The 72,089-nt window shown below is 34.3% G+C and overlaps 2 protein-coding genes across 2 annotated transcripts; one reads left to right on the top strand and one right to left on the bottom strand.

Annotated features, from left to right (window-relative positions):
- Positions 1-19,228: 19,228 nt before the first annotated feature.
- On the bottom strand, positions 19,229-19,909 carry LOC149255005 (uncharacterized). The gene has a single exon (XM_089454915.1). The coding sequence runs from the start codon at positions 19,907-19,909 to the stop codon at positions 19,229-19,231; it is 681 nt and encodes a 226-aa protein (XP_089311041.1).
- Positions 19,910-23,826: 3,917 nt separating this feature from the next.
- On the top strand, positions 23,827-46,177 carry LOC149255004 (endoglucanase 16-like). Its single transcript, XM_089454914.1, has 4 exons — positions 23,827-23,931; positions 43,407-43,619; positions 43,726-43,926; positions 45,845-46,177. The coding sequence occupies exons 1-4, from the start codon at positions 23,827-23,829 to the stop codon at positions 46,175-46,177; spliced, it is 852 nt and encodes a 283-aa protein (XP_089311040.1).
- Positions 46,178-72,089: the final 25,912 nt, after the last annotated feature.

Genomic DNA, 72,089 nt, shown 5'->3' with positions numbered 1-72,089 from the left:
AAACAGGTTACTTGAGGAAAATCTTCATAACTTTTGCTCTGAGCGTCGGATTGAAATTTAGTAAAAAAGTATAGAAAGAGGACGGATTGTAGTTTCTTATATATATTTTTCAAAGCCAAAGGTCGAAATAGGGACACGTGGCATGTCGTACAAGTTCGCTCTACTGAAATAGTCTATAATCAGGTCACTATGGGAGATTTGGCATAACTCTTCCTTGGAGAATCCAATTAGGATCAGACTGGTGGCATTGGAAAGAGGACACATAGGGCTACTGTAGGTCGCAATTTCAGAACTAGAAGACCTGAAATTACAGAGTTATAGTCATTTCAAGATTGAGCTCCTAAAATCAAGAAAATACGATATGAGGAAGTTTGATGGCAAGGATTTGGTAAATTGGATACTTCAGATGGAGCAATATTTTGATATACATGGTGTACCACTATTACAAAAGGTATGTATTGCATCTTCAAATTTAGAACCAGATCAATTTTTATGGTATAAAGGGCCTTGTTCTCGTAAAAAACTTGTTACGTGGTCAATTTTCACGGAGGAAATGATAGCACATTATGAGGATACAAAGAGCAACACCTTCTTTAGAGCAACACCACAACAATTGGAAAGAGTAAAAGGGCTTTGCTACATAGTGGAAAGTAAAATTATGGCAACAAGGAAGTCTACCCCTCACAACTATAAAGATGGAAGTGTTGTTTCTCCTAGCCTTCCACAACCTACAAGGGTTACACCACAACAATTGGAAGAAAAAAGAGAAGAAGGGTTTTGTTACAATTGTGATAGCAAATGCACTAAAGGTCATAAGTGTGTTGAGAAGAAATTATTTTACATAGAGTATGAAGAGGAGGAGGAAAAGGATCAAGAAACATCAAAAGAAGAGGATATACGCCAGGACCCAACCACAGAGAAAGAAGAAATGAATCAGACCATATCTTGTAAAGCATTGGCAAGAATCACCACTCCTCAAACTCTCAAGATAGAAGGACATATCAAGAAGAAAAAGGTGCAAGAAGTGAAAGATCACATCGACAAAGAAGAAATGAATCCAACCATATCATGTAATTCACTGGTCGGAATTACCACTCCTCAAACTATCAAGATAGAATGACATATCAAGAAGAAAAATGTTCAAGAAGTGAAAGATCAGATCAAGCATCAAGAAATGAATCCGACCATATCTTGTAAAGGATTGGAAGAAATTGCCACTCCTCAAACTCTAAAGATAGAAGGACATATCAAGAAGAAAAAGGTTCAAGTAGTGAAAGATCACATCGAGCATCAACAGCAAGTTCTCCAACTTTTAAAGGATAATGCCACTTTGGTGCAAAATCAAATGAAGCAACAGGTAGATCAACATTGTAGTGAAAAATGTTTTCATGTAGGTGATTGGGTATTTTTACTACTACATCTCAAGCAAGATATTTATGAGAAGGAAATGTTGGCAATACTACATGCACTTAAGAAATGGCGACCTTACAGAATGGGAAGACACTTCAAGGTAAAAATGGATCATGATAGTCTTAAATACTTTTTAGAACAACTATTATATTCAGAAGAACAGAAAAATGTGTCAAAAATATGATGGGTTATGACTTTGACATCATCTATAGAAAATGGAAGCAAAATTTTGTTGCAGATGCACTCTCAATAAAGGATGAGGATGTGGAAGCATTGTTTTGTGCTATTTATATTATCCAACCAGATTGGATAAACAAAGCAAGGGATGGATGGAAGATGGATGAAGAAGTATGACCACTTATTCAAAAGTTGCAAAAGATCCCAATTCAAACAATATTGCCAAAATTTGAAGAGGAAGGAAAAATCATATTGGAACCTAGAGCAGTCACAGAAGCAAGAACCCGACAGCTATGTAATCAATCAATTTCAGAGTATCTCATCAAGTGGAATAACTTACCCGCTAAGGATTCCACATGGGAGGACAAGAATTTTATATAGAAGCATCAAGAACTACTCAAGCGTTGAGGACAACACTTTTTGAAGGAAAGGGGCATGTTAGGCCCCTATACTACTAGGGTAACCCCTTATTATTATTAGTACAACCCCCTTATTATATTGATGTACCCATGTAGTGCCCATATTGTTACTATTGTGCCCATAGAATCCCACTATTGTTATTATTGTGCCCTTACATTATTATTGTTATGTCGGCTCTGATTATATTATGACCCCTTAGACTCCTATATATGGAAAGGAGGTCTTTTCACTTGTATCATCCAAGAATTGTTCATTTGTGTAATGTAAAGGAGGTTTCCCCCTCAAAGAGGCTGAATTCTAAGGCATTCAACTATCTTTTCTATATTTTTGTGAGCTGGTTCCATAATAGTCTTTAACCATATTTAGTTTTTCCTTGAGAAATGTGCTTGAAAATTTCACAGATTTCTAGATAGCTTAATTGTGACATATCATCTTTTCCCATGATATTAAGTACATCTATCCATTCGTCTCTAATTTCATGAAGAAAAAGGATTTCAAGAATATATAAATATATTTATGTTTCTTAGCCACATCCCCCACCCCCTTTTTCCAAGGAAATAAATCAACCTCCCTCTCAACCCAAGAGCTAGAGAGAGGTTGTTGATACCAGGCCAACCCACATGTATACTCACTTAAGATTTCACAAGGCTCGAAGACAGTACAACAATATTCATAGGCAAGCCATTACAACAATATATATCAAGGTATTATAACTCATCATTTCATTAACAAGCATTTGAACTTAGGTGGAAAAGGTAACAACCATTTCGTCCAACCACCCAAGATAACCCCAATGGACTGCTTGTTATCCCTTTTTACATTATAATGAAATATTTCTATACAATATTCAAGGCTTTCATCCTATTTTTGTGCCACTTTAAACATTTCTTCTTGCAAATATTGATTTATACAATAGTTTTGATATTTTGTGGAAAAAAATGATGCATTTCATCCCAAGTTTTTATAGTATTAATTCCCAACCCCATAAATTGATGCAAAGTTGCATCTTTAAGAGTAACTAGAAACAACTTGAGTTTCTAGGCATTAAAAGGGTAATCAAAACTGTGACATAATACATCAAATTCAAAAAGGAAGGTTTTGGGATCTTCAGTTCTCATTCCACGAAAAATAGGTAATGGTGATGGTGGAATATTTTCATTTGGACATTTGTTGTTGGATCCAAAATGGGGAATCCAAAATCATGTTTAAAACTTGATGTCCTTATACCTTATTTTTGTTCTATTCATACTTGTCCTTCATTTTTTAACCATATTACCTCATATATATTCCTTTGATGAAATAAATACCAAGGTTCTTCTATAGGATTATCTATGAAAGGTATTTATAATGGTTGTCTAGTGATCAAATTTTCATCCATTTGACAAGGTGTAAGTATTACAATTTCTTATGGACTAGATATTTCTAGAACCCTTTCTTCTTCTTTGGTTTTGCTTCTATCTTGAGAAGCCACAATTTTTCCTGATCATCCTCCTCTTGTAATTTTACCTACAGATGGATGAGTGGATGGTGTGGTTCTTACTGCACCATGAATTGGAATAGATGGAGTAATGAGTGGAGTATTTTTTTCCAGTAATAAATATACCTCTATGATTTGGACATCTACTCATGTATCATATTTATCATGGTTTGAATTCAGTAAAATTTCCTATAACTACATTAAAACTGTTACTACAAAGCAACCAATTCCTTTTAGCAATTCCATAGCAATGATGCCAAAAATGTTAAGAAATTTATATAGTTTAAAACCAGAGACGCATTACTGTGAAATACATCCACTGTATATATAGAATTTAGTTATTTAATAAATGTTATTTTAATAAAAAGAATACTGATTTTAACTAAAGAATAACCTTAAAGTGAAATCAATCAAATGCTACAGGGATAATCTGACCACTTAAAATTGTCATATATTGAATTGAAATTCTACAATTTCATATCACAATCTTTCCTTCATCAGAGAATTGAAGGTTATTGTAATCAATAAATAAACAATATGTTTAATGAAAACAATTTCGAAGTTTATTGATGTGCTCGTAACTTTATGAAAAATACATTCATCATTTAATGAAACTTAAAAAAACGGGAAACTAGTTCTTTACAGAATAGGAAATAAATGAAGTGAAATTAAACTAATTCACTGTGTAAATGAAACTACGTCAATAACGACAATGCAACACATACCAGTGCATAGGAGGCCCTTCTCGGCTCAGGCTACACTACAGGAAAGTTACAAAGTTAAATTAAGATCAACAAAATATGAAGAAATCAATGCACCTAGTATTATAATAATAATACTCAAATAAACCTACAACACCGTTCTTCAATATATACCAACAGAGATATATCACTGTTGATATTTGCAAATCATTTTTTATATAATAATCTTTTAGAATAACTGCTAGCTACAAAGGCATCCCATAACCTACAATCTTCTAATCGGTCACAAAGGAAATTCAAAATAGAGGAGCCAATTTGCCTTGAATGTAGTTAATAAAATCGTTAACCATTTTCCTCTTTTAAGAATTTCATGATAGAATAGATGAAATTCTTCACGTGGTCTATTCACTCATCTTGAGTCAATTTGGTGCCCATGTGACTCAAGATAGGTGGTTGCGTTCACTTGGAGTTTGACAATGCATTATCACTTTTCCTGTTTGATCTAGACTTCATTTAAGGAATACGTAACCATCCTTAAAGGATCAAGAACCATATCCAAGTGGCGATTCTTGAACTATATAAAAATCAAAACTATTTTTATAAATTAGTAAAAAGATATCTAACCTTATTTGCATATCAAAACTTAAAAAATATAAAGTAGACAACTTATACATTGAAATCCTTCTTCATATGTATATATCTTATAAAAAATGATAATAATATGAAAAAAAAGTAATAATGATGTACAAGTAAAGGATTATGGATTGGAAATTGTGGCGAGAAGTGAAAAAAATATCAAAACAAAAACCCAGTAGGAGGAAAGAACTTATAATAGGATTCTCATTTCAAGATTACTTCTTTTGTATAAAAGGATATCATATTAAGTGATAAACCAAATATAACTAAGCAAAAACATTCACACAAATGAAATGGCTCATGCCTCATTCCTTTTTTATTTACCATTGCTATAATTGAGCACTCATGAAAGCTTTAAGAATATTGTATCATTGAATGACATGCTTTACAAAGTGGAATGCCTACGGAATTATCATTTCCATTGTCGTAAGATTTTTTAGAAAAATTCTGTAGTCAAATTCTTGATGGAATTGATTTGAAGGAATACTCATTCAATGCAGACATTTTAGGAGTTTCCTTTGAAATCCAATTCAATTAATGGAACATAAATTCTTATGTTGTGTACACAGATTTTGTGTGTAGAAGTGTGGAAAGAAAACATGTGAAAAGTCTTTTATCTGAAATCCCTTGTAAGAGCCATGTTAGTCACATTGATTATAAAGAGGTTGATTTATGAAATTTTATTTTTGTAAAACTCTCACCAAAACCTTATGCACATTGTTTGAGTGATCTTGCTATTAATGGAGTAGGGAAACATTTAAGACATCCATAACTAACATGGAGTTGTCATGTGTATTGTGTCAATTTTTAACAAAATAAAAAGAAATCCCTCCAATCAAAGATGTTATGAGATGGCAAGCCTTAAAATTAATGCATTAAGGATTCATTTTTGCAAATTTCACTAGTTAAAAGGCATCAAGGTGTGGAAGTGGCGAAAATGAAAATTTGAAAAAGGGTGAACGATTACACATATGACCAACTTGTAAATAATATATCCAAGACGAGCTTGTACAATCAACAAATGAGAGAAAGGCTATCTGACTTCCATTCACAAGGACTAAACAATGGAGATGATATCTAAGAATGTACAAGTTTCAAGGCAAAGGATAAGAGTCTTACATCGTGCAAGTCACCAAAATGAAATGTATAAAGCATAAGGCCATGTTGGCTTGTAAGTTATAAAGGAAAACTTTTGAGTGAATATGCACATGGGTAAGAAACTTGTAATTTTAAATATGTTTATTGTAAATATATTATCATCATACTATTTAGGATTATGATGAAAGTTTTTAAAGTATGTTAGGAAGGCCAAGAGCCAAGAAGGTGGAAGGCCAAGAGTCAATTAGGTGGAAGGTCAAGAGTCATAAGACATTCTCTAAAGAAATCTGTTGTGCTCTTGCAAATGGTTCTTATTTGGCATCACAAGTTCTCTTCATATATTGAATGAAGGACAATGATAACTCATGTTCTTATAATAATACAAGTTTTGGATGGTTGTAGATTCTTCTCTAGCCTTTCTTGAAGCTTCTACTAATGGAAGTTGTAATATGTACCTTATGCATTGGTTACTACCTAATGTGACATAATTCTGCTTTCAACAAATTGTAAGCTAGCCTCTATTATGATAGTTGGCCTTGGGTTTCATGCGAAAATAGTTGATTGATTATTCTACCTACTATTTTTACTTATCCCTTGGTCTTATATCAAAGTTAACATGAAGTAGGTATGTTTTTATTAATTCATAATATATCCTTAGAGTTTTCTTTAGGTTCAATGTTGGCAATTGTTGGTGGAATATTCTTTCCACTCTTTGTACTTTTCCATGGTGATTGGTGGATTATTCTCTCCATTTCTTTTTGTATTTTTTCTTCTATTTCATTTCCAACAAGTTCTTGAAAACAATTTATATAAGAAATATAAATATGGTTAAATAGGCTACAATAATTGCATCTTGTGTTTGCATACTTAGTTGCATTTAATTTTAAAGCATAATAGTTGATATTGCAAGCATGTACATAGGCTTTTCCATTTCAATAGAGAAAGGCACAATTGGGCCTTTTTACCAAGCGCATGTGTTAATTTTACTTGGGATAATTTTTTTACATTAATAGGTTTGAGAGATGACCTTTATGGAAAATGCAAGTTAATTTTTTGGAAAAAATTTCACTCTTGTTTTTCCATCCATTATGGAATTGATTTAATGCCCACTTTTAAAAATGAAAGTAACAATATTTATTTAGTATTTGAATATGTGAATACTTGTTTTTTAAAAATTGCAAAAGCCCCACATAAAACATGAAAACAAAGAAATCCCATTACTTGTCTTTCCACTTTGTTCATTAAAATCAAAATTATTTATTCCATCATTAAAATTCATCATAGGTATATATATATATATATATATATATATATATATATATATATATATATATATATATATATATACCTTATGATCTTTATGTTTATGATAGTATTGTATTATGTTTTCTCCAGATAAACCTCATAGGAAAACCAAATGGATGCTTCCTCACATTTTTGGATGACATTCATAGTAAACACATTTCATAGGTTAGTGCACCCAACCTAAGGAGATTTAAACTAGGTACTTGCTGGAACATAATTAACCAAATTCCTAGTAACTTTAACAACAACTAGTTGAGTTAACTGCTTGGGCTAATATTATCTTATGTTGCATGTTGCAATAGGAACATTAATATAGTTAAATGTAATAAAGTAAATGAAATAATTGGAAAATACATTTTGATTGTTTCTTTCTTGTGTTTATTTTGAATATTTTAAGACCCTTAACTTTGTCTGGAACACTTAACAGAATAATTTTTAGGTCTTTGTTTATGCTTTTCCTTTTTAATTATCGAGAACATATAATTTGTATCAATAAATTGTTGTAGTTGCATTGGTCATCATGATAATACATGTAGATGGTAATTGTTAAAAAAACATTCAAATAATGTCCAAGATTTGAATAATCCTATCTATGAAGACAAAACAATCATTTGTATAAGGTTTTTGAAAACTACTACTTGTATGTATTTTGATAAATACTCCTAATATTAATCAAACTTTAAAAAACTTTATACACTATTATTGAAAAAAATCATGATGAATATAAGATTCCTTCTAGTTCTCTATTTATCATGAAGGTTTGGTCCACATTTAACATTTGCACATCCCTTTGTTGCTATTGTATGCTTTCATCTTCTTTAAATTACTTTACTACAAACCCAATTGACATCCTAGCATTCGAAATAACTAAAGTACTACTTCTTTCCAATCACACAACTAGATGTTGGAAAATAGCAAGACTTAGCTTGAAGGTCCTTAATTTGTCTCCTTTAATTTGCATTGTTTCTGATATCAAGACAATTTCAAAATTTATAGCCTCTTCTTATGAATACAATCTACCAGTGATTGAGAAGATTGAGTTCCTATTATTAGTGATGTAACCCTCCTTTCTTCTTAACACTAAGGATTTAAGTACTTTCACATAGTGAGCATCTCTTATAATTCCCATGAACCATTGTGGTATCCTAACATAACACTTGAATGAACCCCTTATCTCTACTCACAACACTCGAAATAAGCAATCCTAGCTTCACATAGCAACCTTCCCTTAGAAAATTAGAAGAAGGATAGAATGCTAACATTTTACAAATTCAAGTTGACAGAAGTAGGAGCTTTTGAAGAAATAAACAATACCAAAATAGAAAGGCCACTTAATATAACTTAGACTACACAAACTAAACTAATCCACATGAACTAAAAACTAAAAAAATTGAGCCATGTTAACAAATATGACCCAAACTACATGGACCTACGCCACTAAGACAATAGGAATCTAAGTCCCACAAATAGGGGATATATATAGAGCTATCAAATCCCCATAAAGAAAAGCTAATAGAGCGCAAATCTAGAAATATACCAGGACTAAGATCTCATTAGAATATTTTAAGAAAGAGAAACTCCAATTCAAAGCCCTAATTCAAACCATATCAAGATAAAATCAAACCATATCAAGATAAAACCAAAAACCAAAAACTAGAAAGCACCACAAATCTTTAAACAACAAACCTACATAAAGAGTTATTATCCTAATTATAATAAAAATAAACCTTTAAAATAATTAGTATATCTTATCCCACATTAACCTTTGAGTGTTCTAGGATAACATAAGTTGAATGCTGCTTGATCAACGTAAATGGTAATTAACCTTCTATTGACATGCCAATTGTTTATTATGCAAGGTAATTTGATTACTATGGTTTGATATTTATGAGATGGGAAAAATACCTCCCCATTTTTTAGCCATATATCACTACAGTCAGACAAGAAACTTTCTTGAATAAACAATCTTAGTATTCAAACAATCTTAGTGGTTAAGAAACTCAACACTTATACCTGAAAAACTTTCCTTCTCATTCTCTAAATTCTCGCTTGAAGGCTTTTTCCATGTTTCCTTCGGATTCAAGAATGACCTTACCTCGAAACTTTCTTGAATAAACCATTTTCTTAGTGGCTGAGCAACCTTATCTGAAAGAACATAACACTTAAACCAAACAACTTCCATTCTCATTCTCTAAATTATCGCTCGAAGGCTTTTTCCATGTTTCCTTCGGATTCAAGAATGACCTCAAAAAAAATTATTATTAAAAATATTCAAAAATGCTATTATACTAATATGAATGGTCCTCTATATTAGTACATATTTTTATAGAAAAATACCATCATTTACATGATAAAGTTAGACATTCCATGGTTATAAAAGCTAAAGTTTCATTAAGTTTTATAGTATTTTTTAAAACAAAAGCTAGCTTCCTCTATATATATTTGTTGCATTTCATCTTATTACAACATGCGAAAATTAATACTTGAAACATGTCAAATTTTTTTATTTATTTGTTTTAGGTTGTGAACAATGTATCACAAGAGTGTTTTTTTTACTTTGGGAATAAAACTTTTAAGTTATTAGAAAATTATTTTTATATGATTAGTAAAGTGTTATCAATATTTTATTCAACAATGTATTATAATAAGTCCAATGTATTACATTAAATTTGATAATATTACGTTTAAAATCTAAAATTTATATTTGAAGATTTATTTTTCTTTAGATTTATGGATCAATAAATTATTATTCATTGCATATGCATGGAAATTATAATTATGTAGAAAATAGAGAACAATGAAATAAAATTCACAAACCACAAATTAACACAAGATATAACCTGGGAAACCTTTTGAGGAGACAATTCAACTAGAAGGTGTAGTTGCTTTTCTCTCTTTCCTTGAATGGAAAATGGATACAAGTACAAAGAAGCGAGGTGTGTGGCCTGTGGGATATTGCAATGCACAAATCCTCTCTGTTTTCTCTTTCCTATCCTTTCTTAGCTACTCTACTCATCTATGAAAAAATGCACTCGAATATGATGGAACACCTTTTCCTCCCAGCGACCCAATTATAACACAACTTGATAGCCTATTGGTTGTTAAATTTGATTCCCAAAATCTTAATTAGTGTTACAACATCGACTCTTCTAGAAACTTCTTCATCATGATCATGTGGCTAGCCCATTTTCCATGAATAATTGGCACTGACATGACTTATGGAGGTTAAAACAAGAAAGCCAACTTCTCAAAGTGACATAGCTTTTGCATACGAACTCTGATTGAGGAAATTCTTGCATAGTTGAAAATGTTTATGTGTGTAGAATAATAAAATCAGATGAGGTGTTTAACCAACAAATTTTTACTCCAAAAAATATCAATTTATGCCTCAAACTACTCCCTGAAGGTTTGAGACCCCAATTTGCCAAACTAGGTCTTGCTAGTAAAAATGGTTATGTGCGTTGATTCCTCCACTAATTCCACTATAAAAAAATCAAAATAGATGATAAACAATATAATGATCTAATACAGATCACCATAAGATAAAATATTCAAAAATAAAAGTATAAACCTATATGATAAAAGGGTGCATATTAATATAATCACTCACTTTAGAAGATGAAGATGATTCCTCCATAGCCATATACATTGAAACAATAAAAAACACACTTAAAAATTAATTTATTATGCTAATATGCATGTATATTTTGGAATATGGATTTTAGAATTTTAATTTAACTATCAGTGATTATTAGGTGGGTGGAAGCAATTTAACCTCAATGGGATATTCTAGAATATTTTAGTAGTTGTCACATATCAAAGGCTTTGATTTATTTCAAAATTACTTATTTCTTTCTAACTTTTTAGTTAAAATGATTAATTAAAAAATTTCATATGAACAAGAGTTATGGTTTCTTGGACGTGTCATATTATTAAGCTCTGGTATTGTGACAAAGCTTATTTATAGGTTAAGAACTTCAATAGTAAAGTAGTAATGAATCTCCGTGATTAATAACCTTGTTACATGCTTTTTAAGGGTATATATATTTAACTCATAAATTAATTTGTTAATAGTAATAATAATAATAATAATAATATAATTTACTTAATTTTAATAATTTGTTTTGAAAATAATGTGAGATTAATCCTAAAGTAAGTGTTTTGATACTTTACCAACCATTTAACTTATATGAATGTGTTAATTATTTTATAAAAAAATTAACATAAATAAAATTAAAGTAAATTCTCATTTTATTTGTTCTTTAAAAATAACTAAAAAACATACCCACTAAAATAAATTCCTATCTTGTTGTTCCCTCTTAAAAATAATGTTCATTTCAATAATGTGAGTTCGAATAGAAAGAGGAAGAGAGAAAAACAAGACAACATATTGACGTATTACTCTGCCGCCTTGGTAGTGGTTGCGGAAAATACACCAGCCAAATTTATTATATGAATGCTGAAACCAAAATTTAATCTAGAAAATGCATAAAAAAATTTGAAAATTTTTAATACAGATTATATAATGCAATAGCGTGATCGCTCTATAGTTAATCAACGACCTAACAATAAAAAAATAGATAAAATTCATACCCACCAAAATATTTTTGTTCCTAAGAGGGACTTAGGTATCTTATTTTTGAAAGAGGATAAACGAAAAGTCTAAAAATGACCCAATTATCAACACTAAAATAATTCTAAACTTTACTAAGAAATTTAAGATCAAGAAGATTTCCTATAGTAATTATTTCCTTACTTTATACTTACTTTTAAAAAGATGAAATATTAATAATGACTTGTGGTGAGTTCAGATTTCAAAAAGGGCAAAATCAATGGAATTATTGGTTTAGTAATCATGTTATTTCGCGATTTACTTATGTGATAGATTTATAACAGTACAATGATTGGTGTGATATAATTAAAATTAAAAAAAAAAAAATTTAAATTAAAAAAGTAATAGTTAATTTCGTGATTATTGCATTGTGTCATGTGATAGATTTGTAAAAATATAAATTTAATTTAATTTAATAATTTTTATTTTTATTGTTGTTAAAGAATTTTGAAGTTTAAAGTGAAACTTACTTTTTTATTTTTATTTTATATATAAAATTAAAATACCTAAAAATTATATAATAATAATTTGGTTTATAGTAAGATAGAAATAATTTTTATTTTCATTGTTGTTAAAGAATTTTGAAGTTTAAAGTGAACATCATTTATTTTTTATTTCTTTTTATAGTAAAATTAAAATAAGAAAAAATTATATAATAATAATTTATTTTATAGTAAGATAAATATAATGTTATTTTTTTGTTTTGAAATCGAGATTTTTATTAATTTATATAGGAATATATTATGAGAAGTTTGTTATTAGTCTATTGCTAATTTCATTTTTACTGAACTTATTGATCATAAGATAATGACAAAAATAGTTTGACAATAACAATAATAAACATAGAGATCATATGTCGACCACCCAAAAAATGTAAAGGGCCCCAAGAACAAAAATGCATCTATTATTTATCCCCAATCAATAAGATTACCAGACACCTGAAATGTTTGGTCCATTTTCGGGAGGTAGAGGAGGGTGAAGACCCTCATGAATGTGTGCTTCCAAATGTGCCAATTTGCCCTCTAATCTGTCCAACCTCGCCTAGATCCTTTTCTGCCCACAATGCAAGGATAATAGTGTATCCATCATGTGCCATTGGTTATGTTGAAGGTCATTCATGAAAGTAATGATTTCATTTATTCATCATGCGAGTTGCGTGTGAATTGCTCGAGAATGGTGGTTACCAGTTGAATTTGGTTTTCCAGTGAATCAAATGGAGGTGGGAAACTGAAATAGACAAAAAAATCCATAAAAATAGTCCAACAATGCTATTAAAACTGTAATTTTTGTGTGTGTGACATAGAATGCAAGGTAGGGGTGGTGTTCTAATGGTTTCTTATTCTAGTTGTTATTCATAAGCCTAGATCAAGTTCATGATCCCCTGATCCAACTCATGATCTAACTCAAAAGAGAAATCCTAAGCCATAGCCCTCTCCTACACCCAAAAAGAGCTCTCGAGTAGCAACTTCCCCAGAGGGTAAGATTTCCCAAGATTAAATTTTGGCTACCACAATGTTCTTAAAACTTCAATTTTTCAGTGTGACATCGAATGAACAAACTCAATTTTGGCCAAACAATAAAAGACAGTATTGATTATGATTTATTTCTCACATTTTGTAGAGAATAATATTTTGGCCATTTGGAAGAGGCAGACAAGTTCTTGGAATAAAAAATGTATTATAGATATGCTATGTCCATCACTAATAAATCTCCCCACAAGAAAATTACATCTCTCCAACTCTCTTTCCAGAATTTGTATGGTCCTGTATGGGGCCTCTCCAAATCAAATGCCACCAACTTGTATTTATTTCCTAAATGGTTGAAGTCTCTCTCTCTTGGCCGAAGTTTGGATTTTGTGTACATCCATGTTGGTCCTCTAGTAATCATTTCCATAGTTTACTATCAGATGAATTGATCAACTATATTGATTGTTAGGGAGTTGGAAATTTCCAAGGCAAAAGAATGATCAGTGATGGGTCAAGTGTAGCTCATCTATATGAATAAGTGGCACTAATTCCTACTGCACATGTTGATGGAAGATGAGTTTATGGTTGGGTAAAGCTTGGATCTCTAAGCTGTCTCACATTTCAATATTTCAATATAGTTTGTTTTGGTATATGCCTCATAAACTCATGGAGCAATTGAGCTCTTGACATCATTCTTTAATAAAGAATTCTATGTGGTGAGAAAACTCGTACCGTGGAAGAATGGATTTATGTATTCACAAGTGACCCATTGGTAAGGTATTAATTTTGTTCATGGTAAATGGCAATCATAAAAGTTTTACTTATTTTTTCTCTACTACTCTTTCCTTTGCTGAGTCTCATTTACAACATGTGGTGCAATTACTTGTTTATAATCCTTGTATCATATCAGATTATGGTATGTCTAAAAGAATACATCTCTATAAACCTATAATAACTTGTTATATTCTCTTCTTTTAATTATTAAGCAATCAAAACTCAAATTCAAATGTTAAGCTTTACTAACTTCTTTTTAAGTGAAATTATTTCTATAATATGTTATTAAACTTTATGTTATTCATCTTGTTTTTACAATTATATGAATATGCCAAGAGTTTTAAGAGTTTTGGTGTTTGGAATTCATTTGCAGCAGTCCCACTCGTGTTTGTTAAATATCTTCGAACTTATTACTTTACTTTTTTTTTTTTTTTGTAAGCTACGACATTTCTATTATCTACATCAAATTTAAAAGTACAAACTTAGGAACCTCAATCCGCCCAACTGGGAAACCGGATCTGTTGGCTCCTATTCATCAGACGTTCAATATTGTTTTTCATGCTGAATACTGTTAAAAAACTTTGCAGGGAATTAAGCCCTATCTCGCCAGGTTTTTCCAAAAAACTATTCTTTCCAAGATCTACTAACAAACCCAACTTTCCTACTACTGCTATGGCATGAAAACTAATATTCAAAAACCAGAGCAATATCATTCTAAATTCAAGAAGAAGACAGTTAACAGGCCTCTCAATTCTCCGCATTTCCTCTTCTGGATTCATTGCTTTCATTGGTCTTCCCCAGCTCCTTCAGCATCTCTTGAATTTCCTTGAGTTGTTCGTTCTGTTGACGGAGCAGCCCTTCCACGTTCGCCACCTCCTTCTTCGCTGCCGCTGTTTCCTGAGCCATTTCCACCATCTCAGCCGCTACTTGCTCCATGGCCTTTGCCAAGAGATGCTTCAGCACCCAGTATGTGTGAAGAGCGCGGCGGTAAAGGGTTAATCTGCCTCGCATGTTGCCTGGGTCCGGAAACTGAGAAGTCCATTCTTCCATCTCCGGGTCAGACGATTCCTCCAATACTCTGTCCTCCATAACATCAATAATTTTCCTTATGTCTACATTTGTCTCCAGATTGTATGCCTGTTCTTCTTCGTGCACCGCCATGCGGATCGATTTCTTCCCCCTTTTTCATCTTCTCTGCATCTGATTACCCTCCTCGTTGATGATTGGTTGTCGGGGTCTACCTCTGCCTCTCTGTTCACGCTCCTTCCTTCTTCCTTCCTTTCTGCCCCGCTTAGTTCCTTTGCTGCTTTGCCCTGTTTCAAAATGCTTGCTCCTGAAACCTTCCCCCTGGTTATACTCCATTTCATTTGAGCTTTCTATTTCGATTTTTACTCTACCCCGTTCGAAATGCCTGTCGCCTACTGCCTCCCTCTCTGCCTGGATTGTCTTCTCCCATTTCTCAGCCATTTTGGTACAATTGAGGCGTTGATTTTGGTTCCTCTCCCAAGTCTCTCCTTCTCTCGCCACCTTCTTCGACTTCTTGCTGCCTGTCATCCTTCTCCTGTTCCACCTTATAGAATTCTCGCCACCTTTTCACTTATGATGGGTTTGCTCTCCACTTCCTTTCTCCCTTGCGCCTTGAATGATGCTTCCTACGATGTTTTCTGGTTTTTGTTTTGGGCTGCGTACTTGCTATTCTGAATTATCATTAAATGCTGATGTCAGGGAGGTGAGGCCGCCGTCCTTCTGTCCTGTCTACGCTGCCGAATAAACCTGCATTATTTTCCTTCTCCAAATCCTCACGATTTTTTGATTACCATTATGTTGTTTCATGGTTATCGTTGTCTATGAGATGTTTTAAGCCGTCCCATCTTGTCATCACTGCTTGATTAGTCCAGCTGTCATCCACTTTCGCCAATGATTCCTTACTTCCCCAATTGGCCATGCAATCCGCGGGATTATTTCCTTCTCTTCTGACATGCGAGGTGATCTTGTAATCGATCCCTTTCAGTGTTTCCTCGATTTCTTGGACTATGCTCGTTGTTCTCCAGCTTTTAACTACCTTCTCCCACTGTTTCCCTTGTATCAATTTTCTTATGGTGCTTATGACCAGGGCTGAATCACCTTCAATCTCTATCTTCCTATATCCATTTCTTATAGCAATTTTGAGACCCTGATAAACTGCCATAAATTCTGCCTCGTTATTACTCATTGTTCCTCCGTGTTCTGCATAGATCCATTCGACCTCTCCTTGTCTATTTCTAAATATTCCTCCAAATCCTGCTGGACCTGGATTCCCCTTTGCTGCCCCGTCAAAGTTGAGCTTGATAAACCCTTCCGGTGGCTTACGATAGACTGCATGACTTTGGCCCACGGTGGGTTGGTGTTGCTTTGCTTTTTGTTGGTAGATCATTCCTTGTTCCAAGTTCAGCCTTTTTAGGATTTCTGCTTCTTCCTCAGAGGTCTTCCAATCTTCTTCTGCGCAATTTTCCGTGAGGATTGATTCTCTGATTTGTCTTAGAGTTCTTTTCCAAACTTCTTCCGGATTTGATGTTTTCCCCTTGAAGATTCGACCATTTCTCTCTTTCCAAAGATTCCACACGTTGAAGCCTGCTGCCATGTTCCAAGCTCTTCTTACTACCTTGCTTTTGAACTTTCCTTCTCCCCAGTCACATAGGGTTTGAATTATATCCTGAGGATTTCGTTCTGTGGTCGAGAATAAGTTTCTATTCTTTTCCCATTGGAATTGGGCCATGCTGCATCCATTGAGAAGGTGTTCCTGGTCTTCTTCATCTTGGTTACAAAGGCAGCATCTTGATGGGCCTGAGAAACCTCTTTTTTATATTCGATCCCAAGTTAAAATGCGTTTCCTTCCTACCAGCCATACGAACATCTTAATCTTCGGCCACCATTTATTTCTCCATATCTTCCTCCACTTTTGCTCTTCCTCCCCCTGCTCTTGCTATATCTTTACATTATATGCTTCCTTTATGGTAAACGCTCCTTTGGTTTCTTTACCCCATCGTAGAATGTCCCTGCCTTCTCTATTTTTTATTTTTCTGGAATCTAATTCCTTGCTAAATATTGTTTTTTGTTCCTCTGTTGCATTCCTGTTCCATTCTTCCATTGATTTCCATTCCCTCCATTCTTCGTTTCCTCTTTCTTCTATCCAATAATCTTTAACCCTAATGAGGTCGCTGTCCATACCTGTTCTGTAGATGTCATGCATTCCTTGTAGGTCCAACATTTTCTCCCTTTGTTGCCATGCTTCCTCCCAAAATCTCGCATTCTGACCTCCTCTGATTTCCCAAAAAATATGGCCATCGACTAATTCTCTGCTTTGAATAGTTAGGTTCCATATATCTGATCCCCTGGGTGCTTCTTGTTTCCTTAGTATTTCTTCTGGGGTTGATGGCATATTATATTTTGTTGTCCAGATTTATTTCCACAGGTCCTTCCCTCCTTGCATCCATCTCCATCTTAATTTGGCTGCTAGAACTTGATTGAGGTTCCATGGGTCCCTTAGGCCAAGACCTCCTTTTTATTTTGGTTTGGTTAGGCTGTCCCATGAACAGAGGGCCCATTTCTTTTGTTGCTTGGGTCCTCCCCATAGAAATTTTCTGTAAATCTCTACCAGCTTATTGCATATCCCTTTTGATGCTGCCATCACTGATAAAGGATATATCGGGATCGCCTGAATGGTGGATTTAAGCAGAATAACCCTTGCCGCCAAGTTCAAAGTGCGAAAGGACCAATTTTCCAGTCTTTTCATGATCTTTTCCAGGATGGTTTTCTAGTTTCCTATTTTGAGGGATGAGGAATCTAGCATAGTTCCTAAGTACTTAGTTGGGAGATCCCCTTTCCTATAACCCAAGATCCTGGTTAAATGATTTTTGATGGGTTCCACTGTATTAAAGAAGAATGTTCTTGATTTTTCATTGTTTACCTCCATACCTGAGCCTTCCATGAATACCTCTAAAATTTTCTTTATCCTTCTCACCTCATTCATGGAAGCTTTGCAGTATATCATGATGTCATCCACGAACTGTTGGTGGGTGACTGTAGTTTGATTGCCCCATAGTCTCAGACCCTGGATTTTCCTTTCTCTTAATTCTTTTTTGAAGTATCTACCTAATCCTTCTGCTGCTATTATGAAGAGAAAGGGGGATAGGGGGTCCCCTTGTCGGAGTCCTCTTGTAGCATTGAAAGTAGCTGATGGAGCTCCATTTAGCAGGATGGAGAAATTTGGTGTGGAGATCATACTTAAGACCCACTTCACCCATCTGTCACAGAATCCAAAGGCTTGAAGGATGGTTTCTAGATATCTCCAATTTAACCTATCATAAGCTTTTGACAGGTCTAATTTTATCAGCATTCATTTTTCCTTCTTCATTTTCAAAGTGTGGATTACTTCCTGGGCCACCACTAGTCCATCCAGAATCTATCTTCCTTCTACAAACCCAATTTGTTCTGGGGATATTATGCTTGGGAGAATCAATTTCAGCCTCTGTGCCACCACTGATGCCACTATTTTGTAGATGACATTACATAAAGCTATGGGGCGAAAGCCTTCAGCTTGATCTGCTTGGGTAGTTTTAGGAATAAGAGTCAGCAGGGTTGAGTTTATACCTGGCCATATTCTTTGATTGGTTCTAGCTTCCTCCACCAATTCTAGAACTTCTTCTGCAAGGAAATGCCACCCTGCTTGGTAGAATTCTATCGTATACCCATCTGGGCCAGGGGCTTTGTTCCTTTTCATGTTCCTGACTGTATCTTCCACTTCTTCTCTTGTAACTTTTCTCATTAAAGCCAAGTTTTGTTCTCTGGTTACCAATTTAGGGATCTCCCTGCTTATCTTTGTTATAGCTTCTGATCTGTTATCCCGAGTTTCCTTTAATAAGTTTTTGAAATGATTGACCAAAACTTTTTCGATCTCTTCATGCTGGAGAACTCTCTGGCCCTCTTGATTTTTTATTGAGAAGATTCGGTTTCTTTGTCTATGCTGAATCATTGCTTTATGGAAGAACTTAGTATTCTTTTCCCCCTCTCTAAGCCATTGAACCCTTGACTTCTGTTTCCATAAAATCTCTTCTTGTTTCCTTCTTTCTTCTAGCTGGTTTAATATAATTCCTTCTTCCTTTATTCTATCTTCCTATGTGCCTTCTATGATATCCCTCTGCTGTAGCTCTTCCATTCTCTGCTCCAGGCGCTTTTTCTCTTCCAATATATTTCCAAATTCTTCTTTATTCCACTTTTTTATTTTGTCTTTCATCTCCTTTAACTTGAGTTGGAAGGCATGCATTTTATTTTTTCCTCTTTGTTCACTCTTCTTCCACCATTCTTCAAGTTTCTCTAATAGGCCCTCATTTCTTAACCAAAAAGCTTCAAATCTAAAAGGTTTGTTGTTTGGTCTTTGCTTGAGATCTATTTCCATTTTTATCGGCCAATGGTCCGATCCTGCTACCGGAAGAATTGTGGCTTCTATGAAAACATCTTTCATCATTATTTGCTCGGAAATTAGGAATCTATCAAGCCGAGATGCTATTTGCTTAACTCCCCCTCTTCGGTTATTCCAAGTATGGTTTCCATTTATCGTTTGGATATCAATCAGTTTCTGCTCCCTTATCAAATCTCCAAACTGTTCCATTGTTTTATCCGTTCTCCTTAGCCCTCCTCTTTTTTCCGCTGAGCTTTTAATCAGGTTGAAGTCCCCTCCTACTATCCACTGCCTTCTAGGGATTAGGCTTCTCAATGCTTTTAGATTCTGCAGAAAGTTTTCCTTTTCTACTTGGGTATGGGGTCCATAAACCCCCGTTATGATAATCTCCTCCATTGTTCCTATTATCTTTGTTGTCCCTGTTAGAATTCTTGGATAACTTATCCAATTGCTTAATTGGATTTCCTCAAGGCTCCAAATTATAACCAGACCTCCTGCGCTCCCAATCGCATCTTGTCCCATCATTCCATATCTATTCTTGTTTTTATTCAAAATGTCCCTCATTTTCTCAGTACTTATTTTTGTTTCTTGTACTATCATTATGCTGGGTTTTTCTTTTTTTCAGTCTTTCATTTAAATACCTTTGTTTTCCTCTACAGTTGAGGCTTCTTATGTTCCAGCTTGTGATGATCATCCCAGAAGTTTCGGGGGATTTTGGAATACCTCTGAGAGAGGTATCACTCTTCCTGAATTTACTAACATCTCTCCAACTTCTTGAATTGTTTCACTCATTGTTCTTCTACCTCTTTTTTTGCCTCCCTTGCCAATGCTGCTCATTCCTAGATTTTGTGTTTCTTGCTTCCCCATTTTCCCGTCTTCTCTTCCTTCCAGTATTCCTTTTTTCTCTTTATATCTTTGAAAGGCTTCTTTGTACATCTGTTTCTGATCTTCTGGAATAAATCTTTCATCGAGCCTCTTCCATTCCTGCAGTAGCTTCGTCATTACTTGTTCTTCTTCTTCTCCTTTTGTTTTCTGTGGATCTATTTCCATTCCTCGTTGATCCTCTTGGTTTTCTGTTGGGGTCCCTGTTCTCTCTTGATTTTTATCCATTTGATCTGACTCTTTATCTCCGTTTTCCTTTATGACTTCCATTCCCTCTGTTTCCTCCTCCTCGTTCTCCTCTGTTTCTACTTCCTCATCTTGCAGTATTTGGAATTTATTTTGGGATTCTATGTTATTTTCTCTTTTTTGTTTGCCCGTCTGGGTCTTGTTGATTCCTCTTTTTTTCTTCTTTTGCACTTCTCTGAAGTCCTCATCCTCCTCTCCTGATTTCTTTGCTGCATTTCTCCTTTCATTTTCGGCTTCCTTTTCCTTTTCTGCTAGCGTTATAGGACATTCTCGATATAGATGGCCATACTCATGGCATCTTCTGCAGCGAAAGGGAATATGTTCGTAGTCTATTGTTTGATGCCAGATCTCGTCATGATATTCCAGTTCTATTGTATCTGGAAGTGGCTCTGTGATGTTCATGTACGCGCATATTCTTGCATATGTTGTATATCTTCCCCTCTTTGTCGATTCTGCCACTTTCACAAATGACCCTATTGCGTTACCTATACCCTCTAGGATCTCTGGGTCCTAGAATTCTGTTGGGAGGCCAAAGAGTCTGATCCATACTGGGGCTGCTAGCATTCTTTCCTTATCTGGGTTGTAACAGTCTACCCACTGCCTCATAAATAATCCAGCATTGTTCATGAAGTAGGGTCCTTCCTCAAAGATTCTTTCCCTATCTTCTAGGTTGGAAAATATAACTGTAAAAAATCCCTTCGCCCCCAACTTTACTTCCACATGTCCTTTTGGTTTCCACCTTTGCTGGATCCATCTTAGAAGGTCTTTCTCTACTGGCCAGTATCCTACGAACTTACAGATCAAAGCATAATCTTTCATGTAACTTCTATATTTCTCTAGTCTGTTAGGCGGAATTACAAACCTGGGTTTGTTTGTCGCCCTCGGCAAACATTTGCTTGTTGCTCCCGTTCTCCTTTGCGCTCCCGCTGCTGAGGTTTCTCCTTCATTGGTTCTATCTCCTTCCTTCTGTCGTTCCTTTCTCGCTTCCCCGGTTATCACTGCTTTATAGGAGGGGATCTCTCCCCTCCCCTGCTCTGTTCCCATTTCTTCCCCTCAGAGCCTGCGTTTCTATTTGTTCCCTCGTCTTTAGGTTTTCTTCTTTTACTTATTCAGGTTCTTTTGCTTCTGAGTCTCACACCCGAGATCTCTCCTGGTGCGCTAGTCCGCATTCAACAAACCTTCTTCCCATACTTTGACGAAACCCTCATCTGTGTTGCTCTCGTCTGCGAAACCCTCCACGACATCGAAAAATCCAACTACAACTTATTACTTTACTTAAAACACAAGCCTAAAAATGATTTAATTATAAAATTTATTAAATAAAAATTTGTAAAAAAACATTAAACAAAATATGGAATGAGATATTACATGGTATCTGCATTTTCTATCAGATTTGCAAAACTAATAAAATGTATATAAAAGCTTCCAGTTTTGAAATTAAACTTTAAACCTATTCTCTATAACTTTATAAGAGTAATAGAATGCATATTAAAACTTTAAATTTTAAAAATTAAGCTTTATCACTAATCTTTTCCTATTATTTCTATATATATATATATATATATATATATATATATAATATATAATATATATATCAATTAGAATTTTAAAATTAAATTTGTTATTTTTTTAATTTACAAAATTATAACTTTAATTACATACAATTAAATTTGTTCTTTAATTTTACGGTAATATTTTGTATATTAATAGAGACGCTCATAGTGCCGATCTTATAGGCAACGGTAGTTAGTTTATATTCCGTTTGTGTGGAAAAATTAAATATTCAATAAATATTCAGGTTTGTGTAGAAAAACTAACTTCGTTATCTTCCTTGGGTTTCTTGAAAATTTAACATTTACTCGTTAATAGTACTGTGTGGAAATGGTGATGAGGCAACCTTATACACTGACTTACCATTCAGTTAATATTTTTCTGGAATTTCCCTCGTTTCATGTCCAACTGACACCCACAAGACTTCTCTCCCCTTGCAAGACTTCTTTGTCCTGCAAATCCTCTACAATCCCCACATCAAACATGCATGCAAACAAAGAGACCGAATCCCCTTTATGTTTCTATTCCTCATTACACGTTGGTTGCGTGAGACTACAAATATATATACGCATCAACTTTTGCAGATATTTATTTTTGTACCCATTTACTGATCAATTGCAGCAGAAATGGGTTACAGGCTTACCGTGGAAAGGTTTGTGTGTATAATTCTTGCTACTGTGCTGTCTTCTCATCATCAGTTTGTGTTGGGTGAGTTTGACCACAAAGATGGCCTGCATAAATCTATTCTGTTTCTGGAGGCTCAACGTTCAGGAAAACTGTCCAGCAGTAGCAACAGGATAAGCTGGAGAGAAGATTCTGCTCTAACAGACGGACAAATCCAAAATGTAATAACAATATTTTCTCATTTTGGTATTGCCATCTGTTCCGGATTGTTCAAGAAACGTTGTTTCCTGAATGTTTTAGAAGTGTTGTTAATCATACCCAAAATGGCAAAATACCGACGCTGATCTTATCAATGCGAAAATAACTATTAACGAGGGTATCTATTTTGGCGAAAACAATTGATACTCCACCCACAACTTATTTAGATCAAACAATTGATCTCTCGGAAATGATTTCTCAGCACTATCAGATTTCAGGATTTCAGGATATTCTGGAAATATACAATTAAGTTATTAACATAAAGATCCCCGCAACCCACCTACAATGTGAATTCTTACTCCAATATTATGAGTTATGAGTTTGCAACAGCTTGGTTTCTATCAACATTCTCTGTCCATATAAATTAGGAATTGATTATTTGGTGCAGATCTTCAAGAAGTCTGGAAAGATACAATGATGTTCAACATGGCTTTTACTGTGTATTTATGTAGGTGGATTTGGTAGGCGGTTACTACGACTCTGGGGATAATGTGAAGTATGGGTTTCCGATGGCATTCACCGTTACCATGTTGGCATGGGGAGCCCTTCAGTACAGAGATGAACTTGCAGCAGCGGGAACGTTAGGAATGCCATTAATTGGGGAACTGATTATTTCATCAAAGCAAGCGCCACCTAAAACAGCAAGCGCCACCTAAAACCAGCTGTGGGTTCAGGTGAATTAATTACCATCCCAACTAAATTTACTCATGGATCACAACAAAATTTACTAAGGATTACAACAAATAGCAATTATGAAAATTGCAGCAGAGACTGCTGCAGCATTGGCCGCTTCTTCCGTCGTCTTTGCAGCCATTGACAAACCTTATTCCATTCTTCTACTCCAAAGAGTTACTTTGGTATAAGATTATGCGTATTCTAAAATCACTTATACTGTTTTATTGTTTGAAACAGCGATGGCAGATTTGAGAGATATTGAGATATTTTAGAATCCTATTAATGGTTTAATTTCTTTTCACTATTATATTCTATTTTTAGAATTTATATTCTTAGAATTTACAATCCAGATAACTTTACTAATTAAAAATTGCTAAAAGCAAACCTGTGATAGGAAACAATTTCTTTTCACTGTTCTGTTCTATTGTATTCTTAGAATTTACAATCTAGAAAACTTTAGTAATTAAAACATATGATAGGTCAAATTTGTTTCTCGATGAATGTTTTTTTTATAACTTTTATTTTAAATTTAATTTAATGTCTCCATTTTTGGAATATTTTGGGATCAGACCAACATGGGTGAGATTACTTATTTGAGGTGTCTTACGTTTTTTATGATTCCAAAAATCTTTTAAAAATGCTATTTTTAACATGTCTATAAAATTCATGTCTTAGATTCAAAATTGAAAATTAATTTAATGAATTGTCTTCTCCAACATTTTAAAATACTCATATAATGGAATATTAATTTAGTACAGCCTTTTAAAAATGCTATTTTTAACATGTCTATAAAATTCATGTCTTAGATTCAAAATTGAAAATTAATTTAATGAATTGTCTTCTCCAACATTTTAAAATACTCATATAATGGAATATTAATTTAGTACAGCTCCAATGAGTATGAGTTCAATTGGGATCTCATATGTGCAGGAGTTCAAATCCACCTGTCTAGTGCAAGTCCATATTCACATAAACGTATGAATCACCAAATGTTCAATTGAGAAAAAGTTTAAGACTGGCCACTTGACCTTCAAGTGACCACATCTTCATAAAATTAATAAACTTGGCAGCTATATTTCTCTAGAGAAACCAATCTGGAAGTTTTCAGAGGCCATGCAGAAGTGTTCCTCTGCTCAGTTCTTCCACAAAGTCCTCAATTCAAGAATTCCATCACACCAGGTAAATGGAAGTTTCTCCCTGTCATGCTCCGAGTTTCAAAATTAAGCTCATTAACAGTGTTTGTATTTGTTGAGTTTCAAAATTAAGCCCATTAACATTGTTTGTATCTCGTGCACTTGTATAAGAGGTTTGTTGTTTGTCAGAGATGGTGCAAATACACAATATGCTACAGGCACATCATTCCTTATATCAATTTATAGTGACTTACTGTCACGATATATAAGCAATACCTGCAATGTGGCGATCAAACATATGAACCAAGCATTCTTATTGCATTTGTCAAACAACAAGTACATATACATATTATAATTTTTTAAGTCTTGCAAAATATTTAATTAATGAGGAGAAGAATTGAGCACACTTGTCTATCCATTCCAGATTTCTCAGAGTATAAGAGATTCAAGGTTAAATAAATTTGATTTGTTTTTTCATATCATAATTTGAAAAAACCAGCAAAGTAGTAGCTAACAAATCCACTTTGTATATGTAAATTGCAGGTGGATTACAATTTGGGCAAGAATCCTGTTGGTATGTCTTTCATGGTGGGTTTTGATGACAAATATCCACATCAAGCTCACCACAGAGGGTCCTCCATAGTTTCGAAGGTTTCACTTTGTGGTTCAACAGAGAAGCACCAAACCCAGATGAATTAATATGTGCAATTGTGGGAGGGCCTGATTGCTATGACGGGTTTGAGGATAGTAGGGCTAATTCCACCAAACTTGAGCCCACGACGTATATCAATTCTCCTCTCGTGGGAGTCCTGGCTAAGCTCCACAACAACATCATGGAATAATCGACATAACAGGGCCGATTCGTGCAAGCTTGAGCCCACAACTTATATCAATGATCCTCTTATCGGATTCCTAGCTAAGATCCATAGCATCAACATGGAATCAAGGACTTAAGTTCAAAAAGTTATGCTAGTAATAACTTTTACTAAGTCTGTATTCTATATGCAAATCTGACTCGATGGAAATATATATGAATTTTGGTAGTTCTGGGCTCCAGAATTATTTTGTTTCATTTCATCCTGTTGAATCCTCTAATGAGATTGAAGACTTGTTTTTACATCTTAGATCCCATATGCAGAGTGAAAATTCTTCTATTTTTAAATAGTAGTGATATTAGCTTAGAAGAACATGGTGTATGAAAGTCTCGGAAGATCCTATGCCATCGTGTTACATATGTGAGCATATAGGGAATGTGTGATCATAGGATTTTTGTTCCATGATGTTATATATGAGCATTTAGGAATGTGTAATCATAGGATTTATTTGTTTATTAATGTATACATTGCTCCTGGATTTGCACGAGCCAGAAATTTGCACTTGGTTATAATGTATATTTGTTTTAAATAATATGAATATATTATAATTTCTTTCGATGGTGTTTAACTTTAAAATAGAAGTAGCGAGGATGGATAATTTGAATATAGGTTGGAAATTTATAGATATCTTACAACAAATATTGGAGTATATGAGCATTACGGAATATAGATTTTGATTTGTGTTTAGTTTACAAAATATGTAAGTGATATAAATGTTGTATAAAAGTATATGTATTGTGACAAAGAAATATATATTGTGATAAAGAAATATACTTTGTTAAGATGGGAGAATAGAGATTTAGTACTGATATAGAAATTTCAAAAAATAGGGTTCAAGTGCAAAATATAAGTAGGGAGAGATGGACCACTTGAATATAGGTTGGGAATTCATACATATCATATAACAAACATTAGACTATATGAGCATTACGAAATATAGACTTTGGTTTGTGTTTAGATTGTGTTTTTTAAAGAATGTATATTGATATCACCACTGTGTATAAAATTATATGTATGTGATAAATAAATAGACATTGTTAAGATGGGGGAGCATATACTAATTACTTACACACAATTCAAAACCAACGCTTTTACTTTGTAACTCCATCATGTAGACATTGCTAAAATGACATCCAGATAGAGAAACAACCATCCACTAGATTTCATGGGTACCCAACCATTGTACTTTGGTTCATTAGGATGTCCCTTCATGTACATGGTTCATTCAACTTCTTGCACTTCCTATATTATACAACCAATATGGTCCATTCAAGTGTTTCCAACCAACACATGTCTCGACTCCTAGTGTTAACGAACTTCCTAATAGAGACGATAGAACTAAACTAGACAATTGATAGAACTAAACTAGACAATTCCTCTATATGGCCACACCTTCCTATAGATTTCCCTTTGTTTTCTCTACGATATGATTTATTATTGATTTAATATAGTTTGTAAATGTTTTTATCTTTTATTTTGTTTTATTTGATTGTATATAATGAATTTTTTCAATTTTGCATAGTTTCCAATTAATTTGATGACAATTATTTCCATTCGAAGTTTATTTATTTTTCATATCATTTGATCTAATTTGTTTCCTATTATTTCATAAAAGTGCCAAAAAAAATATTGAAAAATTCTTGGTAACGAGATCGAAATCAAACAGTTCAAAGCGTTGATCATATGGGTGTTTTTAAAGATTTTGATTAAATTCAGATGCAAGTAATTTGAATCTGGATCATGTATACACAATGCTAATATAATTTTATGAGATCTCAATTCCTTAAATTTAGATCTAGAGGAATTGGTGATCGATTATTTTAATTTGGATCTGGATAAGGTAAATTATGTCTAAAAAAAACTTTCATAACTTAGATCATATATATTAGGATTTGGATCAAACTTAATATATCATTATTTGAAATTTCCAAATCCTTGATATTGGATATCCAAATCCAAAGCTTTCTTTCACCTAATATTTCATATATTTGAAATAACATGGTGGAAAATGAAATGAATCTAACCAAATTTAGAGTGCATTTATGATGACATGTAAGATGACATGCCATGTTGACATGTCATATTACATGTCATCCCATATGGCCAATGACTGATTTAATCTATTAACCATACTAATGACTTGGTATGATGACATATACATTGACATGGTTGTTTTGACGTAGGTGTTAAAAGAATTCAAATTTCATGAATTCAATGTATCTAGATAAGTCATGATTTAATGGAATTTATTGTGGTGTTATGCATTATAGATTTTATTTTCTATCTAACTATATAGAACTAGGAATTTGTTTTGAAGTTTTTCATATGTACTATTTGTATATGGATCCCGATCATTTATTTTCTCACTTCATTCTTCCTAATTCCATATTATTCATTTCCACTTCAAGTACCGGAATCAAGGATTTTATATAAGTATTTGGATATTGACAATCCATATATGGATTAAATTTTATAGGCCTTATACAAGTCTTATGGATACCTAGGTATCCGCTTTGTTTTTCACATTCAAATTGTTTTGCTTAGTGCATGTTACCTATGAAGTTCTTCTCCATGTCACATAAAACTACTCAGCTATTTGTGGGCTAGCCAATGGATTATTAGAGATAATCATGTATGGAATCTACTAGACATTGGCATGCTTTTGCTGATGTGTCATCTACCATAGTATTTCTATCCACTACATATTTTCAGATCCCAAATTTTTGTATACTAGTCTAGTATATGATTAAGAATAAAAGAATACATTGTAGTCCATATTGCATAATATTGTGCAAATGAATTATGTTAGGTGAAGGATAACTTATAAACTCTTTGTAACCATTTCAACCAATGAATATGGGACTAATATTTGAATCTATTATTTGTTTATGATTACAAATTATTTAACTATTAACATACTAGCTATTACTTTTTGTATATCTGGCAAATCTTTTCGAGACCGAAATAATCTGAATGATAAAGAAAATAGAAAGAATAAGAGAATACAATAAATAATAGAAAAATAAGGAAAAAAAAACCTACTTGCATACAAATAAAGAATACTACATATTCAAAACCTTGAATTAAATACAAATATCTATATAACAAATTACAATTTGTTACTAACCATAAGAATTTGAAAAATGGAAAATTATATTGACATCATTGTTTTAAAGCAATAATCGTATGCTTTTATCCAACATTTTTCATAAGAAATATTAAAATTAGACTTGGAAAGTGGAATTTGTTGTAACAAAAAGAAGATAAAATTGAATGTACTTTATTAATTATGTCATTTAAGAGGAAGTTCTTTTGAGAAACAAAGAGAACGAAAATTTGATTCCAAAGTTTGTATAATTTTATCAATTCTTAATAAATTTACTTTATTAAGTATGCCATTTAAGAGGATGTTCTTATGAGAAACAAAGAGATGGAAAATTTAGATTCCAGAAGTTTGTATACTTTTATCAAGTCTTACTGATAAATTTCTTAATGATAAATTGAAACGTCATACATCTTTGGAGAAGACTTCTATGCCATTGTATTGTTATATATTTTGTATTTCTATCAAGGTTTAAGATTTCCATATTCTTATATTTCACAATAAGTTTATTTTTCAATTAATATTTCATATTGGATACAAGAATATGTATGTGATTTTTTAAATAAAAGTATATTTTTAAAATATTAATATATTTTTTGTGCTCAATCTTTTATTGGTTTTATTAATTATTTAATTTAATTTTGTAACTAATTTGTTTTCTTGTGTTTTATCTCAATGCACATGTTCCCAATTAGGATAGATAATTAGACATAATATTTCTAACATATACAGATAGTAAGATTTTAGAAATTTTAATGTTATTTTTCTAATTTAATTGATATTAAATTTATTCCAACATTTTAGGTGGAAACTATACCAAATGAGAGCAAGTCCAATGGGGACTTTCCATTAAATGATTCTAGCTTGTTGTTGCTGGATTTTTTTTCCAACAATTAACATGCTAATTTGAACCATAAGAATATTGTTTAAGATGATGTTATCATAAAATAATCAACTATAAATCTAAAGTTAAGATGAATTTGCATATACATTTCAAAGTTATTGCATGTTATTCAAGCTACTTTTTATTGAGAGTAGAATTTTTAACAGATATATATATATATATATATATACAAATATTATAGAAATATTCAAACAAATTAAGAATTAATCACTAAGTGGAATAAAGGTCAATTGCAACACCAATTTATTTGTGACTAAAAGATTGAGATTTAGATGGATTTATGTGAGTTTATTTTCTTATGGCTATTATGGATGATGAAAAAATCAAATTTTATGAACTTTATTTTTCAATTGAATTTATAAGGATTACAATACACTACACATCTCTCCTATACCATGTTTAAAGTGCACCTTTTTACTCTTGCTGGGAAAATGAAATATGGAGTGCATAATCCTTTACTAATTGTGTTTTTGAATAGTAATAATATATTATCATGGTTGTGATGGAATGAATAGCCATATTATCAATGCCTTGGACATGAACATTAGTTTTTTTCCCTTGGGAAAATATGGAGTGCATAACCCTTTACTAATTGTGTTTTTGAATAATAGTAATATATTATCATGGTTGTGATGGAATGAATAGCCATATTATCAATGCCTTGGACATGAACAATAATTTTTTTCCCTTGGAAAAATTTGGACAGATCAACCCTGAAGGGAATCTTTTAAAGCCTGTCGGTGAGACTAGCAGAGCCTAACCCCAAGGGCGTCAAGGAGAATTGCTTGTGTGAACTCCTGATCGGGGAGGTACTTAACAACAGGGACTCAAATATTTGAGCTAACCCTTGGGGCTTGGACATGAACATTAGTTGTTTTCAATTCTATGGAATATAATTGAGCTGTGGGAACAAATTTTGAACTCTTCTATGAATCATAGGAAACTACACTCAATCATTCCCAACAAAGAACAAATGCTATACTGAATTTATTATTTCACACAACCTTTACATTTAAACTTTATCTATAAAAAAAAATGTTTTAGAGGTATAAATTTAGAAGGAAGCATTAGAAACTCCTATTGAGTCCATCTAGTTGTACTACCATCTTAGATCACAAATTCCTCTTGCATTTAGTCAAAGTAGAGTATCATCCCTTAAGACATCAAAATCCATTATATTTACTTAGAAAGAAGTTTAGAATATGAATATAAAAAAAATATAGAAGACTCTTTCTGGCTTTGCCATGCCAATTAATTCATTTTAGATTCAACTGGATTTTTTGTGTGGAAAATATATCTTTATAGAAAAACATTTTGAGGGAAATTACAAATGCATTTATTCTTTTCAAATTAGTTTTTGTATCATGAATATGGTCTTAATTTCAATTATGTGTGCCAATGTTTCTATATAAATAGTTTCATCTCGTAGACTTTAGTTAATTTATAGCTTCTATCTTCTCATGCCAATTTCTTTAATTCAATTTTAATCCAACTCGGCATACAATATTAGAGCTAAAAGATTCCATTAAAGTCATTATGCCTTCATCTTGAAAGATTCAAAATAGATAGTGTTGATCCATAACATGCACTTGGGATAGATTCCCTTTGGACCCTTTGTGGGTGACTAATGAACCCCAAGATTGCATGTTCATATTTAAAACTACGTATTTATAGTATATTAAATTATATAATTCAATATTATTTTTATAATTTTCAATCACAATTGGATAAAACATGTTTTACCCATTTATTTGTGTTTCTTAAATATCCAAGCTTGCAAATAGTTTAGTTGTTGTACTATATTAATGAAAAAATCTAATTAATATTGTACTTCTGTGCTATTCATTACTAAATTTAGTTAGTTCATTTTTATGATGTGTTTCTTATGATATGCTTTATTATAATGAAACATAGAATACAAATTGATGTTGTATATTAAAATGAGATAAGTTTGAGTGCCAATGGAAAACAAAGTGGGCCTAATAATACCCAGCTAGCATATAATTTAAACTAAAGAAAGCATTAAGATATGATATGAGATTGGGTAAACCTAAAATAATGTTGGTATAATAAATACCCATAGTCCAAGTTTCTATTCTCCATTTCTTAGGTTAAGTAAGAGATGCTTCATGTTATATCATTTGTACATCATTTATACTCTATCAAAGGGAAGAAAATTAACTTGGGTTTTTAGTGACTTTCATTAAATTCACTCGCCAAAATAATCGTGTATCGTATGGAATTTGAACTTTGGTACTCACATATGATTATACCCTAGAAGGTTCCTGGAACTATTCACCCATGCTTGACCCACCTTCTGATTATATGGTAGCTCTCAAATTATACATCACCTTCCAAGAGCTAGTTTCACCCTGATATAGACATGGGACACCATTGGGATGTTTAACATTATGGTGAGTTCTTTGATTCCTTGTTACCCCATTGGTATCATACCCTTGGTTGCTAGTTTGCCTCATTTTTATGGTGCATTTCCTAAGTTCACTAAACCATTTAAGGGCACAAACCCTTAATATGGGTCCATCGTTACTTAGGATGCCTTAAATAAGGTTCGTAGCTATTTAAATCTATTTGGAAGTTGTTATTTAGTGGTAAATTTTAGTCAAATATCCAATATTTATTGATTTTTTCCTAATGATCATACCATAAATTTCCTTTAAATGGTATCATGAATGTGAATTAGCAAGTCAGATAATAGAGGGACATTTTGGGCCTAAATGATCTGCAATATCATTGTAACCAAATCGACAACGTGTAACCAAAATACATAGCACACTACTTTTATAGGATTCTGACACTTGTTGGAACATGAAAATGTTTCAAGTGAACTTCACAAGTTCACCTAGTTATTAAGTTAAAGGTTCTAATTAGAAATTTATGTTAGGATATTTAGACACTTAGGAGTTATTTATGCTCAACTTGGTCTATGTGTCTATTAGGTAGAATCATGTTTCTTTAGTTGCATTATTTGCATCATAATTTGATGGCCATGATGTATTCTAGAGATAAAATAATCTAATGGCTTACATTATCCTTGATATTAATGACTATTGATCCATGACTTAACACCCAATCGGTCCATGATGTCAATTTAAAGAGCATGGGGGGTCTTTGTTAATAATGATTTCATGAGAAATATCTTATGTAAATTTCTTTCCTTTTTTGTTAGTTAAATTTCCTCTAGTGGCCACACTGACTGGGGATGTGGACTATTTCCCTCTTTGAGGGTTTCAACCACATAAAAATACTAGAGCTATGATATTTGATCTAGTTGTGTGAGTAGTTATTGAAGGTGTTTGTCTTATATGGAATGAATTATCATCCTGAACATGTATCATAGCATGTTCAAAGAGCTACTCTTTTTGTTGATCGATATCTTGAGCTTGTGTTGCCATTTATAATATTGATTATTTCCATACATTTTTTTCCTAAAGAATTTGTTCCATTATGTCTAGAGAATTGGTTTTAGTTAATAACACCTTTCCTTTCATAAAAAAAGGTGTCTATTTTCCCAGGATACAATTTTTTTCATTATGTCATGAGATATACAATTTAATTACACTTAAAAATAATAATTATAGAGTCCGTTTTCCATTTTTCTGTTTATATTCTTAGTTTGATACTCTTTAAAATTTACATTTTCCCTTTTCCCCGCACTCTATAAAATCTTGGCAAATTAGAAGCAGTGTTGAAAATATTTTTCTTAACTACATATTCTCTTTGTAGTGTGCTCTATGTGATCTCAAAAAATAAAAAAATAAAGGGAAAACTTGTATTTTTTAGGCAAGTTAATTGATATTTAACCCCATTGTTGTTGAGAATTAGATTCTTTTATTTGTTTTTAACAAAAAACTGTTTGATTTTGGATAAGTATTTTTTTTTTGTAAGCATCATTGTAAAAGTGTTTATCACTTGTTTTATAAAACTAGGTGACTTCATAAAGTAATGTATTTGTATAAGTGACCTTATAGGTAAAGTTAGTGAGGGTTTTTTTATTATTAAATTTTCACATCATCTATAACCATACACGTGAACTTATACTTACCATTTGGTTATTTGTTATCATTATTGCTTTTTTTTTAATGACACAACCTTCATATTTGAAGCCCATTTTTAGAGCTTTTTTAAATATTCAATTTTTTCTAGAGATGTCCATTTAGCTAGTCAATTTCAACTTTTGAAACCATATTATATATATTTTGATATGGCCACTCCAAGTGAACTTTTCCTTACTGGTGTTGTAACATGATTAGTTTTGATTAAACTGCATGATCAAACACATTTTGCTTATATATATATATATATATATATATATATATATATATATATATATTACATGCAACTTTCATTTATAAAGTAACTTCATTGCAAAAGTGTTTATCACGTGTTTTATAAAAGTAGGTGACTTCATAAAGTAATGTATTTGTATAAGTGAGCTTATAGGTAAAGTTAGTGAGGGTTTTTTTATTATTAAATTTTCACATCATCTACAACCATACACGTGAACTTCTACTTACCATTTGGTTATTTGTTATCATTATTGCCTTTTTTTAATGACATAACCTTCATATTTGAAGCCCATTTTTAGAGCTTTTTTAAATATTCAATTTTTTCTAGAAATGTCCATTTAGCTAGTCAATTTCAACTTTTGAAACCATATTATATATATTTTGATATGGCCACTCCAAGTGAACTTTTTCTTACTGGTGTTGTAACATGATTAGTTTTGATTAAACTGCATGATCAGACAATTTCTACTGTGTATTCTCTGGAATGATTGGATCTCTTAAGATTCACTAGCCAAAAATCATGTAGCCATATGGCTTCATTGTTTTCACCTCATTTGATTGATAGTTGTCTTCAGCATGAATTTGTATTTTGTGTAATTACTGTATGAATAATATAATCCATGGACAATACATTTTTCCATAAATGTTTTACTTTTCAAAACTGATAAGTAGTGTTTATCATTAGGAGTTAACTGAAATAGACAAAAAAATCCATAAAAATAGTCCAACAATGCTATTAAAACTGTAATTTTTGTGTGTTACATAGAATGCAAGGTAGGGGTAGTGTTCTAATGGTTCCTTATTCTAGTTATTATTCATAAGCCTGGATCAGGTTCATGATCCCCTGATCCAACTCATGATCTAACTCAGAAGAGAAATCCTAAGCCAAAGACCTCTCCTACACCCAAAAAGAGCTCTCAAGTAGCAACTTCCCCACATGGTAAGATTTCCCAAGATTAAATTTTGGCTACCACAATGTTCTTAAGACTTCAATTTTTCAGTGTGACATAGAATGAACAAACTCAATTTTGGCCAAACAACAAAAGAAAATATTGATTATGATTTATTTCTCACATTTTCTAGAGAGTAATATTTTGGCAATTTGGAAGAGGCAGACAAGTTCTTGGAATAATAGAAAGAAAAATATATTATAGATATGTTGTGTCCATCACTAATAAATCTCCCCACAAGACAATTACATCTCTCCAACTCTCTTTCCAGAATTTGTATGGTCCTATATGGGGTGTCTCCAAACCAAATGCCATCAAATTGTATTTATTTCCTAAATGGTTGAAATCTTTCTCTCCTGGCTGAAGTTTGGATTTTATGTACATCCATGTTGGTCCTCTAGTAATCATTTCCATAGTTTACTATCAAATGAATTGATCAACTATATTGATTTTTAGGGAGATGGAAAGTTCCAAGGAAAAAGAATGATCAGTGATGGGTCAATTGTAGCTCATCTATATGAATAAGTGGAACTAATTCCTACTGCACATGTTGATGGAAGATGAGTTTATTTTTGGGTAAAGCTTAGATCTCTGAGCTATCTCACATTTCAATATTTCAATATAGTTTGTTTTGCTATATGCCTCATAAACTCATGGAGCAATTGAGCTCTTGACACCATTCTTTAATAAAGAATTCTATGTGGTGAGAAAACTCGTACCGTGGAAGAATGGAATTATGTATGCACAATTGACCCATTGGTAGGGTCTTAATTTTGTTCATGGTAAATGGCAATGATAAACATTTACATATTTTTTCTCTACTACTCTTTCCTTTACTAGGTTTCATTTGCAACATGTGGTGCAATTACTTGTTTATAATCCTTGAATCATATCAGATTATGGTATGTCTAAAAAAATACATCTCTATAAACCTATAATAACTTGTTATATTCTCTTCTTTTAATTGTTAAACAATCAGAACTCAAATTCAAATGTTAAGCTTCACTAACTTCTTTTTGAGTGAAATTATTTCTATAATATGTTATTAAACTTTATGTTATTCATCTTGTTTTTAAAATTATATGAATATGCCAAGAGTTTTAAGTGTTTTGGTGTTTGGAATCCATTTGCAGCAGTCCCACCCGTGTTTGTTAAATATCTTCCAACTTATTACTTTACTTAAAACAAAAGCCTAAAAATGATTTAATTATAAAATTTATTAAATAAAAATTTGTAAAAAAAACATTAAACAAAATATGGAATGAGATATTACATGTTATCTGCATTTTCTATCAGATTTGCAAAACTAGTAGAATGTATATAAAAGCTTCCGGTTTTGAAATTAAACTTTAGACCTATTCTCTATAACTTTATAAGATTAATAAAATGTATATTAAAACTTTAAATTTTAAAAATTAAACTTTATCACTAATCTTTTCATATATATATATATATATATATATATATATATATATATATATATATATATATATATATTAAATCAATTAGAATTTGAAAATTAAATTTGTTATTTTTTTAAATTACAAAATTATAACTTCAATTACATACATTTAAATTTGTTCTTTAATTTTACGCATTTTGAAATAGGTAATATTTTGTATATTAATAGAAACACTCATAGTGTCGATCTTATAGGCAACGGTAGTTAGTTTACATTCCATTTGTGTGGAAAAATTAAATATTCAATAAATATTCAGGTTTGTGTAGAAAAACTCACTTCATTATCTTCCTTGTTTTTCTTGAAAATTTAACATTTACTTGTTAATAGTACTGTGAGGAATGTTGGAAGTACTACACACCTATATGCGGACTCTTAGTTAGAGCATGGGACTACATGCAACATTCCTTTTGTATGATTTACTCCTTGATTTGCTCCTTCATTAACTCCAAAACTGGTTAGTTCTTCTGCATGATTTACTCCCTGATTTGCTCCTTCTTTCACTCTGCAACTGGCTAGTTCTCTCCGGAACTTGTTGTAGGTGTTGAGTCTTCTCATTGATCACCACTATGGTGCATTACCTTGCGATATTCACCCAGTAATGCTATATCATGAGAATTGTAACCTATTTTCTAAGAATTATTCTTTTGTTCTTTTGATTTTCTTTTAGTGTTTTTGTTTTTCAAAGTTGTGTGTTCAACCTTTACTAGCTAGATTCATATGTGCAGGTTTTCTAACACATTTACATGGTATCAAAGCCCACAGGTTGCTAGATAAAAGGTGCACCAGTACTTTATTTTTTAGGTATTACAGCTTGGAGATTGAAGATCAGCATAAAAATGGAGTTTCCCAAAGCATCGATCCTAACACTGTACAACTATCACGAATGGAAGGACCAAATGGTTCGATACCTTCGTCAAAAAGGGTTGTACAGGATTACCATGGCTACAGAAGTGGAACCCACTTCAGCCATAGAGAAATCCAAGTACCTCACCCATATGGATGAGGCCCACGGATCCATATGCATGTGCATCTCTCCAGAGTTGTAGTTTCATCTATCTGCCTGCAATGCTCCCAATGAGATTTGGAAAAAGGTTGAAGAACTCTACGAGAAACAAGATGAGATGAAAGGACATCTACTCGAAGTGGAGCTGCTGTCATTGGATCCACGGAACTATGATAGAATTCAAGACTTCTTCACCAAATATAATGATCTATTGCTGCAACTCAAGGGTTGTGGAATTGACAAATCCAAGGAGGAGAGTCACCAAGTTCTCTCTATTATGTCAAAGCTCGAACCAAAATACTCTGTCTTTGTGTCTACATTTCATTCAGTAAGGCTCGCAACAGGTAAATCCTACACTATGCCTTCTCTCAAAGAGTTCATGGAGTCCCTTACTTTTGAGCAAGATAAACTCATTGGCATGGGGAAAATCAAACCTCCAAAAGCGCATGCACTTGCTGTGCATGATGGCAGCCACAATAAAAATCACAAATCTGATTCAAATCAGAAAAATCAGTAGCAAAAAGACAAGGGAAAAGCATATTTCCATCCAAAGAAGGAAGGGTACACCAAGCCCTTCAATGACTCCTCCGGCTCAAGAAATGAGAAAGGGAAGAAAGGAAACAGATGCACCTACTGTTAAAGAGGATTCCATCCAGAATCCTCTTGCATGAAGAAACAAATTGACCAAATGGCAGAAATCCTTCAGAAGCACAACCTTGGGGACCGATGCACCTACTGTTAAAGAGGATTCCATCCAGAATCCTCTTGCATGAAGAAACAAATTGACCAAATGGTAGAAATCCTTCAGAAGCACAACCTTGGGGACCGATGCACCTACTGTTAAAGAGGATTCCATCCAGAATCCTCTTGCATGAAGAAACAAATTGACCAAATGGCAGAAATCCTTCAGAAGCACAACCTTGGGGACCGATGGACCTACTTTTAAAGAGGATTCCATCCAGAATCCTCTTGCATGAAGAAACAAATTGACCAAATGGCAGAAATCCTTCAGAAGCACAACCTTGGGGACCACATCCCTCAGGGCGCCTAGAAGAAAACTGAGGACCTGCCACACGGGAAAGGTAACATTTTTCATGCTTTAGTTGCAATTAATTCTTCCCCTGATGCATGGATTATAGATTCTGGTGCATCACATCATATGACTACTACAAAGGAAGTCTATTCCTCTTTGGATGCATGCAAAGGACTTCCCATCCTCATGGGAGATGACTCACCTATTGAGGTCACCGGAAAAGGTAGAGTGGAACTTTTACACGGAAGCTTTGAAGATGTGATTCATGTTCCAAAACTTTCGGTAAACCTGCTTTCAGTTTATCAGATCACTCATTTCGGCACCAGAAAGAGAGTGGAATTCACTCCAGACGTAGTGAACATATATGACCTACATAGTATCTCCAAAATTGCAACTGGTGAGGTAAACAATGGAGCTATACTGTATACATTTTCTGAATTTATTGAATCTGAATCCTCCTTATTGCTTACACATGCTGATGATAGTAGTAGGCTTTGGCACGAGAGATTTGGTCACTTAAATTATAGGTATATGCAACAACTAAGCAAGCATGAGATGGTGGAAGGCTTTCCAAATATCAGTTTCTCCAAAGGAGTTTGTGAACGGTGTGTCCTTGGCAAACATCCTAGAGAAACGTTTGACACTGGCAAGACTCACAGAGCATTCTCTCCTCTAGATCTGATCCATAGTGATCTCATGGGGACTTTTCTTCATCCTTCCATCAACAAAGCAAGGTATGTGCTTACATTTATTGATGATTTATCATGGTATACTTGGGTGTATCTTCTCAGGAATAAATCAGAAGTTTTTGTGCACTTTGAAGATTTCAAAGCACTAGTTGAGACAGAGTCAGAGAGAAAGATCAAAGCCCTTCGTATAGACAATTGGGGGGAATATGTTAACACAACACTTCAAAACCATTTCCTTCAGTCCGACATATAGTCGCAGTACACAGTTCCATACACTCTGCAGCAGAACGGAGTTGTTGAGAGAAAGAACCGATCTCTCAAAGAGATGGCTTCCTACATGTTGCATGCTAAGTCACTGCCTCATAAGCTATGGGCTAAAGCACTTAATTGTGCTAACTACATCCAGAACATATCTCCTCATAGGTCTATTAAGGATCAGACCCCCTTTGAGGCTTGGAGCGGCACTAAACCAGAGGTCACCCACTTCCGTGTTTTTGGCTCCCGAGCATGGGCCAGGATCCCCTCTGAAAAGAGGAAAGCTCTTGATCCACAGAGCATTGAGTGCATCTTTGTTGGATACCCTGATGGTGTGAAGGGATACCGACTCCTAATTTCCTCTACGGACAAGCTCATCATTGAGCGAAGTGTCAAATTTGAGGAAAGTCTCTCGCATGCACCTCAATTGCCGCATGCAGACACCTTTTATCTACCTCATGTCCAAGATGATGACTCAGTACACTCAGATGTAGATACAGAGCATGCATATGCCGCAGTAGAGCATGTAGATGCAGAGACAGAGTCTTCAGATACAAATCCAGTGCATGCATATGATGATCCACATCCAAGCCTAGATCGAGCTTCCAGTAGTGAATCAAATTCCCCTATCATAAATCAGAGAACAAGGAGCTTACATAAGATATATGCACAAGACCACCCAGATGCTATAAATGGTCTTGTGGGGGATAATTCTGATTTGCAGAGGACTAGCTCAGAGTTTATTGAGCCTCCTCTTGCCCTCACTGCCACTGAACCATTGCCATCCTGGCATTGTCATTTGGTTCAGCCTTCTAATCCACAGTCTTATGCTGAGGCTGCTGGGCATCCATCTTGGGAGTCTGCCATGGAGGAGTATAACTCCCTCCTTGAGAACTAGACCTGGGATCTGGTCCCCCTTCCTTCAGGAAGGAAACTTGTTCGATACAAATGGGTCTATAGGACTAAGAGTGCTACAGATGGGCAAATCACTAGATGGAAAACAAGGCTAGTAGCCAAAGGCTTCCAACAAGTGCATGGCATTGATTATGATGAGACCTTTGCTCCAGTAGCAAAGATGTATTCCATACGCCTTATACTTGCCATTGTGGCTACCCAGGGATGGGAAGTACATCAGATGGATGTGAAGAATGCCTTTCTTCAGAGAGACCTATCAAAGGAGATTTACATGGAGCAGCCACATGGTTTCATTCAACATTCATCTTTGGTCTACAGACTGAAGAAATCTCTCTACGGCCTTAAGCAGGCCCCGAGAGCTTGGTATGTGAAGATCGATTATTTTCTCTTATCACAAAACTTCGAAAGATGTAAGTCTGATTCAAATGTTTACATGCTCAGGAAACATGATTCTCTTCTTATCTTAGTTTTGTATGTGGATGATCTCTTGATCACCGGTAGCTAAGTTTCAGCCATTGCTGCAATCAAGAGGGCCTTGCATGATAGGTTCTTGATGACGAACATGGGTCCATTACACTTATTTCTTGCTCTTGAGATAAGCCAGGATGCCACAGGCATCATACTCTCTTAGGCTAAGTATGCACGGGATCTCCTCAAGAGATTTCACATGACTGACTGCAAGCCAGCACCGACTCCTTTTCTGTCTGGGGTCTGCCTTGAGGACGGAGGTGACACTCTATTAGTTGATATCACTCTCTACCGATAGCTAGTGGGGAGATTATTGTACCTCATCCACTCCAGACCAGATCTCTCATATGCAGTAGGGGTAGTTTCCAGATACATGCAGGAGACACATGAGCTACACTGGCATGCTGCCAAGCGCATCCTCCGATATGTGCAGGGCACCATCACCTTCGAGATTCACTATGCAGTAGGCATTGCATTGAATCTCCTTGGCTTCACTGGTTCTGATTGGATGGGTGACATTATTGATCGCGAGTCCACCTCCGGATATTCACTCAGTCTAGGGTCTGGCCCTATTTGTTGGTCGAGCAAGAAGTAGGCTGCTATTGCTCTCTCTTCAGCCGAGCCGAGTACAGAGGAGTAGTCAACATCACCATTCAGGCTCTGTGGCTACAACACTTCCTCACTGAGTTGGGCATCCAGTTCCACCAGCCCATTGTCATCTAGTGTGACAACCAGAGCACTCTCAAATTTTGCAGGGATCCAGTACAGTGGCAGCGGATGAAGCACATAGAGATCCATATGCACTACATCAGAGACTTAGTACGTGATCGATTCAGTGATTTGTAGTTTTGTCCTTCAGCAGAACATACTGCAGACATATTCACCAAGACATTCACTGAGCAGAAGTTTCGCTCTCTATGCGATTGTCTTGGAGTGAAGGACAGAGTTTCTTAGCAACTGTCTTTTCTTCCTCTTTTCTTTTGATTACATTGTATTTTGAGGGGGGTTTTTCCCACGAGGTTTTCCCTCTTTCCTCAATTTTAGTACAAGTTGCATTGTATTTTGGGTGACCTTTGGCCTTAGTTTCCAGGGCCCATTTTTTATTTTTCCCCATAGTGGTGTTCAAGGAAGGTGTTGGAAGTACTACACACCTACATGCGGACTCTTAGTTAGAGCATGGGACTACATGCAAGATTCCTTTTGCATGATTTACTCCTTGATTTTCTCCTTCTTTAACTCCGCAACTGGTTAGTTCTCCTGCATGATTTACTCCCTAATTTTCTCCTTCTTTCCCTCCGCAACTGGCTAGTTCTCTCCGAAACTTGTTGTAGGTGTTGAGTCTTCTCATTGATCACCACTATGGTGCATTACCTTGGGATCTTCACCCAGTAATGCTATATCATGAGCATTGTAACCTATTTTCTAAGAATCATTCTTTTTTTCTTTCGATTTTCTTTTAGTGTATTTGCTCTGCAAAGCTGTGTGTTCAACCTTTACTAGCTAGATTCATTTGTGCAGGTTTTCTAACACATTTAAAAGAAAATGGTGATGAGGAAACCTTCTACACTGACTTACCATTCAGTTAACATTTTCCTAGAATTTCCCTCGTTTCATGTCCAACTAACACCCACAAGACTTCTCTACCCTTCAAAATAAGCATTGCATCAAACTTGCATGCAAGACTTCTTTATCCTGCAAAACCTCTACAATCCCCACATCAAACATGCCTGCAAACAAAGAGACCGAATCCCCTTTATGTTTCTATTCCTCATTACACGTTCGTTGCGTGAGACTACAAATATATATATGCATCAACTTTTGCAGATATTTATTTTTGTAGCCATTTACTGATCAATTGCAGCAGAAATGGGTTACAGGCTTACCGTGGAAAGGTTTATGTGTATAATTCTTGCTACTGGACTGTCTTCTCATCATTAGTTTGTGTTGGGTGAGTTTGACTACAAAGATGCTCTGCATAAATCTATTATGTTTCTGGAGGCTCAACATTTAGGAAAATTGTCCAGCAGTAGCAATAGGATAAGCTGGAGAGGAGATTCTGCTCTAACAGACAGACAAATCCGAAATGTAATAACAATATTTTCTCATTTTCGTATTTCCATCTGTTCCGGATTGTTTTAGAAACATTGTTTCTTGAACGTTTTAGAAGTGTTGTTAATCATACCCAAAATGGCAAAATAACGACGCTGATCTTATCAATGCGAAAATAAGGAGGGTATCTATTTTGGCAAAAACAATTGATACTCCACCCACAACTTATTTAGATCAAACAATTGATCTCTCAGAATTGATTTCTCAGCACTATCAGATTTCAGGATATTCTGGAAATATGCAATTAAGTTATTAACATAAAGATCCCCCGCAGCCCACCTACAATGTGAATTCTTACTCCAATATTATGAGTTATGAGTTTGCAACAGCTTGGTTTCTATCAACATTCTCTGTCCATATAAATTAGGAATTGATTATTTGGTGCAGATCTTCAAGAAGTTTCGAAAGATACAATGATGTTCAACATGGCTTTTATTGTGTATTTATGTAGGTTGATTTGGTGGGCGGTTACTACAACACTGGGGATAATGTGAAGTATGGGTTTCTGATGGCATTCACCGTTACCATGTTGGCATGGGGATCCCTTCAGTACAGAGATAAACTTGCAGCAGCGGGAGAGTTGGAGAATGTTAGGGATGCCATTAGGTGGGGAACTGATTATTTCATCAAAGCAAGTGCCATCGAAAACCAGCTGTGGGTTCAGGTGAATCAATTACCATCACAACTAAATTTACTCATGGATCACAACAGAATTTACTAAGGATCACAAAAAATAGCAATTATGAATTTAGCTATGGTTTTGTTTTTAGGTGGAAGATCCAACTGCAGACCATAACTGTTGGGAGAACCTAGAGAGGATGGACACTCCAAGGACTTTGTACAAAATATATACATCCACTCATGGGACAGAAATTGCAGCAAAGACTATTGCAGCATTGGCCGCTTCCTCCGTCGTCTTTGCAGCCATTGACAAACCTTATTCCATTCTCCTACTCCAAAGAGCTACTTTGGTATAAGATTATGCGTATTCTAAAATCACTTATATTGTTTTATTGGTTTAAAACAACGATTGCATATTTGAGAGATATTGAGATATTTTAGAATCCTATTAATGGTTTAATTTCTTTTCAGTATTATATTCTATTCTTAGAATTTACACTCTAGATAACTTTAGTAATTAAAAATTACTAAAAACAAACATATGATAGGAAACAATTTCTTTTCACTGTTCTATTCCATTCTATTCTTAGAATTTACAATCTAGATAACTTTAGTAATTAAAACATATGATAGGTCATATTTGTTTGTGGATGAATGTTTTTTTATAAGTTTTATTTTAAATTTAATTCAATGTCTCCATTTTTGGAATATTTTGGGATCAGAAAAACATGGGTGAGATTACTTATTTGAGGTTGCGTACGTTTGTTATGATTCCAAAATATTCCAAAAATCTTTTTAAAATGTCCATTTTTAACATGTCTATAAAATTCATGTCTTAGATTCAAAATTGAAAATTAATTTAATGAATTGTCTTCTCCAACATTTTAAAATACTCATATATTTGAATATTAATTTAGTACAGCTCTTTCGTTCATGTGTTAGATTCAATTTTTTTTTGTATGCTTTGGTAGGACTCTCTGATTTTCATGTCCATTACATACCCCACTACGGGGGAAGTGTAGCCCAAAATTTGAACCCAAGACTTCCGGTTCGGTGAGACTTCATTTCCATGGCCACTACCACTTGAGCTACCCCATGCGGACATGTTAGATTCAAAATTGAAAATAAATTTGATGAATTTTCTTCTCCAACTTTTTATGATACTCATGTAATTGAATATGTCATTTAGTACAACTCTTTCATTTGGCTAACCAGTACTACGGAACATATCATGGAGAATGCCCTTTCTATTGCTCTATCTCAGGCTATGATGTATCTTTCCTTAACATTATAAATTTTACTTCCTTTTTCACTTCACACTATTATTTATTTAAACTACAGAGTGAGTAACTTCTTGAAGTCTTCTTATTATTCCTCTACTAACTAACTTATAGGATGAGCTTGCATGAGTAGTGGTGTGGCTATATAGAGCAACTGGATTGCCATATTATACCAAATACATACTCCACTAGAATTTTTGTACTTCCAATGAGTATGAGTTCAATTGGGATCTAAAATGTGTAGGAGTCCAAATCCACCTGTCTAGTGTAAGTCCATATTCACATAAACATATGAATAACCAAATGTTCAATTGAGAAAAAGTTTAAGACTGGCAACTTGACCTTCAACTGACCACATCTTCATAAAATTAATAAACCTAGCAGCTATATTTCTTTGGAGAAACCAACCTGGAAGTTTTTAGAGGCCAAGCAAAAGTGTTCCTCTGCTCAGTTCTTCCACAAAGTCCTCAATTCAAAAATTCCATCACACCAGGTAAATGGAAGTTTCTCCTTGTCATGCTTCGAGTTTCAAAATTAAGCTCATTAATAGGGTTTGTATCTGTTGAGCTTCAAAATTAATCTCATTAACAGTGTTTATATCTATTGCACTTGTACAGGAGGTTTGTTGTTTGTCAGAGATGGTGCAAATACACAATATGCTACAGGCACATCATTCCTTGTATCAGTTTACAGTGACCTACTGTCACAATATAAGCAATACCTGCAATGTGGCGATCAAACATATGAACCAAGCATTCTTATTGCATTTGCCAAACAACAAGTACATATACATATTATAATTTTTTAAGTGTTGCAAAATATTTAATTAATGAGGAGAAGAATTGAGCACACTTGTATATCCATTCTAGCTTTCTCAGAGTATAAGAGATTCAAAGTTAAATAAATTTGATTTGTTCTTTCATATCATAATTTGAAAAAACCAGAAAAGTAGTCGCTAACAAATCCACTTTGTATATGTAAATTGCAGGTGGATTACGTTTTGGTCAAGAATCCTACTGGTATGTCTTTCATGGTGGGTTTTGGTGACAAATATCCACATCAAGCTCACCACAGAGGATCCTCCATAGTTTCAATATACAAGGATTCTAGAAAGATATCACGTACCGAAGGTTTCACTTTGTGGTTCAACAGAGAATCACCAAACCCAAATGAATTAACAGGTGCAGTTGTGGGAGGGCCTGATCACTATGACGGGTTTGAGGATAGTAGGGTTGATTCCACCGAGCTTGAGCCCACGACGTATATCAATGCTCCTCTCATGGGGGTCCTGGCTAAGCTCCACATCAACATCATGGAATAATCGACATAACAGGGCTAATTCGTGCAAGCTTGAGCCCACAACTTATATCAATGATCCTCTTATGGGAGTCCTGGCTAAGATCCACAACATCAGCATGGAATAACAGACTCAAGTTCAAAAATTTATGCTAGCAATATATTTTACTAAGTCTGTATTCTATATGCAAATCTGAGTCAATGGAAATACATATGAATTTTGGTACTTTTGGGCTCCAGAATTGTTTTGTTTCATTTCATCCTGTCGAATCCTATAATTAGATTGAAGACTTGTTTTTACATCTTAGATCCCATATCCAGATCGAAAATTCTTCTATTTTTAAATAATAGTGATATTAGCTTAGAAGAACATGGTGTATGAGAGTCTCGGAAGATCATGTGCCATCGTGTTATGTGAGCATATAAGGAATGTGTGATCATAGGATTTTTGTTCCATGATGTTATATATGAGAATTTAGGAATGTGTAATCATAGGATTTATTTGTTTATTAATGTATAGATTGCTCTTGGATTTGCACGAGCCGAAAATTTGCAATTGGTTATAATGTATATTTGTTTTAAATAATATGAATATATTATAATTTCTTTTAATGGTGTTTAACATTAAAATACAAGTAGGGAGGATGGATAATTTGAATATAAGTTGGAAATTTATAGATATCCTACAACAAATATTGGAGTATATGAGCATTACGGAATATAGATTTTGATTTGTGTTTAGTTTACAAAATATGCAAGTGATATAAATGTTGTATAAAAGTATATGTATTGTGACACAGAAATAGATATTGTGATAAAGAAATATACTTTGTTAATATGGGAGAATAGAGATTTAGTACTGATATAGAAATTTCAAGAATAGGGTTCAAGTACAAAATATAAGTAGGGAGAGATGGACCACTTGAATATAGGTTGGGAGTTCATAGATATCATATAACAAACATTAGACTATATGAGTGTTATGAAATATAGACTTTGGTTTGTGTTTAGATTATGTTTTTTAAAGAATGAATATTGATATCACCACTGTGTATAAAATTATATGTATGTGATAAATAGATAGACATTGTTAAGATGGGGGAGCATATACTAATTACTTACACACAAGTCAAAACAAATTCTTTTACTTTGTAACTCCATCATGTAGACATTGCTAAAGTGACATCCAGATAGCGAAAGAACCATCCACTAGATTTCATGGGTACCCAACCATTGTACTTTGGTTCATTAGGATGTCCCTTCATGCACATGGTTCATCCAACTTCTTTCACTTCCTATATTATACAACCAATATGGTCCATTCAAGTGTTTCCAACCAACACATGTCTCGCTCCTAGTGTTAACTAACTTCCTAATAGAGACGTTAGAACTAAACTAGACAACTCCTCTATAAGGCCACACCTTCCTATAGATTTCCCTTTGTTTTCTCTACGATATGATTTATTATTGATTTAATATAGTTTGTAAATGTTTTTATCTTTTATTTTGTTTTATTTGATTGTATATAATGAATTTTTACAGTTTTGCATAGTTTCCAATTAATTTGATGACAATTATTTCCATTCGAAATTTATTTATTTTTGATATCATTTGATCTAATTTGTTTCCTATTATTTCATAAAAGTGCCAAAAAAATTATTGAAAAATTCTTGGTAACGAGATCCAAATCAAAGAGTTCAAAGCATTGATCATATGGGTGTTTTTAAAGATTTTGATTAAATTCAGATGCAAGTAATTTGAATCTGGATCATGTATACACATTGCTAATATAATTTTATGAGCTCTCAATTCCTTAAATCTAGATCTAGAGGAATTGTTGATAGATTATTTGTATTTGGATTTGGATAAGGTAAATTATCTCTAAAAAATACTTTCATAACTTAGATCATATATATTAGGATTTGGATCAAACTTAATATATCATTATTTGAAATTTCCAAATCCTTGATACTGGATATCCAAATCCAAAGATTTCTTTTACCTAATATTTCATAGATTTGAAATATCATGGTGGACAGTGAAATGAATCTAACAAAATTTTGAGTGCATTTGTGATGACATGTAATATGACATGCCATGTTGACATGTCATATTACATGTCATATGGCCAATGACTGATTTAATTTATTAAGCATACTAATGACTTGGTATGATGATATATACATTGACATGGTAGTTTTGACATAGGTGTTAAAAGTATTTAGATTTCATGAATTCATTGTATCTGGATATGTAATGATTTAATGGAATTTATTGTGGTGTTATGCATTCTAGATTTTATTTTCTATCTAACTATATAGAACTAGGAATTTGTTTTGAAGTTTTTCATATGTACTATTTGTATATGGATCCCGATCATTTGTTTTCTCACTTCATTCTTCCTAATTTGATATTATTCATTTCCACTTCAAGTACCTGGATCATGGATTTTATATAAGTATTTGGATATTGACAATCCATATATGGATTAAATTTTATAGGCCTTAAACAAGTCTTATGGATACCGATGTATCCGCTTTGTTTTTCACATTCAAATTGTTTTGTTTAGTCCATGTTACTTGTGAAGTTCTTCTCCATGTCAGATAAAAATACTCAGCTATTCGTGGGTGAACCAATGAATTATTAGAGATAATCACGTATGGAATCTACTAGACACTGGCATGCTTTGCTGATGTGTCATCTACCATAGTATTTCTATCCATTACATATTTTCAGATCCCAAATTTTTGTATACTAGTCTAGTATATGATTAAGATTAAAAGAATACATTGTAGTCCATATTGCATAATATTGTGCAAATGAATTATGTTAGGTGAAGGATAACTTATAAACTCTTTGTAACCATTTCACCCAATGAATATGGGATTAATATTTGAATCTATTATTTGTTTATGATTACAAATTATTTAACTATTAACATACTACCTATTACTTTTTGTACATTTGGCAAATATTTTCGAGACTGAAATAATCTGAATGATAAAGAAAATAGAAAGAATAAGAGAATACAATAAATAATAGAAAAATAAGGATAAAAAAACCTACTTGCATACAAATAAACGCTACTACATATTCAAAATCTTGAATCAAATACAAATATATGTATAAAAAATTACAATTTTTTACTAACCATAAGAATTTGAAAAATGGAAAATTATATCGACATCATTGTTTGAAAGAAATAATCGTATGCTTTTATCCAACATTTTTCATAAGAAATATTAAAATTAGACTGGGAAAGTGGAATTTATTGTAGCAAAAATAAGATAAAATTGAATGTACTTTATTAATTATGTCATTTAAGAGGAAGTTATTTTGAGAAACAAAGAGAACGAAAATTTAGATTCCAGAAGCTTGTATAATTTTATCAACTCTTACTGATAAAATGAAATTTCATATAACTTTGGAGAAGACTTCTATGCCAATGTGTTTTTATATATTTTGTATTTCTATCAAGATTTAAGATTTCCATATTCTTATAATTCACAATAAGTTTATTTTTCAATTAATATTTCATATTGGATACAAGAATATGTATGTGATTTTTTAAATAAAAATATATTTTTAAAATATTAATATATTTTTTGTGCTCAATCTTTTATTGATTTTATTAATTATTTAATTAATTTGTTTTCTTGTGTTTTATCTCAATGCACATGTTCCCAGTTAGGATAGGTAATTAGACATAATATTTCTAACATATACAGATAGTTAGATTTTAGAAATTTTAATGTTATTTATCTAATTTAATTGATATTAAATTTATTCCAACATTTTAGGTGGAAACTATACCAAATGAGAGCAAGTCCAATGGGGACTTTCCATTAAATGATTCTAGCTTGTTGTTGCTGGATTTTTTTTTTTCCAACAATTAACATGCTAATTTGAACCATAAGGATATTGTTTAAGATGATGTTATCATAAAATAATCAACTATAAATCTAAAGTTAAGGTGAATTCACATATACATTTCAAAGTTATTGCACGTTATTCAAGCTACTTTTTATTGAGAGTATAATTTTTAGGATATATATATATATATATATAACAAAAAATACAAATATTATAGAAATATTCAAACAAATTAAGTGATTATGTATGATTGTATGTTATTAATACTAATGTAGATCCATCTTACATCTATTAGTCACTAAGTGGAATAAATGTTAATTGCAACACCAATTTATTTGTGACTAAAAGATTGAAATTTAGATGGATTTATGTGAGTTTATTTTCTTATGACTATTATGGATGATGAAAAAATCAAATTTTATGAACTTTATTTTTCAATTTAATTTATAAGGATTACAATACACTACACATATCTCCTATACCATGTTTAAAGTGCACCTGTTTACTCTTGTTGGGAAAATGAAATATGGAGTGCATAATCCTCTACTAATTGTGTTTTTGAATAATAATAATATATTATCATGGTTGTGATGGAATGAATAGCCGTATTATCAATGCCTTGGACATGAACAATAGTTTTTTTCCCTTGGAAAAATATGGAGTGTATAACCCTTTACTAATTGTGTTTTTGAATAATAGAAATATATTATCATGGTTGTGATGGAATGAATAGCCATATTATCAATGCCTTGGACATGAACATTAGTTTTTTTTCCCTTGGAAAAATTTGGGCAGATCAACCCCGAAGGGAATCATTTAAATCCCATCGGCGAGACTAGCAGGGCCTAACCCCAAGGGAGTCGAGGAGAATTTCTCGTGTGACCTCCCGATCGGGGAGGTACTTAACAACGGGGACTCAAATATTTGAGCTAACCCTTGGGGCTTGGACATGAACATTAGTTGTTTTCAATTCTACCGAATATAATTGATATGTGGGAACAAATTTTGATCTCTTCTATGAATCATAGGAAACTACACTCAATCATTCCCAACAAAGAACAAATGCTATACCAAATTCATTACTTCACACAAGCTTTACATTTAAACCTTATCTATAAAAACAAAATGTTTTAGAGGTAGAAATTTAGAAGGAAGCATTAGAAACTCCTATTGAGTCCATCTATTTGTACTACCATCTTAGATCACAAATTCCTCTTGCATTTAGTCAAAGTAGAGTATCATCCCTTAAGACATCAAAATCCGTTATATGTACTTAGTAAAAAGTTTAGAATATGAATATAAAAAACCTCATGATGGTCATTTTTATAAGTTTTATTGAATGTAGAAGACTCTTTCTGGCTTTGCCATGCCAATTAATTCATTTTAGATTCAACTGGATTTTTTGTGTAGCAAATATATCTTTATAGAAAAACATTTTGAGGGAAATTACACATGCATTTATTCTTTTCAAATTAGTTTTTGTATCATGAGTATGGTCTTAATTTCAATTATGTGTGCCAATGTTTCTATATAAATAGTTTCATCTCGTAGACTTTAGTTAATTAATAGCTTCTACCTTCTCATGCCAATTTCTTTAATTCAACCCAGCATACAATATTAGAGCTAAACAATTCCATTAAAGTCATTATGCCTTCATGTCAGGCCCCTATACTACTAGTGTAAACCCTTATTGTTATTAGTATAACCCAATTATTATATTGATGTACCCATGTAGTGCCCATATTGTTACTATTGTGCCCCATAGAAGCCCACTATTGTTATTATTGTGCCCTTACATTATTATTGTTATGTCGGCTCTGATTATGTTATGACCCCTTAGACTCCTATATATAGAAAGGAGGTCTTTTCATTTGTATCATCCAAGAATTGTTCATTTATGTAATGTAAAGGAGGTTGCCCCCTCAAAGAGGCTGAATTCTAAGGCGTTGATCTATCTTTTCTATCTTTTCTTGAGCAGGTTTCAAAACATTTGGTATCAGAGCTTTGGATTCTAGGGTTTTGCTACTCCAAACAGGTCATCGTGGCATTTTTGCTATAACTGTTTTTCTGTGACGTTTCAGAAGTCACAAAAAAAACCCATTCGAGAAGAAATCGCGTTGAACCTTGGGTCCAAATTTCAGAACTTTTTGCGTGATATTTGCAGAGATAGGATCTGAGAAAATTGGTCTTTTTGCAGACTCCTAAATTACATTCAAAACAGGTGACTTGGGGAAAATCATCATAACTTTCTCTCTGAGAATCGGATTAAAATTTCGTAAGAAGCTACGGAAAGAGGACGGACTGTAGTTTCTTGCAGGCATTTTTCAGATCCATCGGCTGAAACAGTGACTCGTGGCACTTCATACAAGTTTGCTCTTCGGGAAAGGTCTATAATCAGGTCATCTTGGGAGATTGTGCATAACTCTTTCTTAGAGAATCCAGCTTGGATCAGACTGGTGGCATTGGAAAGAGGAAACAGAGGGCTACTACAGGTCGCAATTTTAGAACTTAAAGATCTGAAAGTACATAGTTATGGTCGTTTCAAGGTCGAGCTCCTAAAATCAAGAAAAAGCAAGATGAGGAAGTTTGATGGCAAGGATCTGGTAAATTGGATACTTCAGATGGAGCAATATTTTGATCTACATGGTGTACAACTGTTACAAAAGGTATGTATTGCATCTTCATATTTAGAACCAGATCAATTCTTATGGTACGAAGGGCTTTTTTCTCGTAAACAACTTGTTACGTGGTCAATTTTCACGGAGGAAATGATAGCACATTATGAGGATACAAAGAGCAACACCTTGTTTAGAGCAACACCACAACAGTTGGAAAGAGTAAAAGGGCTTTGTGACATAGTGGAAAGAAAATTTATGGAAACTAGGAAGCGTACCCCTCACAACTATAAAGATGGAAGTGTTGTTTCTCCTAGCCTTCCACAACCTACAAGGGTTACACCACAACAATTGGAAGAAAAAAGAGAAAAAGGGCTTTGTTACAATTGTGATAGCAAATTCACTAAAGGTCATAAGTGTGCTGAGAAGAAATTATTTTACATAGAATATGAAGAGGAGGAAGAAAAGGATCAAGAAACATCAAAAAAAGAAGCTATACGCCAAGACCCCACCCCAGAGAAAGAAGAAATGAATCAGACCATATCTTGTAAAGCATTGGCAAGAATTACCACTCCTCAAACTCTCAATATAGAAGGACATATCAAGAAGAAAAATGTGCAAGAAGTGAAAGATCACATCGAGAAAGAAGAAATGAATCCAACCATATCTTGTAATTCATTGTTCAAAATTACCACTCCTCAAACTATCAAGATAGAAGGACATATCAAGAAGAAAAATGTTCAAGAAGTGAAAGATCACATCAAGCATCAAGAAATGAATCCGACAATATCTTGTAAAGGATTGGAAGAAATTACCACTCCTCAAACTCTAGAGATAGAAGGACATATCAAGAAGAAAAAGGTTCAAGCAGTGAAAGATCACATCGAGCATCAACAACAAGTTCTCCAACTTTTAAAGGATAACGCCACTTTGGTGCAAAATCAAACGAAACAATAGGTAGATCAACATTGTAGTGAAAAATGTTTTGATGTAGGTGATTGGGTATTTTTACTGCTACATCTCAAGCAAGCTATTTATGAGAAGGAAATGTTGGCAATACTACATGCACTTAAAAAATGGTGACCTTATCGAATGGGAAGACTCTTCAAGGATGAGGACGTGGAAGCATTGTTTTGTGCTATTTATATTATCCAACCAGATTGGATAAACGAAGCAAGGGATGAATGGAAGAAGGACGAAGAAGTATGGCCACTTACTCAAAAGTTGCAAAAGATCCCAATTCAAACAATATTGCTAGAAATTGAAGAGGAAGGAAAAATCATATTGGAACCTGGAGCAATCACAGAAAAAAGAACCCGACAGCTATGAAATCGATCAATTTCAGAGTATCTCATCAAGTGGAAGAACTTACACGCTGAAGATTCCACATGGGAGGACAAGAATTTTATACAGAAGCATCAAGAACTACTCAAGCGTTGAGGACAACGCTTTTTGAAGGAGAGGGGCATGTTAGGCCCCTATACTACTAGTGTAAACCCTTATTGTTATTAGTATAACCCACTTACTATATTGATGTGTACCCATGTAGTGCCCATATTGTTACTATTGTGCCCCATAGAAGCCCACTATTGTTATTATTGTGCCCTTACATTATTATTGTTATGTCGGCTCTGATTATGTTATGACCCATTAGACTCCTATATATAGAAAGGAGGTATTTTCATTTGTATCATCCAAGAATTGTTCATTTATGTAATGTAAAGGAGGTTGCCCCCTCGAAGAGGCTGAATTCTAAGGCGTTGATCTATCTTTTCTATCTTTTCTTGAGCTGGTTTCATAACAGTTCATCATGAAAGATTCAAAATAGGTAGTGTTGATACATAACATGCACTTGGGATAGATTCCCTTTGGACCCTTTGTGGGTGACTAATGAACCCCAAGATTTCATATTCATATTTAAAACTATGTATTTATAATATATTAAATTATATAACTCAATATTATTTTTATCAGTTTCAATCACAATTGGATATAAACATGTTTTACCTATTTATTTGTGTTTCTTACATATCCAAGCTCGCAAATAGTTTAGTTGTTGTACTATATTGATGCAAAAAACTAATTAATATTGTACTTTTGTGCTATTCATTACTAAATTTATTTAGTTCATTTTTATGATGTGTTTCTTACGATATTCTTTATTTTAATGAAACATAGAAAAAAAATTTGATATTGTATATTAAAATGAGATAAGTTTGAGTGCCAATGGAAAACAAAGTGGGCCTAATAATACCCACCTAGCATATAATCTAAACTAAAGACGACATTAAGATATGATATGAGATTGGGTAAACCTAAAATAATGTTGGTATAATAAATACCCATAGTCCAAGTTTCTATTCTCCATTTCTTAGGTTAAGAAATAGATGCTTCATGTTATATCATTTGTACATCATTTATACTCTATCAAAGGGAAGAAAATTAACTTGGGTGTTTAGTGACTTTCATTAAATTCACTCACCAAAAATAATTGTGTATAGTATGGAATTTGAACTTTGGTACTCACATATGATTATACCCTAGAAGGTTCCTAGAACTATTCACCCATGCCTGACCCACCTTATGATTATATGATAGCTCTAAAATTATACATCACCTTCAAAGAGCTAGTTTCATCTTGGTATAGACATGGGACACCATTGGGATGTTTAACATTATGGTGAGTTCTTTGATTCCTTGTTACCCCATTGGTATCATACCCTGTGTTGCTAGTTTCCCTCATTTTTTTCCATTCGGTCTTTTTTTTGGTGCGTTTCCTAAGTTCACTAAACCATTTGAGGGAAAAAACCCTTAATATGGGTCCATCGTTACTTAGGATGCCTTAAATAAGGTTCACAGCTATTTAAATCTACTTGGAAGTTGATATTTAGTGGTAAATTTTAGTCAAATATCCAATATTTATTGATTTCTTCCTATTGATCATACCATAAATTTCCTTTAAATGGTATCATGAATGTGAATTAGCAAGTCAGATAATAGAGGGACATTTCGAACCTAAATGATTTGCAATATCATTGTAACCAAATCGACAACGTGTAACCAAAATACATAACACACTACTTTTATAGGATTCTGACACTTATTGGAACATGAAAATGTTTCAAGTGAACTTCACAAGTTCACCTAGTTATTAAGTTAAAGGTTCTAATTAGAAATTTATGTTAGGATATTTAGACACTTAGGAGTTAGTTATGCTCAACTTGGTCTAATGTGTCTATTAGGTAGAATCATGTTTCTTTAGTATGCATTATTTGCCTCATAATTTGATGGCCATGATGTATTCTAGACATAAAGTAATCTAATGGTTTACATTCTCCTCGATATTAATGACTATTGATCCATGACTTAACACCCAATCGGTCCATAATGTCGATTTAAAGAGCATGGGGGGTCAATGTAATAATTATTTCATGAGAAATATCTTATGTAAATTTCTTTCCTTTTTCATCAGTTAAATTTCCTCTAGTGGCCACATTGACTAGGGATGTGGAGTATTTCCCTCTTTGAGGGTTTCAACCACATAAAAACACTAGAGCTATGATATTTGATCTAGTTGTGCGACTAGTTATTGAAGATGTTTGTCTTATATGGAATGAATTATCATCTTGAACATGTATCATAGCATGTTCAAATAGCTACTCTTTTTGTTGATCGATATCTTGAGCTTGTGTTGCCATTTCTAAAATTAATTAGTTCCACACAGTTTTTTCCTAAACAATTTATTCCATTATGTCTAGAGAATTGGTTTTAGTTAATAACACCTTTCCTTTCATAAAAAAAGGTGTCTATTTTCCCAAGGTACAATTTTTTTCATTATGTCATGAGATATACAATTTAATTACACTTTAAAATAATAATTATAGAGTTCATTTTACATTTTTCTGTTTATATTCTTAGTTTGATACTCTTTATAATTTACATATTTTTAGTTTGATACTCTTTATAATTTACATTTTCCCTTTTCCCCGCACTCTATAAAATCTTGGAAAATTAGAAGCAGTGTTGAAAATATTTTTCTTAACTACATATTCTCTTTGTAATGTGCTCTATGTGATCTCAAAAAATAAAAAAATAAAGGGAAAACTTGTATTTTTTAGGCCATTTAATTGATACTTAACCCCATTGTTGTTGAGAATTAGATTTTTTTATTTGTTTTTTACAAAAAATTGTTTGACTTTGGATAAGTATTTTTTTTGTAAGCATGCACTCTGAGGAAAAGTTCCGACAACACCAACACCAACAATCCTATCCTCCACTACCATTAGTATGTGTTTTGCACTATCTCACTTGGTTAAAAGTTACTTCTTATAGTAAGAGGTCTTGAGTTCAAATCTCTTTTTAAGTTACATTTTACAATTCTTGTAAGCTTAAGTTATTTTATAACTTTATTGTAATGTACATTTTGCTTATGTGTGTGTGTGTGTGTGTATATATATATATATATATATATATTACATGCAACTTTCGTTTATAAATTAACTTCATTGTAAAAGTGTTTACCACTTGTTTTATAAAACTAGATGACTTCCTAAAGTAATGTATTTGTACAAGTGAGCTTATAAGTAAAGTTTGTGAGGGTTTTTTTATTATTAAATTTTCACATCATCTATAACCATACACGTGAACTTCTACTTACCATTTAGTTATTTGTTATCATTATTGCCCTTTTTTTTTAATGACATAACCTTCATATTTGAAGCCCATTTTTAGAGCTTTTTTAAATATTAAATTTTTTCTAGAGATGTCCATTTAGCTAGTCAATTTCAACTTTTGAAACCATATTATATATATTTTGATATGTCCAATCTAAGTGAACTTTTCCTTAATGGTGTTGTAACATGATTAGTTTTGATTAAATTGCATGATCAAACGCATTTGCTTATATATATCTATATATATCTACACACACACACACACACACACATATATATATATATAGTACATGCAACTTTCATTTATAAAGTAACTTCATTTTAAAAGTTCTTATCACTTGTTTTATAAAAGTAGGTGACTTCATAAAGTAATGTATTTGTATAAGTGAGCTTATAGGTAAAGTTAGTGAGGGTTTTTTTATTATTAAATTTTCACATCATCTACAACCATACGCGTGAACTTCTACTTACCATTTGGTTATTTGTTATCATTATTGCCTTTTTTTAATGACATAATCTTCATATTTGAAGCCCATTTTTAGAGCTTTTTTAAATATTCAATTTTTTCTAGAGATGTCCATTTAGCTAGTCAATTTGAACTTTTGAAACCATATTATATATATTTTGATATGGCCACTTCAAGTGAACTTTTTCTCACTGGTGTTGTAACATGATTAGTTTTGATTAAACTACATGATCAAACAATTTCTACTGTTTATTCTTTGGAATGATTGGATCTCTTAAGATTCACTAGCCAAAAGACATGTAGCCATATGGATTCATTGTTTTCACCCCATTTGATTGATAGTTGTCTTCAGCATGAATTTGTATTTTGTGTAATTATTGTATGAATAATATAATCCATGGACAATACATTTTTCCATAAATGGCTTACTTTTCAAAATTGATAAGTAGGGTTTATCATTAGGAGTTAACTGAAATAGACAAAAAAATTCATAAAAATAGTCCAACAATGCTATTAACACTGTAATGTTTTTGTGTGTGACATAGAATGCAAGGTAGGGGTGGTGTTCTAATGGTTTCTTATTCTAGTTGTTATTCCTAAGCATGGATCAGCTTCATGATCCCTTGATCCAACTCATGATCTAACTCAGAAGAGAAAGCATAAGCCAAAGCCCTCTCCTACACCCAAAAAGAGCTCTCGAGTAGCAACTTCCCCACAGGGTAAGATTTCCCAAGATTAAATTTTGGCTACCACAATGTTGTTAAAACATCAATTTTTCAGCGTGACATAGAATGAAAACACTCAATTTTGGCCAAACAACAAAAGACAATATTGATTGTGATTTATTTCTCACATTTTCTAGAGAATAATATTTTGGCCATTTGGAAGAGGAAAACAAGTTCTTGGAATAATAGAAAGAAAAATGTATTATAGATATGCTATGTCCATCACTATTAAATCTCCCCACAAGACAATTATCTCTCCAACTCTCTTTCCAGAATTTGTATGGTCCTGTATGGGGTCTCTCCAAACCAAATGCCACCAACTTGTATTTATTTCCTAAATGGTTGAAGTCTCTCTCTCCTGGCCGAAGTTTGAATTTTATGTACATTCATGTTGGTCCTCTAGTAATCATTTCCATAGTTTACTAACATATGAATTGATCAACTATATTGATTGTTAGGGGGATGGAAAGTTCCAAGGCAAAAGAATGATCAGTGGTGGGTCAAGTGATGGGTCAATTATAGCTCACCTATATGGATAAGTGGCACTAATTCCTAATGCACATGTTGATGGAAGATGAGTTTATGGTTGGGTAAAGCTTGATCTCTGAGCTGTCCCACATTTTAATATTTCAATATGTTAGATAAACTTGACCCTATGGTGGAGTTGAGGTTATGTCAACAGTTATGGTTAACAGTTGTGGTTTTTGGCATGTAGTATTGGTGACGCATGGTATTACATGTAGTTGAAACCCTTAAAATTCTTGTGTATTCTCCATTGTAGGCAGCCATAGTTGAGCGGTGAAAGCTCAGGTTGTTGGCGGGATTGTTTGTGTTTTAGCCAAGGACAATAATAGATCTATTGTTGGTTGGTTTTTTCCCTAATTAGGGTTTTCCAGATAATCATGGTGTACATGTTTTGAATGTGTATTTCTTGATTGTTATATTTATTTCTCTTGAACCCTAACACAATATAGTTTGTTTTAGTATATGCCTCATAAACTCATGGAGCAATTGAGCTCTCGACACGATTATTTTATAAAGAATTCTATGTGATGATAAAACTCGTACCATGGAAGAATGTATTTATGTAGTCACAATTGACCCATTGGCAGGTTCTTAATTTTGTTCATGGTAAATGGCAATCATAAAAATTTTACTTATTTTTTCTCTACTACTCTTTCCTTTGCTGAGTTTCATTTGCAACATGTGGTGCAATTACTTGTTTATAATCCTTGTATCATATCAGATTATGGTATGTCTAAAAAATACATCTCTATAAACCTATAATAACTTGCTATATTCTCTTCTTTTAATTATTAAACAATCAGAACTCAAATTCAAATGTTAAGCTTTACTAACTTCTTTTTGAGTGAAATTATTTCTATAATATGTTATTAAACTTTATTTTATTCATCTTGTTTTTACAATTATATGAATATTCCAAGAGTTTTAAGAGTTTTGGTGTTTGGAATCCATTTGTACCAGTCCCATCCGTGTTTGTTAACTATCTTCCAACTTATTACTTTACTTAAAATACAAACCTAAAAATGATTTAATTATAAAATTTACTAAATAAAAATTTGTAAAAAAACATTAAAAAAATATGGAATGAGATGTTACATGGTATCTGCATTTTCTATCAGATTTGCAAAACTAGTAGAGTGTATATAAAAGCTTTCGGTTTTGAAATTAAACTTTATACCTCTTCTATTGTTCTAAGGCTCAATGACCTGCGCAAGTCTCAATTCGGTATTCGTATGCTCTATTTGTAAATCCTTTGACTATATAAAAAAAAAAAAACAAAACCTCTACCAAACACTGCTTCTCTCTTGTGTACCTATCTGGCAACAAAAAAAAAGAAATCACTTGTCTTACCTATCTTCCCAAGAACCATTGTAAAATTTCCAAACCTTAGTTGTGTTACCACACCCACCCAACCGAGCTTCTGAATGGGATCTAAGGGCTGACCCACAATGGAACCGTAGTGGAAGTGGGCGCCCATGAAACCACCTTTCGTTCAGGTATTGTGGCCAAAACTAATCTGGCATCAACCCTCATGCCACACTTGGCATATCTGATCACAAGCTTAGTACCCAAAGCTAAATCTCGCTTAAATCCAGTTCGAATAATGTGGGCATGGACTAATCTACTTTCTCTTAGAGCCTTTAATTCGAGCAAAACTTGTAAAAGAGATTTGTAGGTGTAGGGATCCACCCAAATACCATTATGGTCCGTAGAATGTAGAATTCGAAGGACCTCAATCAATCAACTCTGTTTGCATAGTTTTCTCACACTTTTAGCAAGGTTAGCGTTGTCATGCACTTCTTGTGAAGTGCTCCTGTTTGAATTTGTGGTGAAAGGGAAGTTGATAGGAAACTAATTACATATGGGCTCCAGAAGGGTAGCCATTTTTTCTGTTGTTTCTCTTGAATTTGTAAGCATATCGATATTGCCATTGTAGTGTTTATTGTCTCTATGTTAAAATTGGTTGAACTCCATGAGTCTTAGTTGATTGCATTGGGTCTCGTGAATGCGATGAAGATCCTACTTTAAAATCCTGGAATTTTGAACGTTCCATGCACATTCCTTGGTATTTTTTGGTATATATGTTGGGTTCATATCCATTGGAATGGTGAGTCGGGGCATCTAGTGTGCGTAACTCATGAAATATGTGTTGTTCAAAACCAATTATTGTTTTATGCCCTTGTCAAGAAATATAAACATTTGGAACGAGATATTAAATTGAATGATGGCTTCAAGTCCATTGGATTCATCTTATATATAACACCTCCAATCAACCATTTCCAGGTAACAAACAAGAATCTCCTCACCTTCCCACCAATGCAGAGCCTCAATCGACCTATCATAAATCTCATCTCTATTGAGTGTGTGGAGGAGGTGATATTGGAGATGTGATTCCCATAACCATACAGCAATACACATTTTCTGTGGAAATCCCCTTCCAAGTATATGCGTTGAACTATTTGAATGCAATAGTGTGATGCATATGGTTCAATGCTTGAATGTCACGTGGGATGATGCTTATTGAACTATAAAAGGAAACAACAAATTCAAGTCATTTGTTCCAATTGTGAATATTATTACGACTATTGAAGTGAGTTCATTGAATGGCTTTGTGCGCTAAAATGTATTAGAGCTAACTATGGTGCATCCCTTGGTGCATTGACATTTTGAGGACGGAAAGCACTCAAAGATATGCTGGTGAAACAAGTTGTTAATAGAACATAAGAAGTCGATTACATAGATTGTGATGGGTAGAGACAAGGAATTGATTTACAGTTGAAATGATTTCTTTATACTTGGGAGTAGCACATAGTGAAAGTCTGGTAGTTGGATTTCTGAAAAAAAAGAGGCTCATGGGAGAAGGCAAGAAACAAATTTAGAGACATTGCACACATAAATAGCATTGTGAAGGAAAGTGAAAGGAGCATTATAAGAGCTTGGGATTGCTGCCTCACGCGTTTGAGCTTGGCCTTGCAGTGCATAATATCATAGTTGATTGCAGTGGCAAAGTGTTGGTCCTCAGAGTTGGTGTCTTTGGTCGTGCTTCCGAGGTGTGTTGAGAGCAGGATCTATATACAGTATATGTTGTCTGTGTGTTGATATTTTGCTAGCCTGATGTGAACTGTTTGCGCTGAATTGAAGACAGTATATATATATTATCTGTTGTTTGAGGTTGATATATGTGTTATAATTGAAACTTGAATTCAATGATTTCGTGAACCTTGTTACAGAGGAAATATACAGCTATTAAATAACCTGGAACTGCCTAGGGTATTGGTGCATTGGCATGAGCATTTGAATGTTGAGCGTTGAGCATTGAATAAGGCAATCTCTTTGGCATTGTATTGTTCAAAATTGAATGGGGGTGGTTGAAATTCCATGACCTAGAACTACTGTATGCTACTTTAAATACGTTGAAGGCTTGCATATTTCATATGTTCAATCATATTCAATTTTGATTCTGAACTGATTATATATCTTTACGACTTGGCTTATTTATATATGGCTTGAGATCAAGAATATGTATTTGTGAAATTCACCTTATTTTTTCAATGAAAATGGCCAGAACCAATGAAGTATTAGAGTTCCTCAAAACTCTGATATTGTCTACTACTCATGATACATTAAAATTCAACAAAGTTTCTCTCACAGACATTCAAGTCTGTCTACAAAATGCACCAGAGAAAATTGACTTTTTGCAGCTTGAATCTCAGCTACAGCAAGCAGAATTACAACAACAGAGTCATAATTCTGAACCCTTTTCTATTCAGAACAATGAAATAGACTCCCATAAGCAGCAAGTCAATATTGTTGAAGTTGATTCAGATCTAGTGCCCAATAAAGCAGCAAAGTTACATGCAGATGCAGAAGTTTAGTTTGCACTTCTCAAGCCCATCATCAGACGTTGGGAAGAGCTTGTCAGCAACAAGCATAGAATTGGTCTTGGATATGACAAGGACATGTCCTTTCATATTCTAGGTTACTCAAAGCCCATCCAGTTTCAGAGTGTTGGATTCCTTCATGACAATTCACCTTCAGTTGTTCCAGACTCTGCCCGTCTTCCACAGCAACAGATTGTGAAATGCCAACACTGTGACTGAGTTGGCCATATGAAATATCACTGTTTTGATCTTCATCCATGTAATCACTGTCATAAAACCACCCATTCTTCAAACAGATGCTTAAGAAACAAACCTCCTACAAGAACAAGGATTCATCTTGGATGGATCACTTCTTGGCAATGGGCTTCAACAGCCAAAAAAATATTTCACTCATACAACAGGATTTGTTCTTGAACATTGAAAAATATTGCAGTTGAGATCTCTTCATCTTCTCGCCTTGTATCTAACAGGGGGGGAAATGATGGTCATCTGCAAGCTTCAGAGCCACATCAAGCAATCCTAAGCCACAACCTGCCACACCAGATTCATAGTTGTAGCCAGAGACAAAGGTGCCCCTGAGCATGCCTTCAGTCGGTGATACCTCTTCAAAGAATTGGGGACACTTCCTCTAGCAGAAGACTTTAGCTTCTTGCCAGTTTTAGAAGAGTTCCAGGAATTGCATTAAGCATTCTAGAGTTGTTGGTAATCCTTAAACCACCATAAGTTGAGACCTCCCTTTTTAGGTTGAGGTTCTCCCTTTTATGTGGGGTGAGTCCTCCCTTTCATGGTTGAAGGTTTCCCTCTTCAAAACATCAAGAGCACTTCCTCTAGCAGAAGACTTGAGCTTCATGCCAGACTTGGAAGAGTTCTGGGAACTGCACTAAGCGTTCCAGTGTTGGTGGTAATCCTTAAACCATCGCCCTTTATACCAACATTTCAGAGAGCACATTCAGCCTAGTACTGCCATGTTTTTTGCACATTTTGTATTACAACTCTCTTATTGGACTCATACATACCCCTTTGGATTAGGGGGGGAATGTTGGACACCTAATCCTCTATGGGTTGGTGTAGAATGTGAATAGCCATGAGGGTCCAAGAGACCTTGGGATGTGGAACCCAACGGTCACACGAATGTACTATAAATGTATATCATTGTCAAATAATAGATGTACTCTCCTACTTATCTTTAATATTCTATTGCTGCCATGTGTGTGTTTGACTTAGATAACCAAGGTGTGACCTAGGCTGGTCAACATGTATTTTTCAATAGGGGTCACAGGTCACTATTTTTTACCTTAATCAAGATATGTTTTGCAACTTACAACTTTTTGGGAGATGAACTTTAAATCTTGCAAATGTATCCTTTTCCAAGGGGTTGAAGGGAACTTTCTCAACTGGCAGGATGGGGAAAAAAATTAATAGCTAGAGCGAGGATAAAATTTTAGTCAATGGGGCTCCAAAATTTTGAAAGGGTAGAATTTTTAGGAGTTGTTACAACTGCTACAACACCTCCCACAAATTTCTTTTAAATTTATCCTCCAAAATTCCTTGTCCCTCTAAACACCAAACCCCAACTCTTGTTGCTCCCTAACATGTTCGTGATTTTTCCAAGGAGAGCCTACATAGGCCCCATTATTGATTGTGTGTTATATTCTTTCCATGATTAGGCCCACATGCAAGGGGGGTGAAAGCACCCTCTATTTTTTGCATGAGACGTAGCATGGGGTAGTATCCCCCTCTATGGGGTCTAGGGCAGCACCCAGGGGAATTTGTTTTCTAACGCTATATTAGGTGGGCAGACCTACCTATGGCTTTGTGCATGGTTTTTGGCATGATGGTTTTCTGCCCATGGTATTTTGTAGATCCGGTCAAGGAAACTATGGTTATGTTCTAATCCAAGGTTAATGGATTGAGGTTTATGGATTCTTTGGCATGTATATATATGTACCGTAACATTGAAAGGAATGGAATGAAAAATCAATCTGGTAGTCCCTGTTTTTGGATCCAAGGGAAAAATATTTGTGTATATACATTTTATGTTTTATGCTTTCACCATTATTTATTTTTTCTTTTAGAATTCGTATGCAGGTAATTTTTGAACGGGGTTAAAACCTACACCCATAAGACAAATTTTCAGCTTGCCTCATTCCTTGAGTTTCTCCCATACAAAGCACACAAAAACTTCAGCAAATGACTTGCCCAAACTTCTGTGAATTACCCAGAATTTATCTTGTACCAACACTACTCTCTCCCACTAGTGTGAATTTCATGAGCGTCTCGGTCACACACAGACTAGGGAGTTTAACTCTTGTCTTAGCTTGGGAATGGCTCCAAAATGCCCAATTTTGCCCCTAGAAATACACTTCTGGTCCATCAAAGAAAGAGTTGAGTTCTCCACCCAGAAATCTCCTTGTGCTAAATAGAAAAATGTTAACTTGGTTCAGCAGCTCAAGAAAACATAACGTTCAATTTTAATATTTTCAAAAAGTACCCAAGTGGTGGGCTCCTTGCCTTATTTATAGAAGTTGATCCTCTGTCCCTTGGTGGACATATTTTCCACTAACTTTCACTCCTTTTTTTCTTTCTTCCTCGATAAGTGCGAGTTATCTCTAAGGGTTGAACTGGATCCTTTTTGTGGTCCCCACATGCCACTAAGGATGTAATTTCTCGTATTCTCCTAAGTCCTAATGTCTCCCATATCAAAATTGCCTCCAATGCCCAAATTGCAAAATTGTGCTACACTTAGCACCATCCCAAGGATCACGCTGACCTCCTCAGATGAAAAATCAAAATTGGGTATATTACAACCCTCCCTACCAAATATTACTTGTCCTCAAGAAATGATCGAACAAGAGTTCTTCCTATTTGTTGACCCAAGTTGTCACTACAAGAAATACTAGCATCCTAATTGTGCCATTCACCATCTCTTGATCCATGCACTAACCTATCATAAAGGAGTCCCCATATATTAAGGACACAAGTCATCCCACTCAATGTGAAACACTGCTCACACCATGTGCAGACCCAAGGTGTAGGGTTGCGAGATTCATCCTGTCTCCTATTGATAAGAAGATCACCTCGATGTTGCCAAGCCCTTGTCAACTCCTTCAATTTTTGCCCCACCAGAAAATCAATCCTTAGTACCTAAAGAGGGAACTCCTTAACATACAGCCCAAGCCACATAAAATAGATATCTCATGCTAATGTGTCAATCATGGACTCCTCTTGCCAATAATATCACCATCCAAGTGATTTGTTATCCTATATCGGCTGATCCTTGGGAAGTCAATTTCTTGTTGTTGAACGAAGTCCCAATGGAAGATATTGGTGACCTCCCCCTATGAGAACCCACTCTTCCTAATCTGTAACCCAACTACTCAACCCCATAGCTCTCGAGTCCCAAACTAATCTCAAAATGATCCCACTAAGTGGATGTTGTGTCGGTCTAGTCATAATTGTGACCCTATCATGCTCCTACAGATTCATCCACTGTGGTAATCCTCTGCCACAAACCCAATAAGGGGAAAATCTATTGCACAGAGGTTTATCTTTCCAGGGCACCTTGCCAAGGACACAATCTACCAATCCACTTCTAGTCTCTTGTCAAAAAAATAGTGATAAAGTCCTTCCTTGTCCCATACTGACCATCTTAATGATCCCTAACCTATCATGCAAAGGAAGATGCAATCTTATCTCTGTCATCCCCGTGATCCTCCCAAGACAAGGTAGTCCTCTAACCCAATGGATCATTGGACCCCATAGCCAGATTAGAAGCCCATCACTCCCAATTCCTATTGCCTACCATTGAGTAGTGTCAATGGCCACCAGGAACCACATGTGCTAATCATCCTTCCATATTGGTGTAGTGCCCCATGTCATCTGTTAGTGTCAGTATTTGAATCATGCCATCAGTGATCAAAACTCCTCTTTTCATATTCATATTGGGGTATTGCTCAGAAATTTTTGTCATTCCACCTCAGTCCTCATTCGAAAACTTAATCATTGATGGTAGCCCTAGTAAAAAAAAAAACCTCACTCACGTACACTCCATCTACCTCCCTTGACCTTTTCCCATGCCCATTACTCTCATTTCCCTCTCCTAGGGTTTTGAGGGCATTTTTCTTGGTTTTATGACCTCCATGGTTAAATCATCAACAAATCTTGTATCCTAATGCTCTTACACCTTCCGCTATCCTTAATATACCTTCCTAAACACTTCCCATCACTCCTATCCCCCAAAATCATCATTTTTCTAGAAACTCTGGCCTATTGCTACGCTTTTTACACTTTTCTAGACTAGGCATGTGTTTTACCCTTTTGGACCCCTTGTCCTCACTCAATCCTTGAAATTATAGTTTCCCCTACTTCCTAACATCCCTCCCTACCTACCAAAATTTTCCTAAGAATTTATAAGCCCCCTATCCCCTTTATTTCCCTTCATTCCTATAAATTTCGCAAATCCTCTATTTTGCCTACATTAAAACATAATTTCCTCTCCCATTGAGCTAGGGTTTTCTATGGAATCAGAGACATCTAAGTAGAGGCGTCATAAGGGAGGTAATATGAGCAAGTATCAGGCCACTCCAACTCATAAGCATCATGTCTCCATCATTTTTTCAAAAAAGTCATTCCAAGGGATAAAATCATTTGCCACACATAGGGCCCGTTTTTCTTCAAAGTATGTTTTCAACCAAACAAAGTTGAATTTTACAAAAGTGAGAGAGGGTTTTGTCCATAATAGGCCAAGGAACAAAATTTTCCTTCATGTTCTACACAGGTGTTAAGGTGTTGGAGAAATGTAAAACATATGGGTGCTACAAGAGATTTTCTGCACTTCTGGAGTGACCTTGGGAAAATAATTTTTTATCCTAGCTGGAGTGTCCAAATGCCTTTATTAATGAGTCAGATGATAACTAGATAGAAATATATTTCCAATGAGCTATCATGCACTCAATTTTGAGTTGAGGAAGACCTCCAAAAGTTTTTGGAAAGATCACACTTCATTTTTGCACCCTCATTCTGCACTTTTTGACTAGTCTTGGAAGAATTGATTTTTGAGGGACTATATTTGATCATGTTCAGTGCTTGATAGGTCCATTGTCTAGCCAAGAGATATATATTTCCAACAAGATATCATGGGCTCAATTTTGACTTTGTGAAGGCACTCAAAAGTCGATTTGAAGTCGGCGCTTCTCACTTCCTTCTCGCGCTATGCACTTGCCGAGAAATCAGCAACATGGTCAAATGCACAACGCCACTTTTTTGGGGCACTTTTTGAAGAAATGGAGACCACCATGAAATGCATAAGGACAAATACATCTAATAAAACCATTTTTCCAGCCTTATTTTGCAAAACTGGCAGGTGAAAAGGGCAAAAAACAAGCAAAAAATCATGTTTCTGCCTCATTTTTGGCCGAGGCGCTGTGCGTTTGACCAATCTTGGGAGAATGACGTTTTGGAGGTCAAATCAGGTCCATTTTGAAAACTAAAAGAATATTTTGAAACTATACTGGATAATATTTCCAATGTGCATTCTTGGGTTCAATTTGGACACTGCAAAAGCAGGCAAAAGTGGGTCTAAAGATGGCGCTGTGTGTTTGACAGTTGGCCTAGTTTTTCACCGTTCTTCTGCAAATTTGATTTTTACCTATGGGAAATCAATATTTTACTATTTTAATGCATATTATGATTGATGTAATTATCATTTTTTTACTATTACCTAGGGTAAGTACATTAGTTAAATGGCCTCCATGAGATGTAATGAACTAGTTTACTTAAGTTAGGGATGAGTCACTTTGACCACCCTACACTCTAGCTATCAATTCAATTTTTGTTGTAACTACTCGTCCTCTCATGGATTTGACCCCTGAGGCTAGTATGAGTTGGTTTGAGGCCTTTATCATGTAATTTCTCAGCCATTCTAAACGTTGGACTCCATTGGATGTTGTTATGCTTTTAACCTGCAAGACGATTACCAGAATACCAAATATGCGAAGAAATATACCCAGAACATAGAATAGTGAGAAACAAGAGCAAGTATTTTATTATTCAGAAGCAAGGTTCACTTGCCTCTTCGAGGGGGCAACCTCCAATAGAGCATAGCTCGACTACAAAATAAGACACGATGCTCCTCGCAGGGAGTCTCTATCCTTTATATATGACTCATACATGCAATAGCATGGATCAATACCATGGTTCTTATTAATACCATCTATCTAATACCATGGCCCATTTGCAACTAACTGTGGTCCCGTCATTAATTGTGGGTTAACCACTTACAATTATTAATATGGAATTTATTGACTCTTTACTTAACTATAACTATGACTCAATCCTACTACATAAATAAGGGGGTTAGGGTGGGACCCTAACATGCCCTCCCCCTTAAGAATAACCTTGTCCTCAAGGCTGAAGCTGCGGAAACTGTTGAAGAATTGTCGCTAGTTCCCAGGTTGCATCTTCGGGAGAGGTGTCTTTCCACTTGACGAGGACTTCCCTAATCATGCGGCCATGCAGGTGTCGTTCTTGTGTGTAGGACCTGTTTAGGTTGGAGCCAGATTGACCCTTCTTCACCCAATTCAGGTAAACTGGTTTGAATTCTGCAATTGTTCCCAATCACTTTCTTGAGGCATGAGACATGGAAAACTGGATGGATTTTTACAGTGGGTGGCAAAGCTAGCTTGTAGGCCACTTCTCCAATGCGCTGAAGTACATGATATGATCCGTAGAATTTTGCAACCCTTGTCTTTGAGTGAAGTTTGCTTATATGGTTGTAGCCTCAAAAATACCTAATCCCCTTCTTGAAATTGGTGCTCTGAGCGATGCTGATCTACCTGTTGCTTCATGCGATTTTGAGCTTGATGAAGATTCTCTCTAAGATGGGCGAGCATGGTTGTGCAGTTTTGTAGGAGTTGATCCACTGCTTGTACCTTTGAGCACCCCTTGATATAAGAAGTAGGGGAAGGAGGGAGTTGACCATAAACTACTTCATAGGGAGTCACTTTGGTGGTGGCATGATAGGTGGTGTTATACCACCATTCAGCTAGAGGCAACCACTGTACCCATAGATGTTGCTTTTCTAAAGTGAAACACCTAAGGTAGGTTTCCAGACATTTGTTGACGGCTTCAGTTTGACCATCCATTTGTGGATGATAGGAAGTACTGTGTTTTAGTTGGGTGCCTTGTAGCCTGAAGAGTTCCTGCTAAAAATTACTGGTGAAGATCAGGTCACGATCAGACACAATAGAAGTGGGCATGCCATGCAATTTGAAGATCTGATCCATGAAAGATTGAACGACCAAAGTCGGTGTAAAGGGTGGGGTAGGGTGCAGAAATGAGAATAATTAGAAATTTATTCCACAACCACCATGATGACTGACTTGTTTCCTGACTTTGGAAGACCTATAATGAAATCCATAGAAACCTTCGTCCATATAGATGTTGGGATGGGCAACGGTTGTAATGTGCCTGGTGCTTTGACTGTCTCCCCTTTGTGGCGTTGACAGAAATCACATTCCGCTACAAAAGTAAGGATGTCCTTTTTCATGCCTGTCCAAAAAAATGATCTTCTAGTGTGAGCATATGTCTTCTGAAAGCCTGAATGTCCTACAATGGGGGATGAGTGCAATTCTCCTAAGATGCGGCTTTTGAGGGTGGATGTTGGTGATATTACGACTCTGTCCTTGTAGCGAAGAATCTCATCCTGTCACGAGTAGCCCTTGGTGGAATTTGGATCCGCCTGCAATTGAGTAATGAGTTGGGAGAGCCCGGTATGTGAAAACCATTCCCTGTGAGCCTCTTCAATCCATTCTAGAATGGGAAGGGAAATTGCGGGCAGTGTACTTTCCTCCTCAAACTGGCGAGATAATGCATCTACTACACTATTTTCGCGCCCTTTCTTGTAAATGATCTCATAATCATATACCAGCATTTTGGCGAGCCATTTATTTTGTTGTGGGGAGGATAGGCGTTGCTCCAAAAAATATTTAAGACTGTGATGGTCTATGCGGATTTGGAAATGTCGCCCTAGTAAGTAAGGTCGCCAGGTATCTATTGCATGTAAGATGGCCATAATTTCCTTCTCATAGGTAGATTGTCCCAGATTCTTCCCACTTAGTTTTTGGCTTGTGAAGGCCAAGGGTTGACCTTTCTGCATTAAGACCACCCCAATACCTGTACCTCAATCATCACATTCAATGACAAAAGATTTGGTGAAATCATGTAGTGCTAACACTGGAGTGGAACACATGGCATTTTTGAGAGCTGTAAATGCATGTTGTGCGTCATCATTCTAGAAGAATGAATTTTTCTTGAGGAGTTGAGTGAGGGGCTTCTCAATGCGACCATAATTGTGAACAAATTTGCGATAATAGCCTGTGAGACCCAAAAATCCTCTCAGGCTCTTCAAGGTCTTAGGTTGAGGCCAATCCTGCATTGCCTGGATCGTTTTGGGGTCTGCCTTGACACCTTCACGCCCCACAATGTGGCCCAAATACTCAACTTCTTCCATGCCAAAATAACATTTGGACATCTTAACAAATAATTTATGCTTGCGGAGCAGTTGCAAGAGTAGATCTACATGCTGAAGATGTGGAGCCCAAGTGCAACTATAGATGAGGATGTCATCGAAGAAGACAAGGACAAATTTCCTGAGATATGGTTTGAGAAGGTGGTTCATAAGGCTCTGAAAAATAGATGGGGCATTACAAAGACCGAATTGCATGACCAAGAACTCATAATGGCCTTCATGAGTTCTGAAAGCAGTCTTTGGAATCTTAACTTCCTTCATGCGAATTTAGTGGTAGCCTCAACGAAGATCCAACTTAGTGAAGAATTGAGCCCCATTGAGTTCATCCAGAAAATCATCAACAACCGGGATGGGAAATTTATCTTTGACTGTCAACTTATTGAGGGCCCTGAAGTCTGGACACATATGCCATTCCCCATATTTCTTGAGCGCCATGACCACCGGTGATGAATAAGGACTAATGCTGGGACGAATGACACCTGCTTCCAAAAGTTCCTTAATTATTTTTTCTATTTCATTCTTTTGGGTGAATGGATATCTGTATGGGCGCACATTTGGTGGTTGGACCCCTGGAACCAAGGTGATGCTATGATCATGTTCCCCTCCCGAGGCTGGAAGCTCATGAGGCTTGTCAAAGACTGGTAGATGGTTA

The sequence above is a fragment of the Pinus tabuliformis genome, chromosome 7, assembly GCF_031772625.1.
Source record: "Pinus tabuliformis cultivar Carrire ecotype Pingquan chromosome 7, CPIR1, whole genome shotgun sequence".
In the NCBI taxonomy this organism is placed as follows: Eukaryota; Viridiplantae; Streptophyta; class Pinopsida; order Pinales; family Pinaceae; genus Pinus; species Pinus tabuliformis.
Note: the sequence above shows the minus strand (reverse complement) of the source record. Positions and strands in the feature narration are given on the sequence as shown.

Excerpts from the sequence above, each read along its gene's own strand:
- LOC149255004 (XM_089454914.1), top strand. The coding sequence starts at position 23,827 with ATGAAAATTGCAGCAGAGACTGCTGCAGCATTGGCCGCTTCTTCCGTC. Across the intron at positions 23,932-43,406 it reads TACTCCAAAGAGTTACTTTG|GTTGATTTGGTGGGCGGTTA; the intron begins GTATAAGATTAT and ends GTATTTATGTAG. Across the intron at positions 43,927-45,844 it reads TACTCCAAAGAGCTACTTTG|GTGGATTACGTTTTGGTCAA; the intron begins GTATAAGATTAT and ends TGTAAATTGCAG.
- LOC149255005 (XM_089454915.1), bottom strand. The coding sequence starts at position 19,909 with ATGGAGGAGATTATCATAACGGGGGTTTATGGACCCCATACCCAAGTA.